The following is a 72,089-nucleotide window of genomic DNA, read 5'->3' as shown; positions in this document are numbered from 1 at the left end:
ACCTTTTGACAGTACAATGTTTAGTTAATGCTGTTATTTCTCTTTTCTGTCACTGGGTATGGTTACAATCTTCTCTTCCATTATGTGCACGCAATAACCCCCCCCAGGGCTCATGGTGTTTCCGGTGCGACTGCCTGTGCTGCATAAGGCTTAAATATGTCAATTTGCAGAACATTTGTCAGTCCCTGGAAGGAAATGTACGACATGGCTTTGGAGTTCCCCGGCAGGATGGTCGGATCCATGAAACATCGCTCACGCTGGAAGGGAGCAGCTGGCTTTGGTGATTCTGTTATTTTCTCTAGTTCTTTATAGCCTAGAAAATCACCTGACAATTACATTACAGTGTGTTTCTCCAAACTCTATGCAACATGAGCTTTTTCCAACAATCCACGTGTGGACTTTGTGTTTTTAGCAGGTGTGTGCCTCTGTGTCCTGTGGAAGATGTGTGTGTGTGTGTGTGTGTGTGTAGGTGTGTGTGTCTGTGTGTGTCTGTGTGTGGGGTAAGCCTGTGGAAGCTGAGCGCTGCACAGAAATAACCAAGTCGGCCAAATGACTGAATGTGAAGTCACCAGCCCACACAGCACCTTCTCGATTTTGAATGCCTCCATGTTTCAAAATAAACACTCGGAGGCTGATTCTCTCTCTCTCTCTCACACACACACACATGCGCCTCTCCAAACTAAACAACTATTAAAGCTAACTATCCTTCCCCAGGCTGCTGAAACATACTGTATTTCATACTCTTGACTTATGCCAGTCAGCTGCCAGAATCGCAGTGAGTTGCAGCGTTCCAGTCTGAGATCATGGATCAGCCAACAGACGGCCGACGCAGCGACAGACACTCATGCACTGATGGAGCGTTGCTCTTTAAGAATTCAACCGTGGAAGGTGCTACGGCGCATTGCTGTGACAAACTAGCTGCAATCGGAGGGCTGGAGGCCCTGTTATCACGGCCGGCACCATTTCATTTCTTATTTGCATGGCATGGTTCGATAGATGCTCCAAAAAAAAAAAGACCTGTTTTATTCAAGAAGAACAAGTTGTGTGCCAGGTGGAGACAGGACTGGCTGAATTCAGACTCATGACTATCTGTCCTCTGAGCACCTGCTTAAACACGCACACACCATAGGGGTGGATGAATTCCCAGTCCTATGTTTGAGCTGCATAACAAATGCATAAGCAGTGTTTAGAGTGGCACAGCGCTCCTTTCATATGGATATGTGCCTGAAGAGTCCAGGCTATGACCTGCCACTGCCTATTTGGTTCAACATGACCCCCCCCCACCCCCCACCCCCCCATCTGCCTCCTCTTTCTTTAATTGATCCCTCTCCTTCCTCCCACTGTTAGACTCTTCCTCTCGGCGTCTGCTCCACATATTGGAATAACCCTTAATATGCGCTGAGATTAAAGGCTATTAACAGTAATGACACTGGTGCTGTCCCAGTTGTTTGCTTCTGTAGCTCCAGCCCAGATGATAATGAATGATTATGAATTCAGGCGCTGTGAATAGAATCTGCAAGCCAAAGTGCCGAAATGTAAATGCATACAGAGAAAACGAGGGGCGCTCCGACATCACGGGGTCGACAGCGTTTTCCTTATCTGCCAGCAGATAAATACGGGACTCATTGTTTGGCTGCCACGGGATGGTGTAGGAGGTGACAGATTGTGTGTGTGTGTGTTCTAATTTTATGCATTCTCTAGGCTCCTTTCTGATTGTCAGTCTGACGTGTGCTCACCTTTGTCTGACGGAGAAGAATGGAAGTAGGAGCGGCGCGGGAGGAAAGCACCAGCAGACAAAGACTTTGGAATAAGTCTAAGAAGACGAGGGAGGCTCTGATTGAGGGTTTGCCAGACATTTTGGTGTGTGCCTGACAAAACAAAGGAAGGAGGTCTTTCCGTGAAAACGCATCCGTTGCTGAGCAGGTGCTGTCTGACTGACCTGCAACGCGCTCCGCCATACGCATCCCTCGCCTCTCTTGTCTCTGCCAAACAAAGACGAGGAAGTCTGCTTCTCCTTGCGTCAGGCTGATGAAGGCGACAAGATGAAATGCTCTTCCAGTGTAGCACTGACTTGTGTGCAAACAACTTGCAAACACATTTTGTTTTTCCTTCTAAGGCACCACTGCCGTCACGCTTGTGTGCGTTCGTTCTATTTATAACTGTGTATTCTTATGTTGATCACTTTCAGATGTCACTGTGCTCGGTGTTATGCTGCTTCTGAGACAGATTGTTTCCACAATGCAAGGGCAGAAGAACACACACACAGACCCCTTTTAAAAGATCAGCCATTGATCTTCTTTCCCCCCACCCCTCTTCCCGGGCAATTATCGCTCTGATTATTCAAAATCCATCTTGCGCTCAGCGTAGGTTATCAACCAAAAAACTAGCAGTGTGTGTGTGTGTTTGTGCGCGCTTCTGTCCTGTCTGTGTGTCTGTCTTCGCCGGTGTGTCAGGATGTGTCGCTGGGTGGGACAGAAGCTGTTTCCCTAATTGCTTTAAAAAGACAGGAAGCCAGCTCTGGCTGACATTTGGTACCACCTTGTAAACTAGATGAGGCACCAATGTATGCAGAGGCCTCTGCGTGTACACACACACACACACCTACACACACACACACGGGCTGTTTCTCAAAGCTGTCATGTTTAGGGAGCCATTACAGTGGAATCAGCGCCTTCACTCTTTTTAATGATGTCACAGTGGACAGTGTGTCGTATTAATGATGTCACAGCAAGACGTGAGTTACAGTAGCCTGTGTGTGTGTGTGTGTGTGTGAAGAATGGATGGATGGGGGTGGAGAAGCGCTTCATTTGTAACACGGTCCGACCTTGCTTCCTGGGATGCACGGGGGGGGGGGAGGACAGATGAGGCAGAGGAGGATGGGAGAGGTGTAACATCTCTTTGTCACCATCCCTCTCCTGTGGTTTTTCTACCCACTCCCGACACTTTGCGCTCTGCGTTTGTAACGGCACAGCCATGCGTTGTGTGCATGTATTACATGTGTGTGCGTGTGCTGCGTGTGTGTGAGAGGGAGCTGTGAAATCAATGAGTCTGGGTGTGAGGGTGTGCTGCTACAGTGGCTGCAGCGTGGCGATGTTGCATATGCGTCCCATCTCGTTTTTAATCAGACACCGAGGTGGTTTTAGCGGATATTCCAGACTCTAAAAGCTGATGTCAGAGCTTTACATGAAGATGATGTCAGTTCTGAGGAGTTTAGAGAGGACACGGGTCAGGTTACTGTGTGTGTGTGCGTGTGTGCGTGCGTGTATGTGTGTATGTGTGTGGTTGTTTGAGAGGTGCACAAAGGTGCTGACTGCACCATTCCCAGCCACACCAAGCTTGGATTAGTGTGAAAAAACACAATTTACAGTGATTTATGCCTTTACCAAGGACAAGGTTATTGAGAGGAGTCCCGTTTGTGGCTCTGTTCAAGCGGGACAATAGATGCGTTCACCAATGTTGTATTTTACGTCTTCTGCTCAACTTGCATCTCTTTTCTATTTGGCCACTTTTTCTAAAAATTCAATATTCTTCTCTTGCTGTGGGCATGAGAGAAGTGATTCTCTTCCTTCTAGCGATTGCCTCAGAGTCTCTCTGGGGCCAGAACATCCACTGGCAATAGTATTAAAATCAGTATCTGTATATGTGTGTGTGTACCCGTGTATGTGTGTGAGAGGGTGTGTGGTGGCCGGACAGCGATGATTTGTTTGATCTGTCCTTTGTCTTGAAAGAAGTGCCTGTGGCCACGCTCTCCTTGGTCACGCTCATAATATACCCTGACTGTGTGTAAAATGTGTGTATACGTGCTTCACAGCTGCGCCCATGTTGAGGGCTCTTCATTGAAATGCATTGAAATTATTTGGGATGTGTGTGCCTCTGAAGCAGCTCTGCAAACAGGGCCGGTCCTTGTTGAGTCACATCTGCTTTAGTGTGTGTGTAAGTGTATGAGTGAGACACACCTACACACACACACACACACACACACACACACATAGGATGGGGATGTGTGCTTCAATTATCACCAAAGTCACAGATGTGAAACTGGAAAAGCACTCAGAGAGCACAGACCTCCTCCAAGCAGCTCATTCCCAACACAATTGGATTTACACCGTCCACATGGTGATCGGGAGCATCATCAAAAGGTTCTAAATTGTTCTTTATACACCAACTAAGTGAATCAGAGTTGATTTGTGTTTTTAATCCAGCAGTTTTCTTTCATAATTCTGCTAACAAGCAGACTAACGGCATCAAAAACACAAGCTCCTTGGCGGCGGTAAATCACAGCCAACATTTGTACACAAACAGAGATGTGGACACACTTCCAGGCTCGTTCACACATTCAACGGGCTAGCAGCCACAAATATGCAAGCCTCATTACAACACATGCACTTGGAGACTTACGCGCACACACACGGGCTGACAGTTAGGTAAACACAGCTCTTATATGGAACGTCAGATATAAGTTCTTATCAGGCGTCAGGCAGTCCAGAGGCTCGACACCTCGTCCCTGTAAATCAGGTGAACGTCGGCAGAGCTGCAGTGTAATACTTTTAAAAGGTAGTTTGATATTGTGCAATACTCTATTTTTCATTTCCATTCAGTTTCCACTCATTTCTGCGAGCGATTATTGGTCATCAAGGAGGAATGCTTACCAGTTTCATGCTCGACTGAAAGGATGCTGATTACATATAGGCGTATGCACATGTGGTGCATTCGTGTTGGAAAGGTTTTTTGTGGCACTGGCTCTTGAGTCTTTGAAACATCAAACACACTGCGCCCTCTCAGGCTGAATGCCTTTCATGCATCTGGATGGTTCGGTCGAAGCTGATCTAACGCAGCGACATGTGCAGCTGAGAATGAATGATCATCAATCTTTGTCTCCGTCATCAGAGTCTTGGTTTATTTGAACAGTTCAAGCCAATGATTTGAAAAGACATTAAAATGCTAGAGAATCAATAATTATTGTTACATTTAATGTAAGACAGATGTTATGCAGTGGCCTCGTGTATCTTGATCAAGCTGTACATGTTGACTGGTTTAGTGAATTAGAAAGCTGTAATTGTATTTTATAGTGTTATTTTTCATTCTTCTGCACTGTTAGTCTTTGATTATTTCTGCCTTTTTCGGTTTGTGTAACAAAGAGAAGGAATCTCTGCATGTGTTTATTACCTTCATTCCTGATTCGTTCTTAAAAAAACACAAATATTGGCTGATGGAGCGTTTTGGTGGGTACTGCTGTGTTTGGTGCTGATTTGATGCTACGCTCACACACACACACACACACACACACACACACACACACTCTGCACCCTGGCTGTGAGTGTGTGCAGCAAACAAGTTATCGTCAATCCCAGATTGGCGACTGACTGCTAAACCCTAAAGAATGTCAGTACTGTGTGTGTGTGTTTATGATTGTGCATATAGCTAAACCCCCCCTTTCTCTCTTTGATCTGCTGGGGCCATCGTTGGACAGAATGTGCTGCTGAGCGCTGAACTTCAGCTACTGGGCACAAAACTGTGCCTATATGTAGAGTCAGGGGTAGCTATGGGAAAGGATTAGGTCAGCTTTAGACGGGCTTTGTTTAATAAGCAGCACGACGGCTTCTCTGGATGGGAAACCTCCAAAAACCAAACAGGCGCATGCGCACACACTGACGCACATACGGCAAAGATAGCAGACAGCTAAAAAAGCTGGAACCCTTGGCTTTGTTATGGTGGAAGCCGGGCTGTGTATGAACTAGAGATAAAAGATGGATAAAGGAAAGGATGAAGCTATGCACATTGCCCTAAGACCTCTGTTCTGATTGGCTGCAAGTTGCTCTGTGTGTGTGTGTGTGTGTGTGTGTGTGTGTGTGTGTCCATCGCTGCAGATGTGAAAAGCTTACTGATTTTCTCAGTGGACCAATTAGATGAAGGGAGTTTGGTCCCCATGTGTGAAAGCCTCCTCCTGGTAATAGAGGATTGTGTGTGTTTGTGTGTGTGTGTGTGTGTTGGTGCATTTGTATCAGTCTATTTCCTGGTGTATGTAAGAGCAAGGATAAACTTCAATGAGTGATTTGTGAGTATATCTACATGTTTGAATCAGTCCTTGAAGTGGCCCAAACTCAGCTAAGGTGAATCCATCTTTCTACTCGATGCATGCAAATAAATTAAAAATGCATTCAGCATAACAATCAAGCATTCTTTTGTTTGTTTTTTTACACTTAAGCATCAGACGTTTCTCGACGAGGTCAGCGGGATCAGACAGGCAGGCATAATGTGAAGACAGTAATATCATCCCAGAAAGGCGTGATGTTGGAACCAACAGCTCCCGTAATGGAGAGAAAAGGAGAAAGTGTGATGGGGTGAGTTGGAAAGAGAGAGGTAGGAGAGGAGAATGATAAAGACAAAGAGAGCAAGGAGAGCGAGGAGAGCGAGGTGAGGCCTGCTTCTGAGCGCCACTCCTGGGATCCTAAATGCTTCCTCATCAGTAAACAGTGAATAATTCATCTAGTTACCATACAGAGCACACTCACTCACACATCCACATGTGCACAAAACACAGATGCATGCACACACACTTTCACTGAGTGCAAAAATCATAATGCCACAGACGGGCCACAGACAGCCAGTTCCACCGTGGGGATTTATTATTCACTAGCTTATGAACTCTGTGGGACCTTTCACTCTTTGACTGTCTGCATGTGTGCACGTGTGCACGTGTGCATCAGTGTATTTGTGTGCGCAGCTCCGGTCCGTCTGTCTATCAACGCAACATAGGAGAGTTGTCTTTTTCTGCATCTTTAAGTGTGAAAAGGAAGACAGGGATGAGAGGCTGATCCCTGAACCTGAGGAATAACACGTAGTTTTACATACACACACACACACACCCACACACACACACAGGAAGCGGCTCTACAGATGACTGAGCACTGACTGCGCTGGTTTCATGCCAGAAACAGATATATAGTTACCCATTTCTCAGGATCTCCTGTGTATACTGTATTACAGGGACTAAACTATTGAACCAGGATTTGCGTGTTTCACACAAACAAGCATTTTTCAAATATGTACAAACACATCCTGCTGCAGACATCGTGCCATTCTCTCAGAAACAGAAGAGAGGTAGAATAAGAGATGCGATTCATTTTATCACCGTATATTTTACCATAAATAATAACTGGATGTCTTAGTGGAATAATGCTGCATGCTGCAGAATAAAAGAACAATATTTTATTTCATTTCCATAAATCCAGCCTGTGAATTATTATTATGCTAATGCCCCCGGCCCCCCGCTGCGTTCGTGCACTAAGACGCCAGCCTTGGTTGGTGCACAGCAGCAGCAGCGTCAACCACAAACTGAAAGGAAAAGTCAGTGAAACATAATAAGTGGCGGAATAATAAATGGTAAACTGTTCACAAACGCTGCTTTTTGGAGTCGCTCGCTCTCATTATTTGATCACGTCAGTATTCTGCATTTAAAGCCAAACCAAATACGACACAGTGGTCATGACATCATGGTAATGGGGTGCAAGAGGAGGAAATGGCTTTTGTCTCTGGGTAATTTCAGCTCTGTGTGTGTGTGTGTGTGCGCGTGTGTGTGTGTGTGATGTGTGAGATGACTGATGTGTTTGACCATAACTCTATGGACACCTGTCTTCCCATGCAAAATCCTCCTGGTCAATGGAGACCTGATTTATGAGACCCCAACGGCTCCACAGACCCCCCCCCCCCCACCTCTCTCTCTCTCTCTCTCTCTCTCTCTCTCATATAAACAGACAACTCCTGAAGGGCCACAGAGAGAAAAAGAGAGAAATGGCTGCTGTCATTCCTCCTCTTTAAAGTGGGGCTCTGCAGCAGCCTCTGTCGCAGGGCCCCCGAGGGGAGGACATCAAACAAAGGAAAAACCTTTCACACTATATTGTTTTGTGCGCAACCACAGATAGCTCATATCTCTTTTCTCACCCTGTCTTCCCGGGTTTTTTTTAAATACCTTTGTCACATTCCTTCCATTCATCTTTTTCCCTCAGTCTCTGCATAACTTTTTCTCCGTCTATATTTTATAAAGTTTGCTGTTTTGAAACTGCCCCTCGGAGGACCAGGTTGTTAAAAATACATAGAGGAATAAGAGGGGCAGGACAGAGTCGTTTGGAGATGCCGAAGTGAGAAATCTATCGCATCTATCTTCAATCTGAGCAGCGGGACGCCGCACCTGTTGGGGAAAATGTGTGTAATCTTCACATGTTGAAAAGGCGCAAATGGCATTTCAAGACACACAAAACAATAAAACATAAGATTATTCAGTCAATAAAAGAGTCAGGTTGATGTTCCTCACCTTAGTTTGTCATATTGATTTATTTCTTAAGATTTGACACGCTCTTCTCCTCAAGTGCTTAAATTTCACTGAATGAAATGAGAAATGGTTTTCCAGATTGTGGTGTAAGCTCACAGACAAATTCATCTAAGGCCACAAGTGACTACATCTGATTTATATATACTCCCCTCTAAGATTTATGTGTTTATGTGCAAAGCTGGTTCACAAGACACTAAGTCTATGAAGTTCCATTTAGAGGGATACAGAGGAAAACAGATTGTGCTGCCAAAGTCACCTCGAATCTTTTTTATCTTCTCAAGAAAATTTAACTTGTGAAACATAATTAACAGAATTAGGCAATCTATATATATTTTTTACCTTCTTGCTGTGAGGCGACAGCGCTAACTACTACACCACCATGCTGCCTGAAAGATAAAACAAGTTTTTATTATTATATTACTGCTGTTATGATGATACTTCCATAATCTTTTGTGGTTCCTCTAACCAGAAGTCACACGCACACACACACACACACACTAGGTAGGGCCAGGGCAAATGTTCAAACTAACTGCTTGGAGCGACCTCCTTTGAGACGACTGTTTCCCTATGGACTTCCTGCCCTTTTACCGGCAGCAGAATTTCTGGAGGAGATGCTAGCGGTGTAATTATCCTCTTCTTCCATGCAGGAAACGAAGCGCTTCAGGAGGTAAATGGCTTGAAACAGCTGCTATCTTCTGATCTGAGTTGGGGGGTGGGCTAATCAATACTATTGTGGGAGATCAATCCTATTTGCACAATGATTGTGTGTACGTCTGTGTCATTTCCCAGGTGGTCATGGTGTTGTACCTAATGGAAGAACTCCTGATGATGGCTTTAGCTACAAACACTGAGCTTGTCGCACAATCTGATGTTGGTGACACAACTCGCGTGTGTGACAGCATGTGCTTCATGGTGTGTGTTGTGCGGGAATCTGCCTTTGCATTGGTGTTGGACACAAATATGTGTGCGTGTGTGTATGTGTGTGTGTATGTGTGTATGTGTGTGTGTATGTGTGTGTGTGTGCGCATGCATATGTAAAGGTTGTACCCAGGTGCACTGCCTGAAGGTTGACGAGCTGAAAGGATTCCGTCCCCTTGTGTCCGTTTGTGTGTGTGTGTGTGTGTGTGTTCATGAAAGGATGACAGGGTGTGTCAAGAGGGTTCTTTCCCCAAAATCCCAAAACAGAAAAAAGGTCAAATTCAAGATATTGAGTCAGATGGGAAAAAATGGAAAAGAAAGGAAGCCGGAAGGTTTTTAAAAATTTAATTTGTGATTTTCCACTAATTTAGACATGAAGCTGGAAATTTCAGAAAAGGTCAATCAACAGCACAAATTGGCTGCAAGTTGTTGATCGAAATGGATGCACGTTACCGACAACAATATAGAAAGACTTCTGTCACTTTTGACTGATCCACACTTTTCTATCTTCAGGAAGAATAAATATTATTATTTACCAGTTTAGAACAAGTTATTTTACATGTATTATTTTACTTTGATTTCACCGAACGAGAGAGAAACCCAGGAATTGAAAAATTTGCCAATGACTTCACATGTAGTGTTGTTTTCTAACTATGAATATAAACTTTGTGGATCTGAATTTACACTTTACACTTACACAGAGCTTAAAATAAAAAAAATGTTATAATAAATATCTGTATCTGTATCTGTATTTGCCAATATGTATATTATGTTTTTATGATTCTTGGACAAATTACTTCGAATTCATAAAGCTTAAATGACGACTGTTAAAATGAGACAAAGTAAATGAGACAGGAACAAAGACTCTGGTGAGGCTGTCAGCTTCTCCTTCTACGCTCTCCTGTTTAGCCTCTGGTCTTTGGGTGTGTTTTAATATGAGCTCATAAAATGATGTGTGAGCAGCTCCTCACACACACACGCACACACACACACACACACACACACACACACGCACACACACACACACGAACACACACACGCGCGCACACACACACACACACACATGCACACCCACTCACCCACACACACGAATGCACACCGACTCACCCACACATGCTTACACATGCAGGCACAATGGTGTGTGAATATTTCTCAACACTCTGGCCTTGAGGAAGGTAGGATAAATGTGTGCAAATATTTGGCTTATAGCCTAGAGTTCCATCTGAATGTGCCCTCACCTGGAAATGCGTGACATGTGGTCATGTGTGAGACTGTTGTTGCTTCATGTCTTTTTTATTTTATTTTATTTGTGTATATTTTTATGAACTGTGGCCCAAAGTGTATTTTTTCGTGATCTTCTCATACATTTTTTTTTAAAGAAACTGGAGGGAAATGAAAAGAAAGGTGTGTGTGTGCTATGAACTTGTCATTTCAGCAGCAATAAATAATAAATATAATGTGCATTTTGAAACAGTGGAAAATATTCAAATTATCCATGTTTTACAAAAAACATGTGAAATAAAACAGTTTCTTATTAGTTAAATCTGCTGTTGACCCCAGCTGTGAAACCCCATTTGGTGTGACATGCGTTACAAATCGGTTTCAATTAATTACAATTCTTATTAACATATTGCTCCAATACATCCTGCTGATAAATGGACAGTCATCAATTTTAATCTATGGGGCCTTTTCTTTTTTAAAAGATGAGTTAAATCAAATCAGGCGTGAGAATCGGAGTCCTGATGGATGATGGGTTTTTTTGATGATGTGTAGCTTTAATTAATAACAACATCCAAAATATATTTTTCCTACAATGCTGTAGGAAAGTGAACCTAGAATAATTGTATAAGTCTTGGGGTACCACACTTTCTTGCTGACATATAATTTATTTTTGTATATCGTTTAATCCAGCTTCAACATAATTTGCTGCTAAACCAGTTTTTACAGTCTCATAATATTTTTTTTGTGTGAAACTATTACATTTAAAATGTTTGAGTGTTTTTTTTAAAGTCAATAATGAACACTGACCTACATTTTATTCCACTACTTTCCTTTCCATAGTTGTTAAGCTCTACTTTTAATAGCCAGATTTGTGTTAAATGGGTTTTTTGGACGCTGCACACACACCACCCTTCACCCCGCCTGGGTGGGCCAGGCTGCAGGGTGCCAAGCAGGGTGTCTGTGGGCACTGATGTGAATTGACATGCTTTTTAAAAATGCATCTGTTTAAATTATTTAACCTGTTATTTTAGTGTCAGAATTTGTGTGTGATGTCTGGTTGTCACGGAAACATAATCCCATGAGGCTGAGTGCACAGCTGAGTGAAGATATTATGCGTCAGTCTGATCATTTACAGAGAAAAAAAAAATGGAAAGTCAACATTTCAACTCAAGTGAAAATGTAATAAAGTAAAAAAAAAATCCAACTCAACTCTTTCTAGAAGGCAAGAGATCATTTTTATGTGACCACGGCAGCGGTGAGATTTTATACAGAGCACAAAAATGATATAAAATATTAAGAATACACACTGCCAGTAGGGTGTAGATGAAATGTAATACACTCCTGGAACTGATGAGTGTATATTAGTTCTCTCACACTTACACACACTTACACACACTCACACACACACATACAGGATAGGTCCCAGGCTGAGTCTGTGAGGCTTTATGAGTCTCCAGTGAGACATGAACACACGGAACAGTCATCTCGTTTCCAGCTGCCGGTGTGGACTTTTGCTCCATTTTCCATTGAGGTCCTGTCTGCCTATAAAAAACAAGAAACCCAACTAAATAAATACAACAGGTAAATAAATAAATAATTTGATCATCAAAAACAAGGCGAAAAAGAAACAACTCATCTTCACTGTAAGCCCTAACGTGCATTTCTCCTTCTAAAACACACACACACACACATGTGTTTGCATGTGCAGCGGCTATTTCTTTGTGAGGAGCTCAACACGGCTGTGAGAACAGCAGGCGGAATCCGACAGGGATTGTGTCCTCCATCTAAACACTGGGATTTTTACGCAACGCCCAGACGCCCAGCGTTCCTGTGCCAAGATAAACATGCATATGCACGCAATCATGCTCTCACAAACACACACACATACACGCACACACACACACACACACACACAAAAGACTCCCACATGCTTGGATTGCATCATTCAGATCATTTCATCTGTAAATCATTTCAGATCTTAATCTCTTCACCTTTAACAAACAGATGCAATGTCCTCACTGATTTACTCCCAAAGAGAAAGAGAGAAGGACTGAAAGCGGGTTCTCTTGTGCACAGATTGATTCCTGCTCAATCAGGCTGGTTGACATATAATATGCTTCTTCTTTCTTTACAAACTCGCTGGGATCTTTTTCACCAAAAACAACAATGAACCAACTCAAGACAAATATTTCTTTGCGAGCACAAATCCGACGCGTGCTGTCAACTTTCACAGCGGGAGGCGTCCAGTTTAGCCAGAGCACGTCGTGTTGAGCCTGTCAGCGGCCAAGGAGATGATGTGACAACTAACTACAAATGTGTTGTTCGGCAGCAGAGAAGCTGGCTGCTGCGTGCAAAACACCAAACTGGATCAAACAGAGTTGTCACAGTCACATTCATACAAAATGCATTTTTCACTCATCACAAGAGACACTGTGTGCCACAAAAAATCGGAACTAATGCCAGTCAGGGATTCTTCTTGCACCAGGCATTTGGAGACATGAAGTCCTTTGTCTTCGTGGTGTGACTCACAAAACCCGCCATAACAATCTCACTTTCATCCCTACCTGTCAGCAGATGAGAGCGCCGTACGCTTGCAAATCTTTGTGTGGCCACCGAGGAGCTTGCTGTGTAAGCATATTCGGAGCCAGGATTTTTGACAGGCCTAATGAATCTCCAGAGAAACGTCGCCTGCCAGTTTTCTCTAGATCTGCCTTTTCTTCTTTGTTTTTCTCTCTGTTTGTCCTTCTTGTTGTCTTTCATCCTGCCTAAACTGATGCCGGTTGCATTAGGATACATTTTTAACTTCCTCAGCTGACAAGGTTACGGCATCCGTTCGGAACCCCATCCTGGGGGCCTATCCCAGCTGACATTCGGAAAGAACGGAGAGAACGCTTTGAGCTAATCCTCAAAGTTTGAATCAGAAGGAATTCTACTCTCGGTCTTCAAACCCTTACATAGACTTCCGGTTTCTTCTGATTCAGCCTTTGAGGATGACCAGGATGAGTGAGAAAGGGTACCATACACAACTCCATCATGCATAAGTAACTGGTGTGAGGGAGCCCTGTCTGAAGGGGATCAGACAAATGCCTGTCCAAAATAATGATGACCGGTGAATTGTTTCATCTTCTTCTGCTCCGTGAAAGAAGCCACACTAGTCCAGAGAGGAGCCTTTGGTACGAGAGGTGTATTAGTCAAGCCTCTGCGCAGCTTGTCTATCCATAATCCAATACGTATGCCTGAGGAGGTCCTGCTAATTCACCATTGAGTACTAATTACGCGACATTATGATACATAGGACTCATCTTTCTGTAATCACAGTAATTAGGGAAATAAAGTTGAGATACAGGAACAGGGAGGCGGAAGAATCCTTACAGTGGGGAACAAGAGATTCAAATTCATCATCTGTAATCCACTTTGTCCTGCAATTTACACATGCAATAACTCCCCCACCACACACACACACACACGTGCATGTATATACAATTCTTTCAGTAGTCATTTTGAAAGTTGTGACTGCTTCACTGATCTGTTGCCTCGCATGAACAGAGGGGTGCACACACACACACACACACACACACACACACACACACAGAGCATGAGTAATGAATCGCTTCACACTCGTTTGGCTTTTGCACTTCAAATGAGATTGGCATGGCGCGGCATCTAAAACACAACCATTAGATCTATAATGACTCTTCAGCCGACTCCCCGTAGACCGACTGCACATACACACAAACGCCCCCCCCCCAAAAAAATAGTCTATGTATTATGCATTCCACCCATCTGCCACTCTGTGAGCACTCTATCCCAAGGGGTAGAGAGGGGAGGGGAGGGGGAGGAGAAGATATGGAGGCTCTCACAGCTGGATGTCGGGGGGGCGGGTGAGCGAGTCGTCTCTCTCTCTCTCTGTCAGGTCGCTGGAATGCGAGGGGCTCACCTGTGTTTGAGTTTGCTCCTCACAGGCAGGTATGAGCATATGGCTCTGGAGCAGGAGTGATTTATGGATTCCTACCCCCCCCCTTCCTTTCTCCAGTAGCTTGTGTTTACCACTAAAAGGACGTGGATGGCCCAGAACTACATGGTGCACAAGCTAGAAAATGTCCCGCATCTTGTAGAAGCAAAGAACGTGTGTTTTCCCCAGAGAGAAGCCTCTTATCCCGAAATGCGTCGTGGTCGGATCACAAGGCGCTTCTGTTGATTTACGTCAATGTTTTCTGCAAACCGACTGACAAAACAAGTCTTGCTGCGGAGCGAGTTGGAAGTGAGAAGCAAGCAGCTTTAATAGCATGTCTTTGTCTCGCAGCTGCCAAACATTCACCCTGACCCAAACCAAAGTGCAATCCCATGATCCTCATCTGCTCTATTACATGCTTCAGCTGTTTCCTTCTCACTGGCCTATGTGTGTGAGTCTTTGCCAGGAGAAGACAGAAGCCTCGTTGTCGCCGTCGTCCCACACAGCTGTGTGTGTGTGCTCGAGATCCTTCTGTTCAAAGGATGGAATTAATGGATGAGAAACACGAGGGGAGGGAATAATGGGGGGGGGGGGGGGGGGGGGGGGGCAAAGCGTGGGCAGTTACCAGGAAACAAAAGAGGAATGAACTGAAACTACCTGCTGGCTAACTGTGTGTCAATCAACAGCTTTAAAGTAGCTAATGACTCGTTAATGAAAGAAACAACAGCTTAATAACCGATGACTCCTTAATAATAATGCATTGATCTGCGCTTCGGTTAACCCCTTTAACACAATCGGAAGGTTTTATTCCCACTGCATGAGCTTCTAAATTGTAATATGAGAAGAACATGGATGTTGTCTCAGTGTTTAAACCTCATGTTCGTAGCCATTTAAGCTTGAACATTTATAATACATTACATTAAGTGATGTTGTCCTCATTTTCAACTGCTTTCCTGGTAAACCCTCAAAATTGTCTTCATAAAATATTACCAAATAATTTAAAAGTTTTCCTAATGTTTTTCTGTTGTTGCTGTTTTCAGATTTCTTCAAACTTGAAACATCCTTTCTGACAACTTAATCACGTGCCCCCCCCCCCCCCCCCCCCCCAAGTCCAGGAAAGGAGTTCTTAAATAATATAAAAAAACCATACTCAAAATACCTCAGAGTCGTTCTAACGTTTAATATTTGTGCATAAACATCAGAAACAAGCAGAAGAAATGAGATCAAGAAGATTATGCCACAAATACGAACATGCGGTTTTGTGTTCTATTTCCTCTCCCCTGTTTCTATTTGAAACTCCAGTGCCATGATATTATTTTGGGGTCAGCACCAGTCAATCAATGAGCATCATGGAGCCGCGCTTAGAAAAAGACGACGGGGTTGAGAAGGAAGGAGAGAAGGATCAATGCGGTCATCTCTTCCTCTCTGGCCTGTTAAAGGAATCCTCTCCCGCTGATCCGAGCTCTCTGATCGCGCCACATTTCTGTTCAGCATTTGAAGCGATAAACCGAGCTGAGCACTCTCGCTTTTCCACTCTGACAGTTTCCCCATAGAAGCAGCTGAAACGAGGCTCAGTGCCTGTCTTGTCTTTGTCACATTGAAGTGAATGTGCAGACAAAAGAGGTCTGATAAAGCCAACTCCAATAAAAACACATCACGAGTCGGCCTTGGAGAGGAGCGACTATTATACGACTGAGTTTCCCCCGGAATTACGGGCGGCTTTGATTCCTGGATCTTATCTTTCATGCTAATGTCACGCACCAGGAACACCCACCCACCTGCAGCCTCTGTTTACCTTTAGTGCTCATCTGTGAGTCACAACCTGGGTGTGTAGGATTTCAATGCATATGTGTTGTGGTGGTTGGTGTAGCGAGAGATTATGTAGCTATACACATAATGTGTGTGCACTAGTGGGGGTAACTGAGTGCATTCACAATGAGACGAACTTTGAGCTACTTTATTCTGCACGTCATGTTTCCTAATAGTTCTTCCCCGATGCAAATTCAGAGGGAAGAATTGCAACTTTCAGTCTTTTTAATGGTTGTAACTTGAGCAAATATCGTTTTTTTGAATGAAGTATTATTCAATTTTAAGTTATACATTTGCTCCCTGTAAAACCCTTAATCAAATAGTTTGACTTTGTTCATTGGAAACACCAGTTTAGGAAGAAGATTCTTAAAGTAGAGAATTAGGACCATAAAAAGAATCTAAAATTTGAAACAATAACATCAGAATTATCCAACATCATAGTGGTAATCAATAGGAAGAAGCGGTATTACATGAAGGAAGCCATACCTTACACTAAAGATCAACGCCACATAACTTTAAGTACTCTATCAGCACTTTGAAAATAAATTAAAACATTTTAAGGTATTATTTTGTAATAATTTTAGTAAATTCTGCTCAAAATCCTTCTTTACTGTTCTCAAAAATATCCGTAATGACAAAATATGTACACATTGTTGCACTACTTTTTTTTTTGCACTTACCTCACTTCTTTGAGTGTGTGTGTGAGTCTGTGTGGGGGGTTGTCTGTGTCAAACAGATTACGGGAGCTCCATTGCAACACCTTTTGGGAGCGCAGCCTGACATGTTTGCAACAATACAAACTCTCAACACTTACATACTCAGTCCTACACACTGGCACATGCATGCACAGGTGTAGATGGAGCCCTGTGTTGAATGATGGGCTGTTTGGAATCGGGGTGGGGTGAGGGGAAGGTAGAAAGAAGTAGAAGTGGAGAAGGGAGGCAGAGGTGTGGAGGTGAAGACAAGCTGGATTTTCAGAAACAGGCTGTCTTTGTGCCCGAGGCTCTGTTAGTGAATGCATGTGGAGTCGTATAGCGTGTACTGCGTGTGAGCGTGTGTGTGTGTGTGTGTGTTGGAGGTGAGGGAGTTTCAATGTCTTCTGCTCTCATTTCTCAGCTGTGTTGTAATTGATTAAATAAATTGTTCTGAAACATAGAATTCAACTATGAACAGGGTCATATATCATCTAGATTTGTGGATGCGTGTGTATGTATGTGTGTGTGTGTGTGCGCGTGTTTCTATACGCAGATGTACAATTGGAATGAAATATAAAATTAGCCATGATGAATAGCGCCATGCGCACCCGTGTAATTGAATAAAGCGCTCTGTGTTTGGAATGTTAGCAACAAGCTAGTCAGAGAGGCTATTTTAAATCTCTGCTTCTTAAGTACTGTCACAATATTTTTTTTTGATCCAGGATGTGCAGCTGGGTGGCTAATTAATGGAAAAGAGAGCATGAAGTCCCTGGATCTCTGCTGGGGGATGAACACAATTATTTTGGCTTGATGATGGGGTCTGTTTGAAACATTGGCTTTGATATTTATTTATTTTTTTATGAAATTGAGTTGCGATCTGGTGACTCTGTAACCTTGATTCACATCATGCTGATTGGCATCTATCCCGGCTGATGAGCGAGGGAGGGTTTACACTTTGGACAGTTTTACAGTTCATTACTGGGCGTACACGCCCACACACACACAGCGACAAACAGCCATTTGAGCTCACAATCTATTGTCGATTGAAATTCCCCGGCTCACCTGTGTTGTCGTTTTCTGAGCTGTGGGAAAACGTCGGCGCACCGGGTGGGGTGGGGTGGGGTGGGGAACCAACAACCTTTTCGTTCTTCACTCGCTACACATACTGCATGCTTGTTCCAGGTCCACTCAAGGCAGAGACTGTACACATGCTGTAATGCACATGCACACGCGACAGCACAACATCTGACGAGATGCCATGACTCATAGTCACCCTCACACTTCCAGACTTCCTCAGTGGTGAGATCAGAACAAACAGGAAGCTAATTTAATCTAATATCAGAGCCTATTTGAAGTGCTATCATCATCTCCCCTGGCAACACTTAATGTCAAACCCTCATGAGGTTGTCAGTGACTGTGTTTATTTTACCGACTGGCCATGACCAAACTTACGGCCGGCACTCGTGTGAGTGAACATGTACGGCAGATGAGTCATTTTTGCAGTGAAGCGAGGTGACCATTACACACGGCACATAAAACAGCAGTTATTGACACACATACAGGAGCGTGCACACACACACACACACACACACAAACGAGTTAAGCCAAAGTTGCATAGTCAGAGGGAACAGACAGAGTCACTCTCTGCAGATAGTCCTGCACAAACGCACGTCTTTAGCGCACTTGCTCTTGACAAAATACAAACGGAACATTAAAAGATTAACATGAACAAAGATTCAAGTCAACATTTAGACTTGAACACGGAGTAAGACACGATACAGGACCCTTACATGGCTTTAACACTTCCTGTGAAACATATTCATAAATCATTTATTTGCGTGTGAATCAGATCAAACATGCCTGCAGTAAAAAGTGGAAATTACATGTGAACGGCTTCCAGAAAGTGTTTATGAAGTTATTCATTCATGAATCATATAGCCAAAGGTGGAGAGAACAATAGTGGTGTTGAGTGTCATAATTACCAGAAGGCATTTTTACGCCCTTTCAGTCTCTACAGATTTGCAAATATATAATGTATTTGTGTCACATTAATGTGCATTTACATTATGTTCTGATCTCTTTCTGTTCTTTAATTGTATGATAGTTAAATAATTAGAAACTCTAATCGTTATTATGTTTAAATTCTATGTTTTAAGCTGTGAATCATTGTATGTATTGTAAATACATTATGTTTCTATCTGCTCCTATTATCTCTGTCTCTCTCTCTCCCTCTCTCTCAACCCAACTGGTATGCGTCTTTAGGCTCTGTTCAAGGTTTCTGCCTGTTACAGGGAAGCGTTTCCTTTCCTCTGTCTCCAAAGTGCTTTCTCCTGTGGGTCAGTTTTAAATTTAAATCGAGCATATAAAAAATACCTCCAAACTGTTAAGTCTTTCGTTTCTCTTTCTCTAGCTCCCTCTCTTTTTCTGTCTCTATTCGTGCGTGCGTGCGTGCGTGCGTGAGAGAGAGAGAGAGAGAGAGAGAGAGAGAGGCGGGTTTTCCGACAGCAGGTTTGGTTGATTCTTTATTGATTTGTTGGAGGGGCAGAGGAGGAGGAGGAGGAGGAGGAGGAGAAAGTGGAGGGGGAGGAGTGGAGGAGAAGCCCCGGACGGAGGACAGAGGATGCGATAGTGCGTGTTTGGGACCAGGGAGGAGAGAGTTGAGCGTGACCGGAGGGAGCTCCACGCACATCACGCGTGGGCTGCAGGTCTTTACGGGAGAAAAGTAAAAAGTGTCGACGGAGTCACTTTTGCTTGTACTTTACTTCTCTCCTCGCTTTGCCCCCCCCCCCCCCCCTCGTCCTGCATTCCGCGAAGCAGCTGTGCTTTAATGCCCCTGCGCACCCGCGGAGGAGAGGAAGGAGAGAAGCGTGAGGAAGAAGAGGAAGGAGAAGGAGGAGTAGCGGTGGTGAGAGGGCCCGGACACCACCCCTCCTCGTCCCGTGAAGGTCCGTCCTCTCCCCCCCCTCCCGGCCCTGCATGGACGGGGATGGGGAGAGCCGGATGCTGTCGCCGCGGGGCTGAGCGCCTCGCCTCGCCGCCTCTGGTGCGCCGCGCGCGGCCACTGCTCCTGCTGATCGCCGCTGTCTGCTGCGGTGAGTGCGTTTAAACGCGGCAGCAACTTGCGCGTTTGTCGGCCCTGCATGGCGATGACAAATCTGTCATGTTGTCCGCTCCAACATACTCCAACACTTATGTTCGGACTGTTCAGCCGCGATCAGTTCACGTTCGGGTTTATTACGCGTTAAGTAGTAACTGCGCGGCCGATCCTGCGTTGGGCCCCAGCGGCAGTGCAGCAGTCTGAGGACGGATCGAGTTTCTCCTCTCTCCTGGGCCGTCATTCTCCTCTCCTGTCTGCCCATTAATGGCTCATGGAGGAGGGGAAGAGGTGGACTAGCTCTCCTCAAGGCCATATAACAGATCACATCTTTACTCAGAGCGGGATTAAGAACACAAACATTGACTGTTCATTAAAAAGTTACTATCAGGTCGGCATGTCATCTAATTCTAAACCCACAGTTTATTGATGCTAATTATTAAAAATGCATCGTGGGAAATAACATCAGAGTGGATTAAGTTACGCAGGGTATATTTAAAAAGGAAAAGGAAATGAAGTCAGCAGTGCTTTTTTAAATACTTTTATCCATAATAAACAAAACGGAAAAAAAATCCTCGTCAAACATCCTGATCTGAAACAAAATGCTGGGAGAGAGTGAATTAACTGAACGCTCAATACGGTGTTATTGTCACGAAAACATGTCACTCTGTTTCCTGTGGCTACAAGAAGGTTATGATGTTCTAGTCTCTTATTTACTATTATGTAAATTGGATTTAAAATAATATTGGAATGTTTAAGATAAAAAAAAAAGATACATTTGCTGCAGGATAATATCCTCTTTTGAGAAACCAGCTCTATTCTGTGTGTGTGTGCGTGTGTGTGTGTGTGTGTGTGTGTGTGTAGGGAGTCGTCTGTTGACCAGTCACACCTCCAGTAATTGGTTTAACATGTCTCAGGCAGCACGCAGGACAAAACGGCCTCTGCGTGCAGCATGGCAGGAACAAGAGAAAGCCACTTCACATTAAAGACCCCTCCTGGCTCCTTCTGCTCCACGCTGCTCGTCACCTGGAAAGAATGCGTATTATTCGCTCTGCGCAGCCAGAACGGAGCACCGTTATTTGTTAGGACGCATACTTCACTGCCGCTCCGGCAATCGTCCGTTGAGGTGGTGGGAATGCCGGAAATAGTTGACTGCTGTTTGCCCTCCCCGAGTGTCTGCTCTAGAGGCAGAGAGCGCCTGCTGTAAAACCGTTGCATCTCTCCGCTCGGAAGTCACGCGCGAGAGCGTGCACGCGACAAAGGTGATCAATAAGCACTTCTCAGGCCGTTCCCTTTCGGCTGAGACCGATGCCGGAAGATAATTCTCTGATCTCATGGCGATCGGGGAGAGTCGGGAGTCGGAGACGAGGTATCGCTAATCCAAGCCCGAGAGATTTTGACCTCTGTCTGATGGTAGAGAAGGTCCCCCAGAGGAGCAAAGGCCAGGGGGGGCGAGGAGACCCGAGCTGGGGTTTAGACTGGGAACACAATAGGCTAGTGCTCGATGAGAATCATGCTGATGGGAGAACATTATTTGAGCTGGGGGCTGGGGGGGGGCTGAAGGGGGGGGGGGGGGGGGGACACCTGACAGCAGATGTGGCTAGAGAGAAAATAGATGAGACCTGTGAAATGATGAAAGCAGCTTGGAGAAGGGGGGGATGGATGGTTGGATGTTGAAAGAGTGGTGCGGGCAACACTTGGTGTTTTATTGTGTCTATATTGGATACTTACCCCCCCGGGGTATGAATAAATGCCTTCGTGCATCGGCTCCTCACGCGAGTCCTTTTATTCCGCTCTCAGACATATTCCAGCACTTATCGATTCAGCGGCACCCACTGCTTGATTGTGTTTAACAAAGCACGAAAGGAGACCGCGGGAAGCCTTGAAGAACAAGAACATCCCAGAATATTCCACGTCTTTGTATGGCGGAGGTCCTCCCTTCGCCAGGCTGGAGGTTCAGCTTGTCATCAGAAATGTTTAGAACCTTTACATAAAGGTAAATGTTTTATCAGTGGATTTAACGCCGCTCCCTACGTCACCCTGCGGGGGGGGGGGGGTCGCTGAATGGATGCTTTTGTGCCTTTTTGGAGAGCAGCCCATGATTCTGTTACCCACTCTGATTAGATTGTGAGTGGTATTAAGGCACCGTGGGGCAGATATAGGATGGAAAGAAGGAGGTTGTTGGCGATCCAGTCAAAGACACAATGTGTGCTCAGTACTCAGACCGTCTGCACGGCGGTGGCTGGCATTGAAGGCAACCTGTGTGTGTGTCTGTGGGTCGGTGTCAGTATTTAACAGGCCCAGGAGAGATTCTGAAGAGCGGTGTGAGTGGGGGCCCTCTTCCTGCACCCTGATTTCTACAACTCAGAGCACTACTGCCCCCAAATGGTGGTCGGATTCCTTCACGCCCCGAAATCAAACAAGGCCGCAAGAAGAGCAGGAATGTGCTGCTTGTGTGTGACTAAAACCATATAGTTGTGTCACTGTGTGTGAGTGCGTGCGTGCACGTGCGCTTAATGGAGGCATTCTAAGTTAAGCTATTTGCGTGTTTGTGTGTGTGTGTGCAGCTGCCTATACACTGCAGAGCCTCTCTCTGGTTTAATCTAATAGGAGCAGACTGTGACTGATGCATTAGGCCTCGTCTCTAATCTCTCTCTCTCTCTCTCTCTCTCTCTCTCTCTCTCTCACTCTCTCTCTCCATATAAAAGGCTGGTTTTACCCTCTTTACAATCAGAAATGTCGCAACAGATAAAACGTTAGAAACCAGTTTGAACCGAGGCATTAGCTCCCAGTGGGGATACTGGGACAGAAGGATCATCTTTTCGGTTTCCTGCCCAAAAATAAAAGGGGGGGGGGGGCGGGGGGTTGATCTATGTGCGCATAAACCTTTAATATCGAGTTGTTTTCTGTGACACCCATAGCTGGGTTATCAAGGGGTTTAATTAGTCACCTATCACTACTATATATATATATATATTTTACAGTATTTCTGCACCTCTCTCTCCTCTCAAGGTCAGTGCCAGGTTTCCACCCCTCAGTGCCGCATCCAGAAGTGCACCACTGACTTTGTGTCCCTGACCTCCCACCTGACTCCCGCTGTGGATGACTTCCACGCTGAGTTTTGCAAGGCCTTGCGGGCCTATTCCGCGTGCACGCAGAGGACGGCGAAGTCCTGCCGTGGGAACCTGGTCTTCCACTCGGCTGTGCTGGGAATCTCCGACCTGATGAGCCAAAGGAATTGCTCCAGAGACGGCCCGACTTCCTCCACGTACCCCGAGGTTCAACACGAGCCTTGCAACTACCACAGCCGCACGCAGCACGCCCGCCCGCACTCCCACGTGCACGCGCACGCACATTCCCAGGCCCACAGCCACGAGCACGCCCGGCCCGGGTACCTGTTCTGCGGGCTGTTTGGGGACCCGCACCTCAGGACATTTAAGGACAGCTTCCAGACTTGCAAGGTGCAGGGGGCGTGGCCGCTGATCGATAACAACTACCTGTCGGTGCAGGTCACTAATGTTCCCGTGGTGCCTGGCTCTAGCGCCACAGCAACTAATAAGGTGAGATAACAACCGACATGCACCGGGAAGCAGATCAATTTACTGTTATAAAATAGTTTCCAAGCGAAGGAAGGAAGTAGAATCCACGCAACGGCCATGTTTGCGTTTTAGAAATGCTTCGACAACAGTGAACTCCATTTGGTGCCACTGAGTCATAAATCTTATCAGTGGGCGTGACTGGAACGCAGCCTCACTTTCCCCGCTCCACCTTTCTTCCTGTTTCTTAGTTTTAAGGTGTAAAGCAAACAACCCAAGGCCGGGCCTTATCTGTGAGCGGCGGCGTTTTGGACACCTAAGTGGTTTAAAGGCTCCGCGCAGCCCAGCCACTAATAATCGGGAACGAGATGCATGAAAGGAAACCTCTGTATACATGTGTGTGTTTGCCAGTATTCGAGTGTGTGACCCATAAGTGGCAAGTGGTACTATGTGTGTTAAAGGTCTTTATTTCTAAATGGGGCGGGGGGGGGGCACATACACACAAGTTGATCCTTGTGGTGTTAAAGACGCAATGTTGATGTTTCCCAAAATGATCTGTCTTCTCCAGCTTAGTCAATATCTTTAATTATTAAAACACACACACACACACACACACACACACACACACCCACACCACACACACACCTATGCATCCTCTTAGTCATGCACATTTTGGTGGAAACACACACTAAGCAAATAGTGGAGTTGCTACACTGAGGAGGTGAATGTTTGACCTTGTGTCAGAGGTGGGGCAGGTTATTAGTCAGAATTATTAGGGACAACACACACACACACACACACACACACACACACACAGGCTTAATGGCCTGCCAGGCCTCATTCCTCACGGCTGTCATGTGAACAAAGCAGCCATTCACCGGAACTATGATGCTAGTCCCAACCGTAATGCTCACACCACCGGCTCCACTCAACGCTGTTTTTGGGTGAGCTTGTTTGTATAGCTGCGTCAGATTACTTGTGTGTTTTTTTTTAATTATTTAATGTGATAGGAGTCAATAACATGTGCATTGGTGGAATTTTGACTATTTGTGTGAGTTTTAACCTTTATCTTTGTGACCTTTGTACATTTTCATTATCATTTAAACATTTTAATGGATAACTAACACGTCCTCTGTTTGGCTAAACTGCACTTTTCCATTTAGTCATACTAAAAGAGGCTCAACATGCGATGACAAAAAGCAGAAAAGCCGCAAATCAAAACTGCTGCCGATTAAATAAGAAACTTTGTAAACAGCAATTCATGTCATTCACTTTATTCTCAAAAGGACTTACCTGATGCTCCCTTTGTCTAGATCACCATCATCTTCAAGCCGTATGAGGGCTGCACAGACCAGAGGGTCTACCAGGCCGTCACAGACGACCTCCCTGCTGCCTTTGATGATGGGACCATTAGCAGTGGAGACCCCATCCACACGTATGCTGGGGCAGACGGAGCGTCTGGGAAAGTCCGGGCTCTGTGGATCTCTGAGCGCAGCCCGGGGCGCCACGTGGAGCTGCATGCCGGCTATATTGGGGTTACGCTAATCGTTCGCCAGCTAGGCCGCTACTTGACCCTCGCCGTGCGTATCCCGGAGGAGATGGCTCGAGCCTATGACGCCACCCAGGACCTGCAGCTCTGCCTGAACGGCTGCCCCAGCGGAGAACGCATCGACCGGGCGGGGCATCTTCCCCTACCCATCTCCTCTCCTGCTGTAGGCCTGCAGCTCCAGCAGCCGCGCCGGCCTGGCTACTCCTCACAGACACAAGCGTCCCCCTTCAGTGCCATGCAGGTTTTCGGTGTGGAGGTGGCGAAGGAGCGCTGCAGGGAGCAGCTGGAGGTCCAGGACATTTACTATCACTCATGCGTGTTTGATCTCCTGACCACCGGAGATGCAAACTTCACAGTGGCAGCGTACAGCGCTTTGAAGGACATGGAGAGCCTCCATCCACATCGGGATAGATGGAGGATCTACCCCCGTGGCTCTGCCACCTCCACCTTGCACTCCCAACCTATGAAGCATCTTGCTCTGCTCCTGCTGTGTGCTCTGATCATGGCTTTGTGTTAAGAGTGGGCGTCTTTGCGTGGGCCTGCATGTGTGTGTGCGCACTAAAGAGTTTTTTTTTTTTTTGCTGAGCACTGATATAGAGCGCTGGAGAGGAAACAGCAGACTGCATAGATACTGGGAACAACATTTTTTTGTAGAAGAGGGTGTAGAGCTACCAGTGGGACCAAGAGATGCTGGCAGGAACAACAGGAGACATAATGATGGCTTCATGTTTGGATTGGACCCTTGACAATGACACAGACGCACCTGGTGTGTCGGGGACACTTCAATGTGTGGCTGGACACGCCAAACTGTAAATAGCTTGTCTACAGTGCCGTAGAGTTTGTTTTATGTATCATTTGATGGAATGTTTCTTTATTACCTCAGACAGAGGATGTTTGGTTTGACACATGCACTTTATTTGATTTTATTTGAGTTTTTTTTTTTTAAATAACAAATCCACAACAGTATTTCTTCCTCTCCTTCACTTCCTCCAGTCAACTTCTCATCCCTTCAGAGGTTTGTTGCATCTTCGATCGGATGCATCTTTCTTGCTGTAGACGATAACGCTCACGGTGTCACGTTAAGTCAGTCAATGTGAAGTTCTGAATGTATAATGTATAATCAACAGTACAATACACAAGTACTATTTTGTGTTGAATTAGGCATTTCTTTCTTCAGCCCTGATTCTGTGTGTGTGCGTGTGCGTGTGTGTGTGTGCGTGTGTGGTTTCTCTCCGTATTTCTCTCTTGTGTAAATTTGAGCCAAAGACAGGAAACAGTGGCCAACAAAACAGCACCCTCTTCTTCCTCGCTCTCTCTCCCTTGTTTTTAAAGTTGCTACTGTAGAACTCTCTTCCCGTTACTGCCAGAATCGGCGAGCTGCTCCCCAACGGGATATGTGTGTAAGATACTGGAGTGTAGACGAAACACTGCAAATGACTGAGAGGACACGAACACGCCGTCTGCTGAGACATGTGAATTGTGAGAAATGTTTGCCAACCTCTGAGACCATGAGCCTTTTTACATTCTGTAAAATTATGCCCCCATTTTGTTGATTTTGTGTCAATTTTATTTGGGGGGGGGGGGGGGGGGGCAATGTGATCTCTTCCATCATATGCGAGTGACAGTCTGGTGAAGAGTGCTTGGTCAGTATTGACATACCTAACTTATTTATGGCCGTAGTGTCCTGTAGAGGAAGTTAAACTCCATATTCTTGCTGTTGGATAATAATTTAAAAAGATGTTACATGTGATTGTTCCGCCACCTAGTGGTGCTGTGTTGCAAAGTCAGTGTGTTTCTCAAGATGCTTAAAAAAAAACAAAAGACAAAAACTGTGTGCAAGTGTTTTATTAAAAAAAAAAAAACCCACAATAAAGTCAAAATGTTGCAACCTTACTTCCTGTTTATGAATGCCATTTGACACTCAACAAACTTTCTGTGACCTTCCACAATTCTCCACAAAGAGCCAATTCTAATCATTCAGAATAACACGCACACAGTAATGCGCCTCGCAGTCACGTTCCGTGCTCCAGGCCATCTGTCTGAGGTTAGATTTTAATCACAAACTGAACGTGTTTCCAACTGGCACAAGTGAAAACATCTGGGAGAAGGCGATGAGAAAGATCTGAGCTGAGAAATCTAGTAATCCATGAGATGTCCATCCAAATCAAGCCACCGTCGCTGACCCGAACGCAGGGGCGAGCTGTGAAGCTTCGTCCAGAGCAGGCATCCTGCAGACATGCGTTCTTCTCTCTGGGTAGTTTCTAAGTTCACATGGCGAGTCAGACGCCCTCCTCTTCCAAAATTCTGAAACATCAAACATATTAAGATCTTTGATATTTTATAGATACAACAGCATTTCTTTTTTTTACTATTAGACAACTCCAAACCTGCTTTTTCTACTCACTTAATTACAAATTACAAAGCACACAGACACCTTCTCTTACCACTTAGCAACAATGTAAATGGTCATCAATGTGTCAAAGACAGTGATCTTCATTAGAAGCAGCCTCATAATCAGCACAACCACTGTGTTTGTCCGCACAGCAGCATCTGAGGACCAACCGCACAGACCAACACCAATGAGCACCAGCGAATGACTGATTTCATAAAATTGCTTGTATTAAAAAAAAGGTATTTACTTTCTGTCTCTTCAGAGTCATTGCAGATGGAATGATGATCTGAAATTATGAAAACAAATGCTTTCAAAGTGTTTGTGGTAAAGTAAATTTCTACTATTTGTGAGTGGACGATGGTTTCACACATGATCAGGTATCGTCCTACCTGAGGAGGTGCGGCGGGGTCTCCTGATGGCTTTTGGGCGCTGTCTGTGTCTCACAGAACAACTGTACGACGGCCAATCATTGGTTGCCACTGTGATGATTGCCACAGCGGCGCGGCCACTGTGCTGGATGTCCACAGCAATGCTGCACGGTGAGCTGTCGATGCGGCTTTCTGATGGCGACCTCCAGCTGACATCTAGGCGCCCCCTTTTGAAGTCACTCACCATACAGATCAATAGGGTCCATCCCAGCCTCTCCCCTGATAGATGGACCGGAGGGGCCAGAGATGCCAGCACAACACATTCTATTCCTCCTGAAGGATGATGATGATGGGTTACGTTTCGACAGGAAGAAAAATGTCATGTAAGAATGGGGAGAAATCTTACAGAATATAAACTGGATAAAACACAATAACGATTGAAATTCTGATTTCTTTCAGAAATGAAGGACAGAACGTCACATGGACCTAATAATAAAATTGTGTTCCGGTAGTTCAAATGTAAATCTTCCATGCATGTCATATTATTAGTGCCAGAAACAAACTCCAAATGTATTGCTTGCTTTGTTTTTATTTTGGAATGATATGAATTAATCTTTGTCAACATTCTTCTATAGGCTGAGTACATAAAAACCTAATAAAAGAGGTGTGCTTCAATCTAACCAGAGATGAACTAATAGCGATTAAAAGCACGTACCTGCCCATAAATAGATGAGAGGAAGGAAAAAGAGGGTCCTGGATGGCTCAGTCATGTCTGCTTCAGGGATTACCACCTCTTGTTTGTGCATATGTCGGTGTGATTGCCTCAAATGGGGGGGGGGGGGGGCATTTGTCTTCAAGATGACTATTGCATTGTGGGAGTTTCATGTATTTTTGCTGTGACCAATGGACCTGCCCCACCTGCCACCTCGGCAGACAGAAAAAAAGAAAGAAACCCTCACATACAAAAGAAAGACAAGGAAAACGAGGACGGGGCAGGAGAGAGAAACACCTGCTAATGTCTGTTAGAGCTGAGGTAAGAAACGGATCATATCATCACCCCCACATCATTAGACAACTCTTCCAGGATACACCTGCGTGCACACACACAAACACACGCACCTACACCCACACACACGCACACACACACACACGCACACACACACACACACACACACACACGATACACGTGCTTATTTCTAAGTTAAACTCCGACATTTTTTGGGCATACTGTGTAGATATTTTGCCACATTCAGATCACAACGTTCATCACTTCTGAGTGAACAATGTTTCATTCATTCAATTATCAAATAAAACGGGTGTCTATAAGAGTTACAGAACAATATCGCCACCTACTGTTCAGGAATGTGAACAGACGGTATCCGCTGCATAAAAAAACCTTAGAACATTGATTTTATTTTATTTACAAAAGTAAACAAAGTTATTCCCAGTATATTGAGAATAACTCTGCGGTTATTTTTTAAATTGGATATTACAAATAAATCTACTGTAGCGTGAGATGCCTTTGTCGTGCTCCCGCCCCCATTTAGTATTATCCAATAGAATATCAGTATTGTAATTTGATGCATGGTTGTCAACAACTGGTCTGACAGGAAGGAAAGTAGCGATCATGTCAATATTTGGCATGTGTTGAACTGTAGCTTAGCATTTCAGCTTCCTGACAACTCCATCTTATAAATGCATTTATTTTTATTTTTTTTACAAACAACAATGGGCGATAGACTCATCGAAATAACCTTACGTTACCAAAGTGGATGCTTTTCAATCATTTAAATTGATCTGAAGTTGGCTAGTCCCAGGCTAGCACCTACGCAGCTAACGCCAGCGGCTGCTGTTTGTTGTGAGCTTATGATAGATAGCTCGTCGTGCGCGTTGACCTGCGAGAGAGAGAGAGAGACGTGATCACGTCTGGTCACGTCGCGACGTCAAACACGTAGAAAGTGTCTTCGTTCGGACTCAAAGCGTAATTTGAAATATCCCAGCATGGATCCATTTGACAGCAACAGTCAAACAGGTAAGGAACGAACACTAGTTATGATACAACCAAGCTAACTTTACTAGCAGGCCAGCTAGTAAAGACATTAGCAGCATGCTTAGCTCGCTGGGAGTGACATTCACCCGGGGCCGAGGGCACAGCAGCTTCAGGAGGAGGCTTGACTTTTCTTTTAAAAGCAAATGGAAAGTTAAGTTGGTATCATGACCTGAATGACTTGGGACTTGTTTTAAAGCTAATGTTTTAAAGTTAATATCGACGAGTTGTGACATTAATGTGAACTGAGATAAGTCATGCTCGGCTTAGGCAGCACAAAGCCAACTGTTTTACAGCCTCGTCTGTGGACTCGGGGGGGGGGGGGGGGGGGCATTGGAGTGTTATTAAAACAAACAAAAAGGATCATATCTCTTTCACACATTCAACCAGGAAACAGTGACTTCATTTTTTTGTGCTTGTTTGTTGTGACTTACTGGTTTTCTGATAAAAAAAAGAGATGCATTTTAATCAGGAAATGGTGAAGAACAGATCCTTTTTTTTTTTTTTTTTTAAATGACCCATCTAGAATCAGTATCCTGATTCTGGGCAGTGTTTGTTCCATCTCTGGTAAGAATTTGTAGATTGCATTCATCAAACCCAGACACATGCTACATATATAGGTTGGAGTTGTTGGATGTTTTGTGTGAACAAGAAGAGAATGGCAGTGAACATGATTTATTTTATTAGTTCCACACACACATGATTATGACAGGCCTGCTATTTAATTGTAGTCTTACTGATAACATTACCTCGTCTTTTCTATGAAATTACCTTTCAGCTTAATAAATCAACAGCATCCCTCATTTGTTTGTAGTAGACATGACCATCATTGTAACGTTTGATGTGTTTTATGGTTCTTATTTTTTTATCATGTGTATTTTCAACAGTATACAACTGCTTAGTTTTGAGCCTATTAATAGACTGACGCACACACTCACACTACAGTCGATGACAGCCATGCGGTCTTATTAGAAACAGTGTAAATGAAAGGGTCAGACATTGTATTTATGCATTTTCTTTTCTCCTTTTACCGATGTGTAGCTCACCTTTGCTTTCATTTCTGTATGTGCCTTCAGTCTGAGACTGAAAATGCATTGTCTCGAGTCTCTAAAAGCATGCGTGGCACGTGAGGTAAAATGGGAGACGTGCTTTGCGGAGCATTTTCATTACTATTAAATCAGGAAGTTAAACATGCTCCTTATTGTTTTAAGAATTGCTGATAAGAAAAATGACCTTACAATTACCTCGATTCGACTTGCCCTTTGTCATGAGGCCGAAGACACAGATTATTTTGTGTGTTGCAGTAAGCGTGTCATTAACATGTCCAGATGAAGAGTATGTATGGTGTTTCCTTGTTTCCTAATTTTGAGAACATTTTTTTTGTTTCTTACTTTTTTGGCCCTGCTGTGCTCGAAATGCATTTTCTCTTCTCGAGTTTTTGACTCCACCATTTCCGCTTTCATGTCTGTCTGACTGTTGTAGATCGAGCCAACCTGCCGAGGAACATGATTGAGAACAGCATGTTTGAAGAAGAGCCTGATGTTGTGGATTTGGCCAAAGAACCCACTGCATTTCCAGTAAGCTCATGTTCTCTTATACAAGCTGTAAATTATAGACCAGCCAGACTCTGTATCATAATCCATATTTGCACCGTTCAACACAATGCAAACATACTACATTATAAATCTTGGGTGTGTTGCCCAGTCTCCACTACTTCTGTCTGCCACCAAATATAAATGAACGGTGCCTACTTTATGTGTGTGTGTTTTTTTTTCTTAGACGTTTCCTGGTCTCGACCCAGACGAGACGACATACGAGCCTCGCAGCTCACGGCTGCTTGTACGAGGCTTGGGAGAGAATGACATGGACGAGGATGAAGAGGACACCGAGTCTTCGGCCCGTCTGTTGGGCATGTCCTTCATGAACCGTAGCTCTGCTCAGAGACCTTCCTCTTCCCCTTACGCCAGACACTCTCCTCCCAGGTAATGTGCTGACCGAAAAGGTCCTCATCTGAGATGCGGTTTTATTTTAGTAATCGTGAATTAAGCAAAAGACTTCTGTGATTATCTTGTGATGTTTAATTCAACATCTCAAATCTTTATTTCTTTGAAAAATAAAAACTGACGAACTTTGGTTATTTTGGAGAGAAATGCCTTTGTGTTAATTTGAGCCAATAACCACAATTAGAGTAATAAATACATGTATTTAGTAGGAAGTATAGCACTATGTGGGCTCAGTAAAACCTGGTTCTTCAATACTGTCAAGAACATTCAGACTCTGCTTGCTCAAGTTTTACACGTCTTACACAGAAAATGCTCTATATGAGATAAACTCATATAGAGTACGGGGAAAGCTCAAGAGACAGAAACATAGGACACAGTAACAATATGCACAAAACAGAGTTGTACAATTTTCAGCATAAAGGTGACCTCATGTGATTCATTTAAATAAAGTTGGCCAACTATTTACAGATGGAGATGCATTGAAAATGGTGATAATCTTATGGGCTGCCTCCCGTAGCACCATCATCTACATCGTTTTCTCTTTCACCATGGAGTTGTGAATTTGCCAAAGTGAACAGTCGTAATCTTTGTTTGCAGGTGTTCACGACCCTCGACCCGCACCATGGTTGTTTGTGTATTATTCTTGGTGATCGTTGCATCTATGACCATGGTATTGTATTTCTTACCTGGATGCACCTTTACTAAGGTAAGAGAACTATTTGGTAATTCTAGATTTTATGACCGTATATGGACGGCATCGTCTCAGTAGACCATTTCCTTTTGTCATTTTTCTGTCATATCTACCTCTGGGTCCGACTCTCTTCCTGCAGAGTGGTTGCAGTAAGCCGAATAAGACCGCTCCGCTGGAGCCTGGCTACCCTGTCTCCACAAACGGGGAACCTTTCCCATGGGCACAGTACCGGCTGCCTCGTAGCATCTGCCCTCTCAGCTATGACCTCGACCTAAATCCCGATCTCGACGACATGACCTTCACTGGCCGCGCTGTCATCGGCATGTCTGTGCTCCACAACACCAAACGCATTGTCCTGCACAGTGATAATCTCAACATTTCCAAAGCCACATTCAAGGTGGGGTTGGAAGGGAATTTGTTTTGCTCATGAATAATTTCGTTTATTTAGCATTCATTAAGTAACAAAGCACATGAAATGCGTGTCAAGATTTCATCTCTGGATTATGAAACACTTTGTTTCCTTTTCGCTTGCACTTGATCTTCTTCCAGTTAGGTAATGGGGAGGCCAATGATGTGACCGTACTCGAGTACAAACCCAGAAAGCAGATCGCCATCAAGTTCTCTGACGAGCTGAAAGCAGGCCTGTTCTGTGTTCTGACCCTGGATTACTCGGCCAGCCTCTCACACACCTATAGTGGTTTCTACAACAGCTCATACATGGATAAAAATGGACGTAAAAGGTACTTGAGATTCATTTGATGTGGTGAAAGTACTTCATGACAGCTGAAAGCTATGCTGCAGAGTCAAGACTGGATGAAAATGTATGGATGTGTCGTCTATTAGTGACTAATCTCTAATAAAGTACCGGTACTGCTATAAACAGTTCTAAAATGACATTTGAGGCTGGCAGTTTTGCAGGATTTATTTAATTTACTGCATTGCACTTTTCTTTTTGTGTGCAGGGTCCTAGCTGCAACCCAGTTTGAGCCACTGTCAGCCAGGAAAGCCTTTCCCTGCTTCGACGAACCTGCTTTCAAAGCCACCTTTCTGATTAAAATCACCAGAAAGCAAAACTACACGGCTCTTTCCAACATGCCTTTGGTATTATAAATGTGATTAAGTTTGAGTTATTGCTACGATACGTAACATTCCACTTTGTTTGCTGCAGGGGTTCATACAATTTATTTGGTTCCCACCTAGAATTAATCCAAATGACTGATTTAAGGGCCGATGCCAACTGACAGCTAAAGTTGATATTCAAACCTCCCAGACGGATTTGAACCCAGGGCCTTCTTCTTACCCACTAAGACACTGTAACCTGTAAGCCTGTAACAATGACAACATTTTGGTCACAGTTTTGTACTTCAAACAAGTCAGGGACGATGTTACATTGCATTTAGTCTGGATGGCACTGTCAACATTACTTGGTAGGGATCTCATCCATATGCTCCATTTTCCAGGCTAAAGTCACGCAACTTCCCGACGGCCTCATGAGGGACGAGTTTGAAAAGACCAGTGTCAACATGAGCACCTATCTGGCGGCCTTCATCGTTGCAAACGTCACCCCTATCAGCAAAAACGTATCCGGAACCTTGGTAGGTATGATGCTGTCACTGCAGACCACATGCATTTTGAAATATCTTCATGTATTTATAATGTACCTGTGTGTATTAGGTGTCTGTGTACTCTGTGCCAGAGAAGAAGGAGCACACGGACTATGCTCTGGACGCAGCCTCCAAACTGCTGGAGTTCTACAATGGCTTTTTTCAAATTAACTACCCTCTCAAAAAATTAGGTGAGTATATAGAGGCACTTGCAAATGATTCCTCTTCCAATTATTGATTTTGGCACGCCTCCGTCCGTTCACACCCTGACGTGCACTCTCGCTCGTCAGACTTGATAGCCATCCCAGACTTTTTGGCAGGAGCCATGGAGAACTGGGGACTCATCACTTTCCGAGAGACCAGCCTGTTGGTTGACAAACTGTCTTCTCCTCTGGAAAAACAAGTAGTTGCCTCTGTCGTGGCACATGAGCTTGCCCATCAGGTATTTACATCCGTCTTTGTGTTTTTGAACGTATCTAAGATACTTGCTCAGCTCCTAATCGGCCCCTAATGTTGTTTCCCAGTGGTTCGGGAACCTGGTAACGATGAGCTGGTGGAATGACCTGTGGCTCAACGAAGGCTTTGCCACTTACATGCAGTACACGTCACTGCAGGCAGTGTTTCCTCAGCTGGATATTGTAAGTTCATGCCGATGGGGGTCGCGGTTACTCTTGTATGATTCGGAGCAGATCATGTGTGCTTCACAGTAACCTGGCAACATGTTTGTTTGTTTGTTTGCAGGGTAATTTGTTCTTGGCAGTGCGTTTCAGAGCCTTGGACAAAGATGCGTTAAACTCCTCTCATGCTGTGTCAGCAGAAGTTAACACACCTGAGCAGGTGGAAGAGATGTTCGACTCCGTCTCATATGAAAAGGTAGACGGTATAAATTCAGGTTATATGAAGGTACGTCCATATCTAGTTAATTCCGGCTATCTGTTTACATTCTGATCAGCATTTTGTTTTTTGTGCGTCTTCCAGGGGGCGTCCATTCTCCTGATGCTGGAGGCCTTCCTTCCAGGAGACCAACAGTTTAGGAAGGGCATCATTCAGTACCTAAGAGAGTTCACTGGACTTAACACAAACACTGACGACCTGTGGAACAGCCTTACTCAGGTGTGTGTGTGTGTGTGTATCATTTAGTTTTGGTGCTATGGACAAAACATATCGCTAGTTTAGTATCTTTTCAACACTGAAAATTGCATGTTTAATCTAAAACGCAGAGGTTGACGCGTGGACCATCTGTTCAATGGACATTGATTAGATTGCAATTTATTATTGTCCCTGTTTATAGCTGAGAATTCAAAGTTACACTCCCCTTTTTCTCAATCTATTCAGTGAGATCAATGGCTGGCACTGAATCTGGATTTTGCTTTTTTGTCCTCAGGTGGGCGTCTCGCCACAGCACTTGAATGTGTCAGAGATGATGACTTCGTGGACGTCACAGAAAGGTTTCCCACTGGTCACTGTAAGCCGCAAGGGCGATCAGGTCACCGTCACACAGGAGCACTTTCTCCTCGCGTCCGACAATACCGCACACGCTTCTAGGTGGGTTACGTTTACACAGAAAGGCGGAGATCTTCGTCTCACAACAACCCTAAGTGCATTCTGAACTGTCTTCAGCTTGTGGAATATCCCAGTGACGTATGTCAACAACAGCTGTAGTCTGGCCCCTGAGTGCAAACAGGTGTTCACTCTGAAGACCGAGTCAGGTAAAGCACAGTGTGGACCCTGCAACGCCACGTTTTACAGTCTCGTTCTCTGTGACTCAAAGAGTTAGTTTTTGTGTGTGTGTCCATTAATGTGTGTCTTTCAGGTTCATTCAAGCAGCCAGAAAGTGTAAAGTGGTTGAAGCTGAATTACAAAAACACAGGCTTCTACATTGTCCACTACGGAGACGAGGGCTGGGACGCAATCGGACAAGCTTTGTCCAGTAATGTCAGTGTTCTGACGCAAGAGGACCGGGCCTCACTCGTACACAACATCTTTGCTCTCTCCAGGTAAAACGGACAGCGGTGAATATCAAAACACAAGTTTATTGAAATGGTCCAATTATAGCTCCATCCCATCCAACCACACACGCACACACACACACACACATAAAAAAGATTAAATGAATTAAAAGGCTCAACAAATAAACATCATTAGATTTGTAGAAGCAGTAATTACAGTAGAGCACATATCATATGATGCAAACAGTGATCTGACTTGGATAAGATGTCGACATCGAGCAGATTATTTTCCACTTCCCTTGTTTAAATACTTTTATTCCTGTGATGTTAACAGACTGGGACGAGTGTCCTTTGGCCGTGTCCTCAACTTGTTGGATTATATATCCAAAGAATCCGAGACTTCCCCAGTGACAGAGGCCTTGTTCCAGCTCAACAATATCCTCCAGCTGCTTGACAAGAGACAGGAGCAACATCTAGTGGCCCGCGTGAAGGTGCAGATCCACACACACTCACCTGTGGGTCAGACGTTTGGGTCCCCATACAGTTCATTATACTTTACTATGTTTGTTAGTGTTGAGTAAATATGTTGAACCACACGATGTATTGAAATTTACTAAGCATAATAATATTGAACTTCAAAAATGAAATACACTGATAATCATATTATTTTCTGAACTGTTGTTTCCTGCATACTAATTTAACCACGTTTCTCTACTCATGGCAGAAATATATCTTCCGTCAGTTTGGTTCTCTGATGAGCGAACAGACATGGGAAGAGGAGGAGAATGTGTCCAAACAGGAGCTGCGCTCAGCCCTGCTGGAGACGGCCTGCAGTCTGAACGAAGCCAGCTGTATTCAGCATGCCAAAGCCCTGTTCAAACAGTATGTGGAGTCCAATGGGACCTCACGGTACGTCCAGCACCAGAAACACCAACATCTTATTATTTTAGACTCTACTTTAGACACATTGTCCCAGCAGGGTAAGAAACAGAAACCACCTTTGTCAGGGATGATGGGTCGGTATTAGACATTTAAGTTGTGGAACATGAATAGCTTTATATATGTTTGCGTGTCTCCACATCGCTCTAGGATCCCAGGCGATCTGCAGCAAACTGTATTCAACGTGGCGGCTCAATCAGATGAAGATTGGGTGACTATGCTAACGGCGTACGGACAAGTCACCTATAACGCAGAGAAGCGGAAAATGCTGCGAGGCCTCGCGTCTACTCAGGACGCACGTCGTGTAGTAACGTAAGTATTTGTGTGCGTGTCTGCCTCCGGAGACACACACTCACTCATCTTCCTCACTGATGGCTTCTACAGTTTGTAAATCTGAAGTTAATCGAATTTCAAAAGCTGAAAGAAGGAATTGGAAAAAGAAAAATGGAAAAACTACCTTTCAGAGCAAAACGGTAATGTTTAAATATTTAAAGCGTCTTACTTTCAGGTCACATTCACCAACAGGCAACCGGATGCTGCATGCACTGAAACACCACAAACTAAAACACCAAAACCAGAACATTCTTCTCGATCCCGTTGATTTGAGGGAACCAACAGATCGTTTTGTGCGACACCCACAGCTTGCAGAACTTGCAGTGCACCGTTGCCACCACAGATTTGTCAGTGACTAGCGGCCCATATTTATTCCTGACAGTCATAAAATGGCATTTAATTGTACCATTTTAGGTTAGTTGACATGGCTTTATTCAATCATTAAAAACATGTTTTACCCTTGATGTGAAACTACGTTGGTCTATCGTTTCCTTTACCTTTGAATTCTAGCATTAATGAAAAGTCTTGATGAACCTGTTATTCTCAGTGGAGACGATTAGAGGTCTCGCTGCTGTTTATGCAGTGAGGGCTATTTTAACAGAACACTTTTCTGTCTAGACTTTTACAGTATAGTCTGAAGGGAGAGATCATCCAATCACAGGAGTTGCCTTTGGTCATCAACACGGTGTGCAAAGGATTCGTTGGCTACCTGTTTGCCTGGGATTTCATACAGGAGCACTGGGACAGCCTAATAGATAAGTACGTGGACAGGTTAGGATTGTTACTCATTAAAAGGAAAAGATGAATCATCACCTTCGTTGTTTCGTTTGCTGCTTTAGGTTCGCTGTGGGCTCCTTTCCCATTCAGGCAATCGTCAAGTCTACAACCTCCCAGTTCTCCACACAGGCGCATCTTGATCAGGTATGAGTTGTTTTTTTTGTGTAATTGTCTTTTTTGCTGCAGTATATTTTTAAGGTTTGTGTACTTATTTTGTACCCTGTGTAGAGGATGCTTCGGTGTCATGTCTGATGTGGCCAACACCTTAGTGTGTGATGTGTGATGTGTGTGTTGCAGGTGCAGCGCTTCTTCTCAGGTCTGAAGGAGCGTGGCTCTCAGATGAGGAGTGTGCAAGAGGCATTGGAGACCATCAGGCTGAACCAGCGCTGGATGAACGAGAACCTTCCTGCACTCCGAAAACTGCTCGAATACAGTTAAAGACGGCTGGTGTGTGGTGTCGTCATGACAACGGCAGTGTTTGCACTATTGCAGGAGTCTGAACTCTCTTTATCCAGACAAGAGGACTGATCAGAGCCTGAGGTCGGGCTCTACCTGGGCTGACAGGTTGGGTCCTGCGTAGTTTTAGTTGTAGTCATACTTAGCTCAGGGTAGCTCTGGATGTGTGTCTGCCAGGGGGGGGGGGGTGAGATGCGAACACACACTCCTCACACTTGATGCTGTTGACCAAACATCTTCTCTGCAGCCCCCTTGTAAAGCTCATACCCGAGCAGACAATCATGCTTCAACCCACACTCCTTTCACTCAGCCTGATCTCCTGCTCTTAGCTGAATGAGTGGCGTAACGGCCGCATCAAAAACAAACAAGTAAACAAGGATCTTCTTCTCCCGACAGCTGTCGGGAGAAGAAGTAAAAATTACTGCTATTTGAAGAACTAATGTATTATTAGAATTAAAATGACATTGTTTTCACCGTTATGAAAATCTGCAGAAACAGTCGCTGTCGCGTGGATAGCTTAATGCACTGAACTTGTGTTTGCATCAATAGAATGTACTGAAAACCCATCCCACTGCCCAACAGCCCATCCACACAGCAACCGATTTGTCTCAGATGAGAACGGGCGGTCTACACTGGAGCCTCGATGACGCTTTTTCATTCTTTCTTTCTCAAGAGCTCACTTTAGGTCTGAGCAACATTTTGTTTTTCCTATAATGACTTTTTACCTGCAAGTGCAATCACTGTACATCATTTTTTCGTGCTTGTAAACTTTTATCTATAATGTAAATAGATGTGCAATCCTTCAGCGTTCTCTCCTGCAATTTTTGATGTACGGTTTCAAATATTTTAGCTTTTGACATTTAAAAATTGTGTTGTGTATATAGTGTAAAGGCGAGACTTATGCAAAGAAATCTTTTGTTGCATTTCTTGATTTAGATGACCCCAGACAAGCCATTCGCTGGTGAATGTTTGTATGTTCAAAATGCACATTAGCCCTTAAAACTTAAAAGTGGTTGAAGGAGCATCTAGATTTGGATTGACTGACCTATCCATCATGAAAAAAACCAAAAGAATGGTACATGAATATCATCCAGCTATGTTTTCAAGATTTTATTTAAATAGACTTGTGCGCTCATCTTGAGCTTTATGTTAACTTGTACTTCTACTACTTACTTTACTTTGACACAGCTAACACCGTTACAAGACGAGTATCGGTTTTAGTAGCGACGTCTTCTAAGGTATCTTCTGTTTCATTTATCTGAAGGATTTTCATGGGGTTCCAATGTGAGAAGAGATAAAGATGATCAGAATTAAAGCCCTCCAGTTGCCTGATATCAGATTAATTGATCAGCTTAATTGAGCCTCCAGGACTTTGATTTTCTGCCATATTTCAATCACAAAATATGAAGATGTGTGATGTTGATTGAAAAAGATCATTTTCAAAGCATCCATTTAATATTGAAATGGATCAAAGACTATTCATGGTTAACTTCCATTCAGGTTAAACTGAGTCACAAAGTCATAATTTGCATGCTGGTGCTGTACAAAGGCACAGCTACACTAAATGGAATATTAAACCTGTGTTTATGTGCGCCTTGACAGCTTGGCTGTTGTGAACGGGGTCTATTAGCTTTCAGAGGCGAGTGTTGCTGAAGTTTTTCAGGTGACAGGTCAGAGTTTAAGAAGCCGATCTGGGATGAAGATTGTTGTGGAGAACCACATGCCAGGAAAACCCAGTCGTGTCGTCTTTTGTTTTTGCTCTGGGTTTAAATGCTGCAAATGTTTTTGAAACTGTGATGCTGTAGTCCTGTCAACAATAAACACTTTTTTTTTGATGCAATGTCTTCTATTTGAATTTAAGTTGCTATGATTTCTCTTGCGTTTTTGCCTCCCCCTGTACTTAAATTCAAAATAGGCTTTTACTGATTTTCTGCTGCAACTCAAACACAAGTTATGTTGAAAATGATTTTCAGAATTTAAACTTGAAAGTGGTGTGTTACTACTTGTCATTACTACGGTGACAGTCCAAATTGAGTTAAGCTTTATTCATATTTGCCATGGATTTGGCAGTTGTAAATATTTTGTAGTATTTTTGTGTAAAAGTACGTTTTCCTCAGGACCTCAAATATTAAGGAAATTCAAAAATCACAAACAATGCCTTGAAAGTTTATTGTGTGCTTGGATTTAGGTGTGTGTGGTTGTGTGACTTAAAAAGGGAACTCTTTAAATTTGTCAGAAGCCATTATTCCATTGTAGTTTTAGTATGGATCTTAGTGTTTTATAAATTAGGCCTCTGCAGCCTTTTGTTTGTAGAATATAATTTCTCAATTAAATATTTAATATAAAATTAAAATGTACTATAGCAGAAATGTTTGGGTTAATAGATGATTGTTCACTAACCTTGAGAAAATATTCTTTCCGACAGTAATATACAAAATAATGTTTGGTAGAAATATAAGTACAAAATAAAATAAGCGGGTTCTTCAGACATGGTGCAAAACAAAACAAATAATGAAACCTTTAAATTGCATAAATGTGTTGGAGGCTTTATGTGATTGCCCGGTTGCCGGTAAAAACACTTTTGACATGACACTTCTCAGTTGTTCCACCAGAGGTCTTTGTTGCTTTTCCGGAAATATGCACCCTGTGCCATTCAGGCGCTCTAAGAGATCAGACAACAAGAACTGTCACAAGAACAGAACCAGTAAACAGAACAGACGCTAAAAGGACTTAATTAAAACTATTTATTACACATCAGATAGCACAACTTTTTAATTCTCACCGGGAATATAAGATTTGATAATAATGCAGTGATAGTAAAGTAATGATAGAAGCAAACAAAAATATGAATGTGTGTGTGTGTGTCTGTGTATGCAAGCAACTAAAAATAAAACCTGCTCCCAGTATTAATGCAAGCTTTAACACTAGAACTACCAAGGCAGTCATTTTGACTGCTTTCAAAATGTGCAACATCATAACTTAAAAAAAAAACCCATGTACCCCTAGGATCCTGACTTTTCCTAAATGTGTGCATATATTATTATAACATTGTTTTATCATTAAAATTTCAAAAGACAAAAGACACAGGAAGCCTCAGATTTTGTGATATCATGCACGTTGGTGTTTCAATGTTTAAAATCTGGCTGTGATTATACTGATAATCGCTGACGGTGGCACAGAAGGTAGCGCTGTTTTCTCACAGCAAGAATGTCCTGGGTGTGAGGCCTTTCTGTGCAGTTTTGCATGTTCTCCCCGTGTCTGCGTGGGATTTATCCCACCAGCAAAAACATGCAACTTAGGTGAATTGATCAATCCGAAATTGTCCGTAGGTCAGCAATAGCGTGATTTGGTGTTTGCCCTGGGATCATGAACTGTAGCCCGTAGACAGCTGGGCTAGGCTCCAGCACAAACCCATGACCCGCATGTTGGGTGAGTGGCTGATAATTGTGTGACGAAAAAAAATCTATGTTTATCTCTGTCACAACAATGTTTATCTCCATCTCCAGCCACCAGTTCACATTTCATCTGGGCTGGGACTCGAACCGGTGGACGTCTCCCCTTCCCAGCCCAAGGCCCAGCCCACTGAGCCCAGCCCAACCAAAAACTACAAAAACAAACATTGCTTTTTTTGTGATTTTGATACAAATATTTTTCTTCAAATATAAATATTTTCACGGGTACAAGCAGCCAAAATGAGCTTCCTCCGTAGGGTGGCTGGGCTCTCCCTTAGAGATAGGGTGAGAAGCTCGGTCATCCGGGAGAAGCTCGGAGTAGAGCCGCTGCTCCTCCGCGTTGAGAGGAGCCAGATGAGGTGGCTCGGGCACCTCCTGAACGCCTCCCTGGGGAGGTGTTCAGGGCACGTCCCACCGGGAGGAGACCACAGGGAAGACTCAGCACACGCCGGAGAGACTATGTCTCTCGGCTGGCCTGGGGATGCTCTCGGGATCCCCCTGGAAGAAATGGCCGGGGAGAGGGAAGTCTGGGCTTCCCTGCTTGGGCTGCTGCCACCACGACCCGGCCCCGCATAAGCGGTTGAAAATGGATGGATGGATGGATAAATATTTTCTTCTCAGAGATGGAAGTCTTTGCAGTTTTTGGAATTGTTCGATTAAGAAGAAATTGTTGGGTTTATGCTTATGAGTATTTGGATCTACCAGATACATATATTTACTGCAGAAGCCTATTTATGTGCTTCTGACGTCTAGCTCTTCAGTTCCCTGTTCTTGTTTTTCCTCATATTCCTGGTCCTCAACATTTGTCCAATCATTTGGATTCACACTTTCTTCTCTTCCTCCATCCATTCTACTTTGCTCTATCCTCAGCTTCTCTTTCTCATTTACAATGTTTTCTTCCCTTACGGCTTTCTGAACAGATGCTAAAAGGACTTAATTAAAACTATTTATTACACATCAGATAGCACAACTTTTTAATTCTCACCGGGAATATAAGATTTGATATTAATGCAGTGATAGTGAAGTAATGATAGAAGCAAACAAATATGAATGTGTTTGTGTGTGTCTGTGTATGCAAGCAACTAAAAATAAAACCTGCTCCCAGTATTAATGCAAGCTTTAACACTAGAACTACCAAGGCAGTCATTTTGACTGCTTTTAAATGTGCAACATCATAACTTTAAAAAAAAACCCATGTACCACTAGGATCCTGACTTTTCCTAAATGTGTGCATATATTATTATAACATTGTTTTATCATTAAAATTTCAAAAGACAAAAGACACAGGAAGCCTCAGATTTTGTGATATCATGCACGTTGGTGTTTCAATGTTTAAAATCTGGCTGTGATTATACTGATAATCGCTGACGGTGGCACAGAAGGTAGCGCTGTTTTCTCACAGCAAGAATGTCCTGGGTGTGAGGCCTTTCTGTGCAGTTTTGCATGTTCTCCCCGTGTCTGCGTGGGATTTATCCCACCAGCAAAAACATGCAACTTAGGTGAATTGATCAATCCGAAATTGTCCGTAGGTCAGCAATAGCGTGATTTGGTGTTTGCCCTGGGATCATGAACTGTAGCCCGTAGACAGCTGGGCTAGGCTCCAGCACAAACCCATGACCCGCATGTTGGGTGAGTGGCTGATAATTGTGTGACGAAAAAAAATCTATGTTTATCTCTGTCACAACAATGTTTATCTCCATCTCCAGCCACCAGTTCACATTTCATCTGGGCTGGGACTCGAACCGGTGGACGTCTCCCCTTCCCAGCCCAAGGCCCAGCCCACTGAGCCCAGCCCAACCAAAAACTACAAAAACAAACATTGCTTTTTTTGTGATTTTGATACAAATATTTTTCTTCAAATATAAATATTTTCACGGGTACAAGCAGCCAAAATGAGCTTCCTCCGTAGGGTGGCTGGGCTCTCCCTTAGAGATAGGGTGAGAAGCTCGGTCATCCGGGAGAAGCTCGGAGTAGAGCCGCTGCTCCTCCGCGTTGAGAGGAGCCAGATGAGGTGGCTCGGACACCTCCTGAACGCCTCCCTGGTGAGGTGTTCAGGGCACGTCCCACCGGGAGGAGACCACAGGGAAGACTCAGCACACGCCGGAGAGACTATGTCTCTCGGCTGGCCTGGGGATGCTCTCGGGATCCCCCTGGAAGAAATGGCCGGGGAGAGGGAAGTCTGGGCTTCCCTGCTTGGGCTGCTGCCCCCACGACCCGGCCCCGCATAAGCGGTTGAAAATGGATGGATGGATGGATAAATATTTTATTCTCAGAGATGGAAGTCTTTGCAGTTTTTGGAATTGTTCGATTAAGAAGAAATTGTTGGGTTTATGCTTATGAATATTTGGATCTACCAGATACATATATTTACTGCAGAAGCCTATTTATGTGCTTCTGACGTCTAGCTCTTCAGTTCCCTGTTCTTGTTTTTCCTCATATTCCTGGTCCTCAACATTTGTCCAATCATTTGGATTCACACTTTCTTCTCTTCCTCCATCCATTCTACTTTGCTCTATCCTCAGCTTCTCTTTCTCATCTACAATGTTTTCTTCTCTTACGGCTTTCTGCTGTTCCTTCTCCTTCTCCAGTTTCCACTGCTTCTTTAGATTCCAGAAGAAGCCCAGATTTTTCTCAGGGTAGGTGACTTTGGCCACTGGCAGTTTGAAAATCTTTTTGGTCTCTGTAGTTACGAGGAGGAAAGTGAGGGCGGAGAGGCAGAAAGGCCACGTGCAGGATGGTAGGCCAAACTAAAGTTTAAAGGAAAATAGCATTGCAGTTATGAAACTTCTGTTTAGGATCAAGAGCTCATCAAATTGTGACAGAAAATGTGCACGTACCGTGGCCATGATATTAGCAATGGCTGAGCCGAGGTACGCACAGAAGAAAGCTGCCGAAGAGGGGAAGAGAATCATTATGGGATGAGGTTGATGAATACCATGATCAGCTGGATTCTATCTGACAATATACATGTTATATAATAAAGCCACCAGACAAGTATTTTTACTTTACTCACTCACCACATATGATAGCAAGCAGATGCACCTGCCAAGTGAGGGCATAGAACATTCCTCCGATAGCAATGCAGGCTAACACACAATTGTATCCCCAAAGTCCAAAGTAAATGTCTCCGAAAGGAGCTGCCAGAGCCAAGCCTGTAAAATGATCATATCACAACCATTGCAAAAGTTGTAATAATAATATTTATCCACACTTCCTGATTGGGTGCCTGCCAGGTTATCACTCACCAGCCACCATGCCCACAGCAGATCCCAAAACAGCATGAGCACAGGTGATAGGGGAGGAGATGAAAAGTGAGATGATGAAGATTCCTCCTGTCCAAGGATTGTCACAGCCGTAGACCTGGCCGATTCCCACTGGCACTGACATGAACAGCTGGAGACAGACAGAGAATTCACAACAAAGCAAAGATTTCACCCCTCAGGGGGGTCATGTAAGCGAACAACAAACTCTGGCCTCGTCACCGACCTTGGGTACATCGATCTCATCCCAGGTGATATTGGGTGTTTCGCTGCGAGGCTGAATGAGGACTTGGGGGAAGTAAAGGTTGAAGTGGCCGGTGGCAACCATGTGAAGACACACAAGGATGTTGAAGGGTAGCGTGAACACCGGCAGATCCCAGCGACTGTTAATCGATGCCAAGGCACTGGACACGATTGGGCTTAAAAGCAAGGATACAACGCGAGTGTTAAACGTCCACATTCACCTCAAATGGGACTTTGAAGCACATAAACCCTTCAGTCCATCTCATTGCTTACCACATCATGGACATGAAGATGTTGGGGAGCAGGAGCCACCAGTACCAGTCTCCCGCGTTGGAGAACACGGCCATCAGTAGACCTACCAGGATTCCATTGTATCCATACAGACCTGCAGCTATTGCACCCCTAAAGTAAAGATAGTTCAGTTCATCAATGTTCACTTTTTGATGACAGAGTGTAAAATCTTCGGACTTAACGTTTCTCTTTCTGCAAGCAAAATTAGGTATCATCCATTTATTCATGCCACATTCTCTCATATGGTATCGTACACCCTGGACGCTTCGCCAGCACATCGCAAGACCACACAGAGACAGATAACTATTCACGCATACATGTTTGTGGAGGTGGGAGGAAACCAGAGAACCCAGAGAAAACCCACGCGGTCACGGAGAGAACATACAAACTCCGCACAGATAGGATTTAAACCCGGAACCTTCTTGCTGTGCAGCGACAGCGCTAACCACTACGCCACGGTGCCGCCCAAAAAAAAAACCCAATTGATCAAAAATAGAATTCGAACCTGTTCTGTTGCAGAATAACGGCAGAAAGAGTGGCAAAGACTGTCCCCACGAAGCCATTCAGAGCCCACCAGTAGTTCTGTAAGATCAGGCCAGCAAAAATGATGAGTCCGCTCAGAGGGTTGTTGACGAACATCACCTGAGCAGCTCCACGCAAAACCCAGTCCAGCAACTGCACCAAAAAAAACTGCTCTGCAGGATGGAGGGAGAACAGACAGACACTGTGGATCCAAGTTCAGCTTAATTGTCTTCTCACTGTGAACCATAGCAGTATTTGATTATACACGGACAGAACACTGCAGATTCAATCATTACTTTCGACCCATTTTGCAGATATTTGCATGTCGCCAGAGAAGTAGGAGGTCAGCTTCAAGAAGCAGGTCCTCATCCCTTGCAGGGGAGCCTTTCGTGGCTGCTTGAGGTTCTTCTCCCCCCCGTCCTGTTGGGAGTCATGCTTTGTGCTTATCATCAGCGACTGGAGCTCCTGCAGCCACCGTTATGATTGGAAATCAATTAGAGAATTACATTAGCATCTCACTTATGCAGCGCTGTGAGCACTAGCTTACAAGAAACTCGGTCGCAGGCGAGGCGCTGGTTGAGGACACAGAAGTGGAACAGTTGGTAATCTTCTGGATATCCTGAGAGGTGAAATAAAATGTGTGATACAGAACCACATGAATGAATGAATATATTTATTAGATAGAATGTTAGAGTACAAGTACAGTCACACAGTAGCATGTATTACAGTACAAATAAAGTCAAACATCCTGTCTAAGAGGAGCATTTCAAAAAAGCCCTTGCGGTCTTGTTTCCGTTGAAAGTCCTTCGTACATAAATCATCCACAATTCCATCCACATTAACCTTAAATGCGAGCAGAAGTCCTCTCGCTGGTCTTCTCTCACTTCTTATCCTTTTGTTGTGTCACTTGAATATATATAATAATAATATATATATACATGAATATAATTACAAAAAGGACAAAAAGTTACTTCCAAAAAAGTAAATTAAAAAGCATAGTTGAAAAGGTGATGTACTAAATTATACTATTAAAAAATCTAAGATTCAAATGTAAATGCAATTTATTATTAAGTTATAAATGTGTTAGTTATATATTTTTTAGCTTACAGTGTGAAATAAAATAGCATATATGGTAGGTAAATTATTTAAAAAAGGATTAATTGACTTTTTCTTTAAATTTTGTCCATGCTCATCAAATTTTGTCACAATTTAGTGTCTAGCTAACTAAGCGTAAGATATACATTCTCCTACCGCTGTGCAATATGATCCAGGCATATGTCCTAGAAGAGGCAGTGGCTGCAGGGATTCTCAGTTTGGAGTGATAGAAGACGTTTATAGCATCAGAGATTGGAAAAAAAAGAAGATAAAATTCCTCTTCATTTCACCCTCTCAACCGTTGTCACAGAGATAATCTTTGGCACACCCAAGTCTCACTATACAAACAGATAGTGTCTCCTCGCTCCTCTTTCCTGGTCACGACAAGCATTTCACCACATTTGTCATTTTATAACTCGAGTCTCCGTCCTGCTGAGCTGACCATCGGCAGGAATAGAGGCACTTCCAAACTGTAAGAAAATCCTCAGGCAGTACATTAATAGAGAGAATTCCAATTTTAGCGACTCCGTGCAGGCTTACATCTGGAATTGAGGTCCTTCTGCCAACAGACAAAGTGCTTGGTGGGCGAGTCCAACCTCCATTAATATCGCCCTTGTTCACTATTAACCTACATAGTTCTGCAGCTGGTTCACTGGAGAGTTCCAGTCATAGGAACATCTGGAAATCTCAAACATTGGTGCTTTATTTGCTCTAGATTCCAGATATTTACTTTTCTATATACGTTGTTTTTAACAGAATGTTAATAATTATTCTGTATATTATTTAGCTTCTTCTCTTTTTATCCTACTGCTGCATGCATGCTGACCAGAAATAGCATAATAGATCATATTGTATTGGCCTCCCTTCATTTGCTCCGCGTGAAATCAACGGGTCCTTGAGGCATTGTTACCGGGCTGCACAGTAATAAGTATAATTTATGTTGTATTGATTATTACAGCCATTTTATTTTGAAAAACGACTGGATTTTCTAAAATGTTACATTCATCTGTTAATTGTCAATCGTCTCTGATCGTCTCTGAATACACGTATCTCGGAGTCATCATTGGCACACAGCTATAATTTGGTGGTTAGTGTTGTTGCCACAGCAAGAAGGTCTCAGGTTCAAATCCAACTTGGGGAGGACGATGCGAAGGACAGGGTGAAGTGGAGAACGTTGATTTGCTGGGACAAGCCAAAAGTACAATAGGAGTAGTAGGATCTTTAATAGATATGATTATAATGTTAATTTAACCTTGATTAAAGTAATCCTAGTATGCATGTCACATACAGATTAGCTTTTTTTTTTTACTTGATACATCTTCGAACCTGCTGAGCAGGTACTTGCAGGAATCATTCCTCAGATACAAATCATTTTTGCACAAATTCCCTTCTCCCTTCTCTTTACACATGACTACTGCAGGAAATGCAGGTGACCGAGATTAAAACTAGAAAACGACAATCAGAGATTGCAGACCCTCGCCTCCAAAAGACTATTGGATCTTGTGAGACAGGGGCCAAACCTGCTCTAGCTTGCTGCTCCGGAACGTACTACAAGACTCCTTCTGGACTCTTTTTCCCATCATGCCATTCGTTCCCCTCCCTCTTAAAGTGGCAGTTTACAGCACAGGCACAATTCCAGATGTAAACTAGAAAGACAATCAGACATTGCACACCCCGCCTCCAATAGACTATTGGATTTTGTGAGACAGTAAACAGGGCTTCCGGATCAGAGGAGCCAAACCTGCTCTAGCGTGCTACTCCGGAACGTACTACAAGACACCTTCTGGACTCTTTTTCCCATCATGCCATTCATGTCCCTCCCTCTTTAAGTGGCAGTTTACAGCAAAGGCACAATTCCAGATGTAAAAATAATTCTAGAGTCTGGATCCAGATCCGGATCAACGCCATTCTCGGGGAGGACCAAGCCACGGACAGAACCTTGCTTGTGTAAAAATTTCAAGTCGATTGGGTTCCTAGTTTTTGAGTTATGCGCTCGGACAGACAAACAAACAAACAAACAAACAAACAGACAGACAAACAAACGGACCCAATTGCAATACCGTCGCCTCCTCTTCGGCGAGGGTAAAAATATGTGTCATGATGACATATCCATAATACGTGCCATGAGAGCCATGTTATATAATTCAGTAGATGCACCCGAGACCTTCTTTCTGTGAGGCAACAGCGAAAGACTATGTCGACACCGACACCTAGTGGAGCTATTTGGAACTGCATGTACCTGTACTCCTCTTCCCTGTCCATCTGACTTGATGAGCTCACATTGCTGGCATCCACTTAACAAATGTACTGCAGTGGTGTGAGTTTATTTACGTATGACAGCACACTAGTAAACTTCCAAGACAGTACGAAGTGATCAAAAGGCTTTTGATCACTTCATACTGTACCCTGTGTATTGTTGTGAACTGACAAGATGTAAAGACTACGGAAGAGGATTATGAAAATCAGTTTTTTAGAGTTCTGACTTTAAGGTCAGAACTTTGAAGTTTTGTTGCAAGGTATAAACTGAGTAAATTACATGTAATGATGAACTCACTTTTCATTCCCCTGTTTCACTAACACAGTGTGGAGGGAGGCTTTGTGCTTTATTATGATGCTGTACCAGTAAATCATGTGCTGGTTGTCAACTCGTTGTCGTTGAAGGAGGAGGGTCATCGTGATGGCAGCGTAGTACAGTAGGCACTAGTTTATCATGGCTTTTTCCATTTTGATGAAACGTTGGATGAATCAGGGCTGCTGCTACTTCAGCTGTTGAGTTGTCTTGATTAGTTTTCAGAGAGACGCCATCTGGTGTGCGGTGGTGGGTAGTTCAATTAAGTGTGTGGAACAAACATTGTGCTAATAGATTCACAGGTGTGGTACCTGACAAAGGAAGCAATGCAAAGCTGTGACATGCTTCCTACTGATACTACAGCAACTTCACAGGTAATTCAAAATCACACAAATGGGCATGCAACTCTGACTGCGTCGGGTATTTCTTAATTTCACTCCACCAATGAATTTTGTTGTTGTTGAAATAGAAGCTTCTCCGTCTCAGGATTCTCCATCTATTTTTACATTTGGTTCTTTGTTTGTTTTTGCCAGTTTAATTCAAGATAGAGCATCTCAGCATCTATTCTGCTCTGCCTACAGCCTACATTACAACATTGTAGGAGACGTAGGAGGTTTTCTCATTGACGATAACCAAATTCTCATAAAATACTCTAGTACATCTGCCCTTGTTTTTACAGAAACCGATCTAACAAGGTTAGAAAAGGCAGCTTTTAGAACCGTCGCAGACACAGGAAAAAGGACAGGGCTATAAAATATGCCTGTGTGTGTGTGTGAGAGAGGGGGGGGGGGGGGTCTCCTAGTCTCTGCTAGAGTCTATGGAACCTGATACTTGATGACTCTCCATCACAAGAATGTGAGTTTCCTTCGTTTGGAGCATCTGGCCTGACGCCTGGCCACATCTCAATGTGTGTGTGTGTGTGTGTGTGTGTGTGTGTGCGCATGTGTGTTTGGAATTGCTTGTTACTATTTTCCCCTTTTTCAGAATGGACGGCCTCTTTCAGCACGATGAGACGTTTTTTGTATGTATTCTTTGTCTGATGCTTGTTGTCTGTAGGGGTTATTCCCCGACACACTGTGTAAGAAATAATTAAACGCACACAAAATGAATCAGGCAGACAAACTTCGATACTTTACCGGTAAGGAGGGACCCTGCTCGCCCAGCGGCTGCGAACAAAAGACCCCTCGCCCGAGACCTCTCGGCCTTTTTATTCACACGGTGAAAGTAGGTTGTCCCAGGTATTTACATAGATCCCTACCCCCTTCGATGAAACTAAAGACAAAGGGAAGTTTTCCTATGGGAAAACCTCATGGCTTCCTCCATCTTTACAGTTTTACAATGAAAATACAACGCTACTCTAACATTTCCCTCCTGGAATTTTCATTTCACATGGCCTAATACTTATACTGTAACATCCTTATCTCTATGGTTACTACAAAACATTAGGTGTTAACTAAACATGCTTCAAACACTATACTAGAACTAAACTATCAGAAAACAAGGATAAAAAAGAATCAGTACAATCAAAATCAATACCTGAGTTATTACATTCATGATCTGAGTTCTTACATTCAAGATCTGACCTGAATCAGGGAGGAAGGCGAAAAACCCGTAGTTTGCAGATTCCATCTTCATATAGCATACATCTTTCAAATGGGAAAATTCCTTCCACAATCCAGCTGCACCTGCGATTATCTTAACGACCCCCAATCCAGGCATTTTAACAATCCTCCTAATACAATGTCAAACATCTCATTCATCGTCAACAAGGAAAACAAACACGAAAAAAACATAAAATCAAATCAGTACAAAAACAATCAACATTCATTTCCACAATCTAAATGTCACTGTCAAACCCTTTATTCACAAATCCTACGTTAGCGCATTACCGATATTTCTCCTAGTTTGAATTACTTTAATATTTTACCAGCACTATCTATTCTATACTGTAATTTGAAAACAGTGACATGATTATTTTATCTTTATTGCTCCAAAGTTTTAACACATCTGGAACATTCTGAACTCTAAATTAAATTACTACAATGTCTATATTATGTTATGGATGGATAATCATAACAATTCTTATTAACTCAACTTGTCACTAGAATTTAGCTACTTTTACTTACTCTAATGCTATCAAAAGTCATATGCCTAGACACTTTTACGTTGTTGTAGACTTATTACTTCTATTTTAGTATAATTGTTAACCTATCTTTCTATTAGCAATTGTTTAGTTAAATTTAGTTTATGAATTTAAATCTACATCCTGCTCATTAGTGTTATTTGATCTATTTTAGGATTCTAATTGCATCGTACGCTTCTCCACTTAATCATAAATTACTGACAGTTGCAATTAATACAGTATAACGATACCAGGTGTTGGTTAACTACTCCTATGAAACTCTCCTAATCTGCATAAATTACTTTATGACGTTCTTCTAGTCACACATCTCTAGACAAACATTCAAACAGATTACACTTTGGAATATGCAAACTGTTCTCGGTGTTAAGTCAGTCTCGTTGTTGTCGTTCCTTGTCCATCAGCAAATCTTTTTGAAGAATGATTCAGCTTCACTGTCAGTGTTCTTGTCCTGCGTTACACTGTGAGGGTCTCTTCCTCACGGATCTTAAAATGAGTGTGATTCAATCTCTCACCACCTCTCTCTGATCAGACTTCCTGTCTGCATCTCTGGATCAGTTTGGCAAGAGACGTTTCCTCCTGCAGTGCAACGGATGGATTCAGGAAGAACTCTGGATGTTCACGTCTCGTTGGTGTCGTCAGCATGACCCTGAGTGGTCCTCCCTTCCTCGGTCCGGACCGTCTGCTGCTCCCCGATAGTTTCCATGAAGACGCCAACACCAAACACGCTCTGTAGATTCGCCCTCCTGTCGGGACAAAGAAAAACTTCGGCAGATCATTTGCTCTCTGGACATCGTTCAGAAAGAGTGTGTTTCATCCATTCACTCAACGCTTCCTCTTCACCAAATCGATGTACCGCATCCATGGCTTTTGGTTTCTTCCGTGCATTGGCCAAACCTCATTTTAGCCTTCTCTACACTAGCCTAGCGCTCTGATATACAGTGACATCTGATCTGCATGTTGTTTCACACCTTACCACCTGATTCACAAAATCATTACCGTTATAACTAGTTATTATGGCTACTGGAACAGGATTTAGTGATTCTACACATATATACAGCAAACAATTTTTTTTAGTATTATTTTTATTCTTCCAGAGTAATTATTGATTTAATTACTGCTGTGCAATCCCTCCTGTTTGAACTATGAACGTATTCCATGGTTCAAACTTGCTTCCATTAGTAAATCTAGTCTACTCTATCAGCATTAGTCTAACTTGGTTGATACAATGTCTCAAAATAATTCCTACTCTTACATCACATTCACAACATATTATATACATCACTCAATTTGGGATGAAATAAGTTCAAAAGAGTTTCCATGTGCCTCTCACCCTATGCTTGTCTGAGATGCTCCTATTGAGGTTGCCATGTGTTGGCTGGAAGGTTCATCGCCTCCAGTCCGTCAGGCTTCTCCTCTGCTGTTACTTGTCTGAGATGTTCCTTCGACCGTACAGCGCTTCCGTTGGCTGTTGTTTCTGCATCACAGCTTAGCAGTCTCTCCTGGTGTTCCTGGAGCTGCTATCTGCATTCGCAACTCAGAACAAAACACATTTCTTTATTGACACACGATAAAATCTTTAAACCTTTTCCTTCCTTCATTTCACGTTTCACTATTGAGTGGCAGAGTTTATCTGCTCCCAGTCCAGTCCGGGATCCCTCCTGCTATGGTAGAAAAAGCATTAAATTTACATGTTATATTCACAAATGTCAAGTCCCCAATTCACATCTGAATTGATTCAAGTCTGTCTCTAGTCGTCTCATCTTCCTTCAGTCTGAAGTCAGTCTCTAACCTCCTTATCTGTCTTGTACCGTAGTCAAAAGTCCCTTTAGATGTGTGCGTGTGTTTGTGCAATTACCTGTCCGCCGTTGAATCATCACCAATTATTTTAGATTTTATTTAGATCCTGAGATTACTTTAGTTTTTAATCTATCAACAAACTCTGAACTCCTGCTACGTGTCTCCATGGATTCACCCTCTGTTTCAGAAGACCTTTTGTGGCTATGCATTCCACAAACCATGGACATGGGTCTGCAACCAGCCGGTCTCTCCCAAACAAAAGGTGTCTCCAGAAAAATTTGTATATCAATGGCTGTGCCGTAAGAGTTAGCTACTCTCTCACAGCACAGACATGGATGGTTCTGTCATGCTAATTTGGAATTCACAAAGACTTTTTCTGCTTAAGCCTCCATTTTGTGGTTGTCCTGGTCTCCATCTTGGAGCTGCCATGTGGTCTCAGCATGCCGTTTCTCCATGCTTTGTCTCTTCTGAAATGCTCAAAACAATCTTTACACATCATATTTCTTACATGTTACGTTTCCAACACTTACCACATTCTGGTTTCTTTTCCTCAACTTAGCTGTTCCTCCACACATTCTCAATACTTTCCGTATACTCACCAGTTCCTGCTTCTTCCTTCTGACGTTCTTCTCCACTCCATCCAAGCGACCTTCTCAATCCTTCTTAAATCTCCTCCATCATTAAACATCCTCTTGTACCTTGATTACTAAAACATCACTTTTTCCTTCTTCTTTGCTAGAAATAATCTATTTACAAACAAACAGTCTACCTTCCTAGATGTCTATTTTCAACAGGGAAGGATATCCCCCCCCTCGCACGAATGTCCAGTCGAGGCCTGCAGAACTGGTCGCCATTTTGGAGTTGTTGTCTGCATGATGTTTCTGTGCAGCGTCCATCTTCAATTCACCATGCGGCGTGTCTTTGTCTGCTTCTGAAACATTCTCCATCATTTTGAAAACTGTTAAACATTTTTTCCTCTTTTTTCTTTTTATGGCATGATCTTGCAAAATGTCCTCTTCGGTTACAGTTCCAACACTTTGCTTCACTTACCTTGTTCTTTCTCCCATACTTACTGGTTGCCTTCTTGTTCCTTTTTCTTTGACATTCATCTTCCACCTCTCCATCCAAATCGTGCCAAAATACTTCACCTTTTCCTTTTGTTGCATTCACCATTCCTGCATCAATTCTTACCAACCAACAATCCACTCCTGCTTTGCCACTCTGCTCATTTAATTTTAACATGTTGTGTGTTCTTTCTATCTCCTCTTTAATCCACAACTGGTGTAAACCTTCAACTTCCTCCTTCACTGGTTCATTTTCTGTTCTGACTCTCATATGGATATGCATCCCCCTCAATGGTTCTACTTTCAAATGACCAGTGAATCCATAATTTGCTTCCCAAGGGTTTACATTCTCAGAAGAATCTGGGTAGCGATATTTCATATATTTTTTGTCCCCTGTTGGGATCTGTTGCTCACTAACAACAGGCTCTTTTTTCTTTTTCCCGTTACAAATCCCCATTATGCTAAATACAGAGTGTGGTTTATCAAAATACAAAGTTCTCACGGACCAATATTCAGATTCTGAACAGCAAGCTAGCCAGATGAGGCCTCAAATTCAGCCTTTCACCGGAGCTTTTGCTCAGAACTAATATTGTTTTCGATGCAATTGATAACCACCTAGATTCCTCATAAGCCAAAACAATATCAATCCAAAATGATCTTCAGCCGTTAACGGACCGTCAGCCAGATGACCAATAATGCTCAGACTTCATTCACGCAATACGCATTCAAAACACAGACACACTCCCCACGTGGCTAACCGCTCGCTCGCTCTCTCGCTCTCTCTCTCTCTCCCTCCCCCTCTGGCCAGACTAGATCTCACTTATTTTTAAGGTAAACATTGTAATAATGATTCCTTCTTGCGCGTAACTTTTCATGCACACGACCGGCGTGCACGTAACTCATACGCGTGAACCCGCACGCGCGTAACTATTCATGCACACGGCCGGCGTGCGCGTAACTCATACACGTGAACCCGCACGCGCGTAACTATTCATGCACACGGCCGGCGTGCGCGTAACCCATACACGTGAACCCGCACGCGCGTAACTATTTGCGCGACCAGCGCGGGTTAAAGCAGCTGCAGTACTTTAACACAAGTTTGTCTTACCTTCTTTAAAACGTGCGTAGGATCGCTGTTCGGGCTCGTCAAACCGTCCGTCGGCGAACCGAAAGAGAAAGGCTGGCCAGTGAAGAAGTTGCTCCACTGGACTTTAGATCCGCTCCGTCGGAGCGCGTGCACGTTCAGCTTCCTCACCGCGGCTCGGAGACGTCGGTTATATTGAGCGCCGGCACTTCGAAGGACCAACTTATGTAGGGGTTATTCCCCGACACACTGTGTAAGAAATAATTAAACGCACACAAAATGAATCAGGCAGACAAACTTCGATACTTTACCGGTAAGGAGGGACCCTGCTCGCCCAGCGGCTGCGAACAAAAGACCCCTCGCCCGAGACCTCTCGGCCTTTTTATTCACACGGTGAAAGTAGGTTGTCCCAGGTATTTACATAGATCCCTACCCCCTTCGATGAAACTAAAGACAAAGGGAAGTTTTCCTATGGGAAAACCTCATGGCTTCCTCCATCTTTACAGTTTTACAATGAAAATACAACGCTACTCTAACATTGTCTCATTTGTTTTTTAGTCTTCAGCTAATGTGCTGTCACTTTCATTTGCAACTTTCTGTCCGGAAAAGGTTTTTATCAAATTATACGCACATGCCATGACGGTTCAAATGACTTGATGCTGATAATTATAATCATTGTTGCCAACCAGGAAAAGAGTAATATCCTAGTCAGAGGCTTGAGGCTTCTCATTAGACGGAGTGTTTGAGTCTGGGTGAGCGTACCTGCATTCTACCCCAGTGTTCTGGGTAAATGCAGACATCTGCTTACACAGATGTCTGTTAAGCCCCTCTGCTGTCGTCACAGAGGCAGAACAACAAACTGTTATTATTAATGAATTGATTTTTCCCACAATTAAGTTCCAATGCCTTTGTCTGAAAAATATTCAGAAAAATAACTCGATATAAATTTGATATGCCCAAACCAAAGAAATGTAAAACAGATCTCACATTGTCTCCCCAGCTTGACCATGTTTTGGTTAATGTTCTTCTCATATGAGATAGAGATGCTGCTAACTGCCACTAGCTGTCAATACGTCACAGCACCTTCTTGTGTTCCCACTGTGTGCTTACACAGATGTCTGTTAACCCCCTCAGTGTGGTTTACAAATATTATTTGTATTGTGTAACATATGGCCAGATATTGTGAAATGCATTGTCATATTTTAGTTTTTTCAGAATGTAGGCTGGTGAAATGTGTGTGACAAAAGACACCCAGCTACAAATGAAAGGTTCTTTTATTTCTTGACTGCTCTCCGTATTGGAAATGAAGAGCAGTGTTGGTGATTTGGGGATTAACGGGTTAACCGAATTTAGCAAACAGATTTCTCTGCACGTGTGCATCGACAGGTGCATAAAATGAGAGATACATTGAAACAAAACAGTGCAACAAAATAACTGTAGTGGGTTGGGTTCCTAGAACAGATTCAGAACCAAATCTTAAACAGTATCAAACAAGATGGCATCATTACAACATTTCCAGATGGTTGTATTTAATTAAACTCACCAACCAACATGACTGACACCTTCAAAATACAGATTTAACCTGACATTGTATTTATAACAAAAACGGAAATAACCAGAAAATAATATCATCTGTACATATATTCTAGGCAGCCATGAACACCACCAGTAAGCACATACCGTCATAAAACTCAATCCAGTGACGTCCGAGTTTTACATCCGTCATCGGTCGCGAATCTACAATAACACAGGTAAATAACACCCTTAAGGTCCACATTTTAGGAATATTAACTCAATATCCATCACTTAATCATATATTTACCCGATGTTTATATCACCCTCGCTTCTGAGCAGGAAACAGCTCCCGCTCGTGGCAGTCAAAGAGATTGAGCTTCCTCTGTGCTGTACCGGAAGCGCACATACGAGTATGGTGCGCCCTCTTGTGGCGTGGCGGAATAACATGCCATTTCCCACTAGGCTACAAGAACATTTAAAGAAAACTGATCTGTGGACAAACTACAGAGGCTTTACAATCTCAGGAAGGTTGGTGCGTTTTAAGCCTTCTGCTGTACTACCTGCTACTTCCTACCTGCACATGATTCTGTAGCTACTTCCTACCTGCTCATGACTTGGTAGCTACTTCCTACCTGCACATGAGTCTGTAGCTACTTCCTACCTGCTCATGACTCTGTAGCTACTTCCTACCTGCACATGACTCTGTAGCTACTTCCTACCTGCTCATGACTCTGTAGCTACTTCCTACCTGCTCATGACTCTGCAGCTACTTCCTACCTGCACATGACTCTGTAGCTACTTCCTACCTGCTCATGACTCTGTAGCTACTTCCTACCTGCTCATGACTCTGTAGCTACTTCCTACCTGCTCATGACTCTGTAGCTACTTCCTACCTGCTCATGACTCTGTAGCTACTTCCTACCTGCTCATGACTCTGTAGCTACTTCCTACCTGCACATGAGTCTGTAGCTACTTCCTACCTGCCCCCCGCTTTGTAGCTACTTCCTGCTTACACACGGATTTGTAGCTACTTCATAACTGTACACAGGTTTGTCGCTACGTCTGACTCATCACATCATTATCATCATCATTATGATTCCTGATTACACAGTTGTAGTGGGAACAATCAAAGATAATGAAGGAAAAAAGGATAAGAAAAAGTATCAGTGGGCAGCGACAGGACCACAGCAGAAGATACAACCATGAATCACTCATAGGAATCTGTAAAACTAGAAACAGCAAAGTTAGTTACATACTTTTATTTGATTTGGATTGGCCAGTTGCATTTTTGATCATGCATTACATGATTGTATGACCCAGCCAAGACCTTAAATCAGGGGTGGGCAAACTTTTTGACTCGCGGGCCACAATGGGTTCTAAAATTTGATAGAGGGGCCAGATGGATGGAGTATTTGTGTGAGCTAGTATAAATGACATGTAAAAGACATTACATGAAAGGATTTGGCATTTTACAGGTAGCATTACAGGGAAAAGGTCAAATGAAATAGGTTTAATTATAATACAATTTTATTTAATGATATAATTTGGACAAGTTCGGCGGGCCGGATTAAATAGCCCAACGGGCCGCATATGGCCCGCGGGCCTGGGTTTGCCCATGCCTGCCTTAAATAATCGAATATAAAACTTTCAAAATAAACAACAAAAACATGTGTGTGGGTTAATTCTCAGCGTCTTTCATCGGGCCACTGCAGAATTGCTGCCCACTGCTCATGAGATAGTCTGACTCACCGGATGGAGACTGATTATATAAGCCTGCCTCGCACCACTTATGAAAGGCATCATTCTCCTCCCTTCCACTATCGCTAAAGTTTTTTTTAAACATCCCAGCCTCTACTTGAAACAACAACATCCTCCAATGGTGAGGTACACTAATAATACACTACACTACACAAAGGTAATACTAGCCTGGCCACGAATGAAAGGAAATAGAACAATTAGCAGCTGCTACATTGCCTTTTGCACGAATTTAGTAATGCTAATCCTAGTGCCTGCCTTCCCATGTGGAAAAACTAGTTGCCGCCTGTGACTGTGCTGGGACACAATCGTCACATCTTGGGCATAGTGTTACCCAACATTGATGTGGTTCGAAGGTACATAATCAAGTGTGTTTTTTTCCCCTTTAAATAAATGGTGCAGACAGAATGTTCTCCGGTGAAAAACACAGCTGTGAGGAAATGTGGTTATACATGTGGTACTGTGTATGTCTTCCTATGTGCTTTGATTAGACAGCGAGCAATAATGCAGACTCGCTGTCTGATTACACACAACAATTCCCTTAAGTTTTAAAGTACATATGATTTGTAATTAATGGGTTAAAGTATTCCAAAGCAGTGGTACTGTTTTGGTACTTATTGAAAATTCCCTTAAAAAACATCATTGAGTTTCTCACTCTCATTCAGTAAAGTGGTGGATTCTGTTTCCTTTACTTCACATTCAATAAACTGCACTTCCCAGAAACCCAAACACAATAGAGCTGTGTGTGTGTGTGTGTGTGTGTGTGCATGTGTGTGTGAGAAAAAAGGTATGTATGAAGACAAAGGCTTGCTTGTTCACAGCAAAGCTTCATCCTCATTACACTTTTCATTTGTTTACACTGTTAACTCTGCCACTTCCTCCATCCTTCACTACTCTCTCTCGCTCTCTCTCTCTCTCTCTCTCTCTGGCAACACATTCATTCAGTACATGATCTGTAATCATGGTTTACTCCCTACCCTTCACTCACAGCGTGAGCTACAGCTCAAATGTGTTGCTGTAAATTACCCAGAAGAGGCAGACTTACAGACATTTCAAATCTGAATCAATAAACTGAGTCGCTAAGCAGGATGAGAAGTCAATACAAAAAGGATGACATATTTAAGTGGGTGCGAGGAAGGTCTGGATGAAAGAAGGGACCGAAGATGATTGAGGAAAGGTGGACAAAAGCACGTTAGGTGTGATGACTTGTATCGTTTGGCGTGTAGAAGATTTGGGTGAGGGCAAAAATTAAGGGGTTAACTGTGGAGCGAAGCCTTGGCTCACAAAGAGACGGGCCTGCATAATTAAAATCAGACAGAGAAAATGGGAGCAGAAAGGATGGATGAAGAGAACGACAGAGAGACAGAAGGGAAGAAAGAGGGTGAGTGAAGGAGAGCAAAAGACGGAACATAATTGGTTCTATGATAGCTTCCAGCTGCATGGCACTTAGCCAAACACACACACACACACACTGCCTTAGAGTCAGTAGAGCACCATAAACATTAAATCTTGGCCAGTTGTATATGAGTGTGACATGCTCGGTTGTTCAATGTGAAAAATCCATCTAGTGATTGAAATAATGACCTGCTACTTCCAATAGTCTCTCCCTGCTCTGTTGTCTGAAAACAATCACATTCTGTCCTGTAAAATATGTGATTCTCCATACTGGCTGCAGGATTCCATTGTTCTCTTTTTCGTTGTTGTTGTTTTTATTTTTTTTAGATGTGTCTCTCTATCCCAGTCATTTGAGGCAAAAACTTTGCGACCACACCGAAATGTTTTCTCACTAAGGAAATGATATTTCACGCCTATAAAATAACCTCTGCCCACAACAGGGTCAACGGATTAGCATTAAATAGAGGAAGAGTGAGCTATAAGTGCTGATAAATTACTGGAGCTTGTTAGGTGCCTTTTTATAAAGACTCTGTAAACAGTGGAGTTAAAACTCGGCTGGAGTTGTCGCTGATTGAAGCGTGTATGGGCAGATGTGAATGCACTTTACAGTGATGTACGTTTGTGTGTGTGCGAATGCTGGAGGCATATTGTGGCGTCTGTTTGAGAGACAGTAAATTAACAAGTTTTCCAAGGAAGGGAAGCGACACTGTCACTCAAAACAAATTGCTCACACACACACACACACACATGCATTCTGGCTCCCAGGGAGTGCACTGCACATTATAACCACACATTTATCACCCAAGCTATCATAAACATGAAATAGTGGGAAAATGATCAATAACTCGGGGACAAATCAACGCTGTGCAGCAAGAGAGAGCGACAGATTAATGCCCATGTTCACAATTTTACAACTTACAAACGCTGTCAAGAGATAAGCCATATAAATGAATCACGATAACGGAAAAGCACTGAAACATTACCCTTGATTTGTCAATACGAGCTACAAAATTGCAACAACAGTATTAAATTAGCAGTAGCCGAAGCCAAATAAAAAGGAAGCAATATTAAATCATCATATATTGCATGACTCCAGACACGATAACCATAAAGAGCTCCCATTATGCCTCATTTGAGTAGATTTTGGCATTTCCAGTCACAGGATTAGTTTGTGAGCATTTTTTTAAATGCAAATTCGCAGTCACAGTTCTCCTGCAAATGACTTCTAAGACCTGACAAACGTACAAGAGCAGAAGTAATTAAATATGGCTTACATTTTTATGACGTAGCTGCGCTTTGCTGAAATATTTATCAGAGCGGAGACGGGGAAATGATTTTGGCGGCCGACATAACGGCTCATTTTGTGCTCTGATATCTGTTTCTGACGTGAATCTGTCTCGCTGATTTGCAGCTGATACTTTGCTTTACACTGGAGTTTAGGCAGGATCTGTTCAGTAACACTGTAACGCCTCACAAGGCTTCAGATGTCTGATCCATGTCGTGAGCCAGTAAAGCCATGTGCTGTTTGACATTCTCGCAGCTTCTTGCGCTCCATTGCTCCAGTCGTACAGTTGCCTGGAGGGTTTATCCACAAAGTCAAAATACTGGCAGCCCCTGTATTTTTAATTCCCTTTGGAAAACTGATTTCCCCTCTATGGCGCACCCTCATCTGTTTTTATGTGGCCGTGACCAGGAGAGTAATGTTATTAGAGTCCGAGCGAAGAGCAAAACACTGTTTTGATCAAGTAGAGCTCGATGAGCGCCCAAGAGAGCGAGTTAGCATATCTTAGTCGAAAGCCAAGTTCCTCTTTCTCCGTCTCCCTTTATTCCATTGATGAACATTTATTGCTGCTCTCTCAAACAGATGGCCGAGGCATTATGTCGGGAATGTCCAGAAATGAGAGGAGTAAAATTATTATCTCTGATTTCCAATACTGCCTTTGGTCCAAACTTCCGCAAGGACCTCCAAATCCATTCAAGCTAATCTTGACCCCTCTTCACGCAGTTTATCCCTCTCAGGGATTCCTCTTAAAGCGTCTCGGATCACTGCACAGCGGAATCATCGAAAGCACATCCGCAGCATGGAGGCACTATCGTGTAATGACATTTAAGCCCTCTTCTATGAAGTGGCTTTATACATTTCCTTTTCTGTTTAGTCCCCAGAGGAAGACAGACCGACCCCGTTGCTATGACATGGCACATTAACGTTGCAGCTGACTGTAGTTTTCGCTTTTGCAGCAATGTGAGCAGCCATCAGAATCACACAAGAGTCTTATTACCCACACTTGCAAATGACTCATCGTTAATGAGACCCACGTTTAACCTTTTAATGGCTCTTTATTAGACTAACATGGCTATTCCTCATTTGAAAATGTGTGCACGTTTGTACACGCCTGTGTCTGTGTGTGTGTGTGTGCAGGAGTGAACCACTAATTAAGCTGTTGGATGGTGCAGCAGATTAGGCAGACCCCCTGTAGATTCTTCAGCCCCAGGAGGCAAACAGACCTCTTCCCTCAGCCAGCCAACCCAAACACATCCTCAGCCCGGGTTCTACCCAGAGCTCAGCAGTAACATTAGTTCTCACTGCACCCAAATATCTTTAGTCCAGCAAGGCCAGATCAGATTCCTGCCCGAGCCAACAAGCCAGCCTGCTGGGGGACTCAGAGGAGACCGGAAAGTGTTCTTTTATTTATTTTAGCCTCAACTGATGCGGTGATTATAATCCCCTCTTCCAGTGCTGTGCCACAGCAGTGTCAGTTTTAATGCTGATTTATATCCATCCAGGACATTTGCACACACAAAAATGCATAAATGTATAAATGCAGACGCACGCAAAAAACTGCCACAGATTTAGTTTGGGAGGCAAGTAAAAGGAAGAGGGAGAGAATGTTTTGCGGCAAAGTGTTTTTCATGGTTTGAGAAACCACGAGATGATGAAGTTCTTACAAGATATGCGTCTGTTTGTGCTTTCAGATCTGGTTACACCACATCAGGAAGGAAGCTCTGCACTCGGCTTTGAACAAAGGACTTTTAAAACTACTGTCGGAGGCGTAATGAGGAAAACTGGCGTATAATTAATGAATATCATTACTGTCTTCTGTGCGGTTGCTTACAGATGACACCACATATAAACACACACACACTTTCATCTATTTTTCTGCTCCAACATTCAAATCGTCGCTTTGTATACGCAGCCATAATTCCAATGCTTCTGCTGTCAGCCTACATAAATTAATGAGCTACGTTCTGTTCTTCTTCTGCTCTTTCGTTCACAATCGGCGCTGAAACGTCTGCGTGTCTCTGAGGGGGTTTTTGAGTTAAGCGTCTCTAGTGATTATACACACACACTGGGTTTAAATAAATTAATCAAGGAGGTTCTAAGCAGTTCTCGGCATATAACATATGATATACAGTATGTCTGTTGGTTTTTATCATCAGGGCTCAGAGATTCTGATCAGCATCACATCCAAAGGTAACACAACTCTATGTCTATACCTTTCAGGGTGTGAATAGAAAATGTGCAACTAAATCATCCCCCCCCCCCTTCTCATTTTGGATTGGTGCGTGACCTGTGTGTGAAGCTCGTCCTCCACGATGCCAGACTGCTCTCCCAGGCTCCTAAAACAGTCGCCTGGAGACACGGAGGAAAAGGGGCTCTTTTATTAATTCTACACTTCTGATTAATGTGAGCAAATCTGTTCCCCATCCAATGCGTTGCAGCTCAAGAGACGAGGTAGGGACCTCAATACACACACACACACACACACACACACACACACTATCAGGGAGTGTTGACACAGTCCAGATGTTGGCAGCTCTGTTCCAAATGAAGGTAGGGCAGCTGGCCAACAACCTGAACCGCTCTCCCCATCAAATGATATGTTTACAATAATACTGTCCTGAGACTCTGGAGACACACGCACATGTGCACGTGCATGCACGTACACAATCATAAAGTAGAGCGAGTGCACACAACATGCAAGAGGCATTCTCAAAGCAGGGGGAAATGAACTAATGGAAAGCCAGCTTGCCACATTGGGTGCAAAAATGAGCCGACCTGCGCTGGTGCAGAAAGCAAGCAAGAAAAAGAGAGTTTGCAAAAGCCAAATAAAGAGAGCAATAGACTGATCAAAGAACGAGAAGGTTGTTATTGCTGCCCTGTTTGGATCTGTATTTTCTCGCTTTGTCAGGCAGATTAAGTTAAGTTAAGTTGAACTCTGATTTTTTTTCTTTAGGATTTAAATTTGTTAATTATTGGTGGGAGCCTGAGGGCTGTAATTATTCATTATTTCTTAAACACGATGACGATCTCGGGGCTGCGGTCCAAACTCAGAGCTCCTTTTTTTTTCACTGAAGCATTTTAAATGTAATGACTGATAATATTTCTCTATGATGGCACATGACCAAATGCTGTCAAATTGGGCCTAATGAGCAGACACTTGGATAACGTTATCCAGAATGCACAGACATACATGCACTCTCTCTATATATCACTATATTCCGAGTATTTCCTGGAGCACTAATCATAATATTTCACTGTTGTTGGTCAAATGAAGACAAGCCAGAGCAGGCATCAACCTTAATCCATTCATCTGTCCCAAGAGCAACAGGCAACAACAGAACGGTCTGCCGTGTTGACAGTTTGCCTCGGTTTGTTTGAAGGAGGTATTTATTCAGATTTGAGTAAAACTGCAGATTAGGGGTGACGCAGATTCACTCAGTCAGTCCTTTACTGCAGAACACATATTCAAAGCCCTAGAAGTAGCACATTGCAGTACTGTATATCGTAGTACTCGCTCATTTTCTGGAACCATTTATCCAGTGTGGACTGGAACCTAGATGATTTCAGGCCTGAGGCAGGGTACACTACACCCTGGACAAGTTGCCAGTTTATCGTAGGGCCACATAGAAAGGCAAACATCCATTCTGACCCACGGTCAATTGAGAACAACAGATTTAGGTGTATTGTTTTGTTTTTTGCTGTGTGAGGAACCTGGAGGAAATCCATGCAAAACCCACACAGAAAGGGATTTGAACCCAGAACCTTATCGCTGTGAGCAACTAATTTCTCAGTCAATAATAGAGCAGTGTTGTATTTGAGTGAATTTGCTTTGAAAGAGTGTACTTTACCACAGAGCTTGAAATATTTGGCACTACTGAAACATATGGGATAAATTATCTGTACAAAACAGAGGAAGAGAAAAAGAGAGACACGGAGACATGAAGGATATTTCCATGAAAACGTTAACTCCGTAACTGAACATTAAATTTAATTTAGCTGTTCGGGGTTTTTTTTTTTTTCAACTGGCCTGATCTGATCTGAGCAGCAGTACCAAATACTCAAATAATGCAATACAAATACAAATATTAACATCACAGCAGACAAACGGTGAAAACCAACAGAATGGTTGGAATCATTTATTAACACAGAGACATGCTCCCTGTGCGTCACATAATCTCATCCACTAAGGGGTGTGTGTGTGTGTGTGTGTGTGTTCACTGCGGGGGTCCATTAATAAAATATGACTGTATCATATAATAGACTCATCTGCCAAATTACAGGGAGAGAGAGACAGCTTATTAGGAGGGTTTAGGGGAAGGTGTGTGTGCACAAGATGAGCCTGAATACAGAGATTAAGTGCCCCCCCCCCCCCCCCATCAAATAGGCACATTACCTTCGCACTCTGGACAATTCCGCTCTATCATTACATAGAGTTCTCTTATTTGCTTGTTTTCTTCTGTCATCTCACCAGCACAAACACACACACACACAAAAAAAAACCCCCACCATAATATGCAAATGCTTCTACATCCTCATGCTCATGCACATACAAAATCGGACACCGCTCTAAATCCAAATCAAATTGCCATGAGTCACACTGTCACCGTGGCAACAGTGGCTGGCTCCATGCACAGCAGATCTGGGGTTTTTTCTTCTCTCCTTTGCACAACACGCATATATAATTAACTTTCACCCTTCGATAATTCCTTCACTGATCTCCCAAATGGATCAATATATGAGTCAACGGGGTGTGTGTGGACTGCTCTAGGCACCTAGTTGTGCAATTTTATCAATAAAAAAAAAATACAAATAATAAATACTTAATCTATCTCTTTAAACTAGAAAATAAGCATTTGAGGATTTGCCTTATTTGCTGTTTTCACCGAAATGAGTGAAGATGCTCTGCGTGCTGTGGATTTAACGCGCCACCAGATGGCGTCTCCCTTCACGGCTGTTACTGTGCGACGGAAAAAGAGAGAGAGGAGGTATATTTAGATGTTGCCTGTTCTATCCATGAAATGGTCATGCTCTGAAACAGCCTACAAATATCATGCGAGTGGATCTTTGGTTGCGGGGAAGGTTTCCTGCTCAGCCTGGACCGTCTCATCCCTCCTGGGTCAAAATTAAATCATTGTTAGAAACCGTAAAAGAGAAGGATGAAGGGACGCAGCAGCACTTAGGAGTTAAGCAGGAACACATTGTAAGATTAATATATCTAATAAAAGGTGACATTCAGCCGGCATTCTGCACCCATATAGAGTAAGTGGTAACAGATAAGGCAGCACAACTCGCATCACATCTGTGGACTTCCTCGGGGTTCAGAACGTTTGAGTTCTGGGAAGTGCTTTGAATTCAAAGATGGCGACGCATTGCCGAAAAGTTGGCACAAACAGTTGCGGTAATTTATAGCTATGCTTCGGACGGTTGTGCTGCAGATGTTGCATGAGACGTATTGGCCAGAAACCAAAAGCAAAACAGGCTCTGGTTGTTGTTGTTGTTTTTAAGGCAGACTAGACTTCTCCTTTTTTTTGTCTTTCAGAATGTGCTACCAGAACATGTGCTGCAAAAATTAGACATGAATTGAGTGAAATAATCCACACTTTGCTAGTATAATGACTAAATAAACCGCTCCGTCTGTGGCACGCTCCAGAACTCCTCCAACACAAGGAAGCTAATACTGGTTGGCTGCCGTTGGCTGCCGTCGGGTTTCTGGTTGAACGTCTTCATCTGACCGCTGCCAATAGTCATTGCTGTTTGTTCAGTGCTTCTGCCGCTTGCTGCCGTTTCTACGGTGTTGCTAGACAAATGTGGGTCACCTCTCCATCCCACTAAACAAATGAATGACACAGAACACAACAACAACTTTATGTCAGCCACTCTGACGTAAATGCGTTCACATTGTCAGCATAAACTATTTCTCACACTCGCAAATGCTTGTGCGTCATTTTGTAAGTTTGTCCACCAAGGTTTTTGGAGATTGACTTGGCGTGTCAGGGCCGAAACAGTAAGGACAAACACACACACACACACACACACACACGCACGCAAACCAAAGCACATTAATCTGGAGTTTCTGCAGCAGAGAGTTCTGGGATCCTTTGCAAAGCAACCTAAATGTGTATGGAAGCGACGCACTACGGCTTTCTAGTGTGTATTTGATGTCCTTGCCCTTTATACAGAAAGGTATATGACAATGGTTTGGGATGCTTTTTTCATCTGCTATAAATCTTGCATACCAAAAGAGGCTCATTAATATAAGATTCGAAGGAAGAGCCTCCCAAATTCTTTGGAAGGTTCCTGAAAAAGTAGGTTGTAATTCATGAGTGTGTGAAATATTTCCACTCACTTTCAAGCTAAATAACATTGGAATTAGTAACGGTGTCGTACATATTTCTATGTAATCTTTGAACACGGAGCTTTTGTTGAGAATGACATTGTTCTGGAGGAACTATATGAGCCTAAATCATTACTTTCGGCTTGGCCGTCCTTCCTCTTTAATTGTAGCTGTATCTCATCAGTGCATCCTTCACGCAGGACGTGCTTCACTGTGCTGTTTCTTCGTGGTCACAGCCCTGATGATGCCGTTCATCCTATCACTAGTGCTTGGGAGGGGAGTGGGGGCTGTGTGTCGGCTCATTTACAGGCAGGCCACTGCAGCCCTGACTTCTATCAGAGAGGAGTTTTTTTTCTTTTTTCTTTCTCCAGCATAACACCAGTGATGCCAACGGTTTCATCAGTACGAGATACACTGAGACACATTTGGGCAGCTCACCCTGCAACCATGGTAACAGAAGAATTTTACTAGTTGGGAGCAACCAATAGTGTGGCACTTCCCACTCGGTTCTGTCCAATAATAGAACAGCCTGCAGCCCAGCCCACCTTGAGCTGACACTGATGGGCCAGTGCAGCCAGGATTTAGAGAAGGTTCGGTTAATGAGTCAGAGTGTGTGTGTGTGTGTGTGTGTGTGTGCGTGACTGTGTGAGGAGTAGCTTAACTGATTAGAGGATTCTCCTCTTTTAATTGCAACAAATGACCGCATTGTGGGGCAGTTCACATTTAATCAATCAATCGATCAGTCAAACACCTTTTGACATTCAGCACCATCGGCGCTGCAAAAAACCATCCTGTCATCTCGCATGCTGCACACACACACACACACACACAGCCTCGTCGCACAATCACGTAGCGCATCAGCCGCATCTCACCCAGAAAGAAGAACAAATGTGCCACCATCAGCTGTCAAAGTCATTTATTATTTCACACAATGGATAACATGAACAACTTCAACTGTAGTTCTTTTTTAATAAGTGCTCAATGCTGCCAGCCAACAGAAGGGTAGCAAAATAATGAGCTTTTCTTTCTGAGGAAAGAGTAATAATAAAAAAAAAAACCCTACTAGATCATGAAAGATAAACATGACCAAAAGCATGCCAGCGGACATGGATATACATATATATTGCATGTATATATGTGCTTAAGACATATATCTGTATGCCGGCAAACGCAAATACAAAATATATGTATATATTTACACATACATACTGTGAAGGATATATGCATATGCATGCGCATCTAGTATTTACTCTATATGTCAAATATTTGCAGTTTTTAATATTCATACAATGTACAAAAATGCTTCATGAATTTAAAAAAATCCATTACAAAAAGAAACATATCAAACAATATACAAGTCTTGCTCAAAATTCAAATTGTAATTTAGCTTTTCTAAAATATGTATGCATACAATCAAATTGAGCATGCAAATAAAGGAAACCCACTCTAGAAAAAGGTTCAAATACACTATGTATACAAACTAAAATTTGCCCACACTGTTCAAAGAGCTGACTTTGTGCTCTAAAGAAGTACATTTCTTGGTTTTCTCAATGCTTCATCTGCACGCTCGGCTTTAAACATTATCGCTTAGGACTGTCATGTATGTTGTGAGGATGATTGCGTGTACATTTATCAGGCTCCGTCTCCGGCTCCATATGTAGGACACTCATCACAGCATGCTACGAGTGAAATAGGGGTGATCAAAATGTAGGTGCCGTTACATCCCATCATAGTTACTGTAGTGACTAATGCAAGTACTCCCCATCCACTGGTTTGGGGGAGAAACGCTGCGTGCTGCGCTGCCTTTGATGGCTGGATCAAAGACAACGCAATAGATCCTCACATCAGTGCTTTTGGGGGCCCGTCCTATAACCTCCGGTCCAGACAGGCCGCTTAAAACAATACAACAGTGAATGTGAACCATTTTCACAGCCACATCCCCTCTGCAGCCTCTGAGTAGGGTGAAAGCTCTGGATTAGGACAATACTTGTCAGTGTTAAAAGGCACCGGAGCATCGGCTGGTGGAAGAGACACACAGGAAGGACAGACAACACCTGGGCTCTTTAACTCTTACATCAGAGACCGCTGACCGACCACAGAATAGAGGATTAAGCTGCCAAGTGTCTAGTCTCTACACCTCACGGACCTCTAGACCTCATCCTCCCCACAACGGACCGCAGACCTGCCCAAAGTCATCAAGCAAAACAAGGTTAAGCTTGCGAACGCTAGGACCAGTGTATTTTTGGGGTATTTACTTTGAACCCCCCCCCCCCCCATGTGCACACTCCTTGATTGGTCTTTATGGTACTGCATTGCCTCAACTGGCTGCAAATCAGATGGGATTACTATTTTTGTCTCTGTATTCTACGGCGGGGCTTGTATCCTCGAATGACTTTAAAAAGGTGTGATAAGGCAAACTCCTATATTTCCTCAGGCTTCTGTACTTTTGTTGGACGGGACAGTTTAAGATTACGAGAGGGAACGGGTGCCCCGAGAGTCATCGCTAAAGACACGGGGCGCTCGCTCTACTGAGTGAACAACGGGAGTGCTTCATAAGGCAAAGTATTTTATGTAATTGAATTATCTTGAACTGTGACAAAATTAGTACGGCGGGGTAATCATCAGGGCTGTCATTCGTCTGTCTTTTCTTCAGTCTGAAGCAGCCTTTCATAGAGACAGAAGGTCCACGGTGGTTTTAGGGGACGGTCCCAGTACAGCCGAACACGACTGGTGTCCACGCGGGAAGGGACATACTAACACTATTTACAACAAACACTTCAATATTGTAGTTTTACATCTGGTTAAGGCTGTACTGCATAGAGATGCAGCAACTATAGTTCTCATGAAATGATAGTCACTCTTTGCACAACGCATTAAGAATTATTACTATTATTATTCACAATACTTGTTACATGAATTAATTTTTGTTCAGTAAATAAGACCACTTGTTTCTCTTTGTTGAAGGGTGGACCCAGACCAGAAATTCATTTTAAGGTCATTGCCAGGCATGGCCTGATGCATAGCAAACGATGCATGATGACGAAATGTCCACGACAACCTCCTCTGACCCCCCCCCCCCACCCCTCTTTTGCTAAGTGAATAACCAATCAATGATAATGGTGAGTACACGTGTGGCGTGTTTAACGAAGTAGTTCTAATATACTGTATTACACTCAACATTCCAGCTCTTCCAGTTCTGTTGGGAGTCAGACAGCTCAGTGCTCACTGACACGGGACGCACACAATGTTAGCCGTGAAGGGTTGTGATGACTTAGACACATGTTAAATGCACAATCATGACTATTTTTGGGACTATTTCTGGGGCCCTCTTTGCCATTTAATATTTTTTTCAGTTCAAATGTAGTTGGTGAAAAAAAAGAAACATAAGGCACAAGTTGAACTGCTGCAACTGAGAATCCCACCCAACCTAAAAAAAATAAAAATATCCTGAAACAAAGTAAAGTTGTAAAAGAAAAAGTGATCTTTTGATTATAATCTGAAAAAAAAAAAGTATTTACGAAAACAACTGCTACTAAAAGCCACATATACTGTAGATAAGAGTTTAACAAAGGCTTAGCATATTGACGTGGAAAAGCCAGGATGGTTACATTCTATAGCGCGCAAAG

General features: G+C 43.4%; 3 protein-coding genes across 3 annotated transcripts; 2 read left to right on the top strand and 1 right to left on the bottom strand.

Moving 5' to 3' along the window:
• Window positions 1–19,910: 19,910 nt before the first annotated feature.
• On the top strand, window positions 19,911–25,620 carry rgmb (repulsive guidance molecule BMP co-receptor b). Its single transcript, XM_068760779.1, has 4 exons — window positions 19,911–20,024; window positions 22,940–22,943; window positions 23,031–23,578; window positions 24,868–25,620. The coding sequence occupies exons 1-4, from the start codon at window positions 19,911–19,913 to the stop codon at window positions 25,618–25,620; spliced, it is 1,419 nt and encodes a 472-aa protein (XP_068616880.1).
• A 3,983-nt stretch (window positions 25,621–29,603) lies between these two features.
• On the top strand, window positions 29,604–38,644 carry lnpep (leucyl/cystinyl aminopeptidase). The gene is made up of 22 exons (XM_068760777.1): window positions 29,604–29,895; window positions 31,393–31,487; window positions 31,690–31,892; window positions 32,511–32,619; window positions 32,744–33,001; window positions 33,154–33,344; window positions 33,567–33,705; window positions 34,065–34,199; window positions 34,279–34,399; window positions 34,499–34,650; window positions 34,733–34,846; window positions 34,950–35,081; window positions 35,187–35,321; window positions 35,593–35,753; window positions 35,829–35,917; window positions 36,022–36,205; window positions 36,492–36,648; window positions 36,882–37,066; window positions 37,247–37,408; window positions 38,048–38,188; window positions 38,269–38,350; window positions 38,504–38,644. The coding sequence occupies exons 1-22, from the start codon at window positions 29,865–29,867 to the stop codon at window positions 38,642–38,644; spliced, it is 3,117 nt and encodes a 1,038-aa protein (XP_068616878.1). The 5' UTR covers window positions 29,604–29,864.
• Window positions 38,645–42,571: 3,927 nt separating this feature from the next.
• slc14a2 (solute carrier family 14 member 2) lies at window positions 42,572–47,705 on the bottom strand. Its single transcript, XM_068760774.1, has 12 exons — window positions 47,682–47,705; window positions 46,978–47,049; window positions 46,727–46,895; window positions 46,414–46,603; window positions 45,891–46,019; window positions 45,601–45,793; window positions 45,360–45,507; window positions 45,132–45,266; window positions 44,952–45,001; window positions 44,655–44,861; window positions 42,969–43,026; window positions 42,572–42,612 (listed from the first exon to the last, which is right to left on the bottom strand). The coding sequence occupies exons 1-12, from the start codon at window positions 47,703–47,705 to the stop codon at window positions 42,572–42,574; spliced, it is 1,416 nt and encodes a 471-aa protein (XP_068616875.1).
• Between the last annotated feature and the right edge of the window lie 24,384 nt (window positions 47,706–72,089).

The sequence above is a fragment of the Brachionichthys hirsutus genome, chromosome 4 (assembly GCF_040956055.1).
Source record: "Brachionichthys hirsutus isolate HB-005 chromosome 4, CSIRO-AGI_Bhir_v1, whole genome shotgun sequence".
Classification (NCBI taxonomy): Eukaryota; Metazoa; Chordata; class Actinopteri; order Lophiiformes; family Brachionichthyidae; genus Brachionichthys; species Brachionichthys hirsutus.
This window is presented reverse-complemented; position numbering and strand designations above follow the sequence as displayed.

What these genes read in the sequence shown, in the direction of transcription:
- rgmb (XM_068760779.1), top strand. Translation starts at nt 19,911, where the DNA reads ATGGGGAGAGCCGGATGCTGTCGCCGCGGGGCTGAGCGCCTCGCCTCG. An exon ending in GCGCCACAGCAACTAATAAG is followed by an intron (nt 23,579 to 24,867) that starts GTGAGATAACAA and finishes CCCTTTGTCTAG; the next exon opens with ATCACCATCATCTTCAAGCC.
- lnpep (XM_068760777.1), top strand. Translation starts at nt 29,865, where the DNA reads ATGGATCCATTTGACAGCAACAGTCAAACAG. An exon ending in GCCAGACACTCTCCTCCCAG is followed by an intron (nt 31,893 to 32,510) that starts GTAATGTGCTGA and finishes CTTTGTTTGCAG; the next exon opens with GTGTTCACGACCCTCGACCC. An exon ending in TGTGGAACAGCCTTACTCAG is followed by an intron (nt 35,322 to 35,592) that starts GTGTGTGTGTGT and finishes TTTTGTCCTCAG; the next exon opens with GTGGGCGTCTCGCCACAGCA.
- slc14a2 (XM_068760774.1), bottom strand. Translation starts at nt 47,705, where the DNA reads ATGCCTGGATCATATTGCACAGCG. An exon ending in ATCTTCATGTCCATGATGTG is followed by an intron (nt 45,794 to 45,890) that starts GTAAGCAATGAG and finishes CTTGCTTTTAAG; the next exon opens with CCCAATCGTGTCCAGTGCCT. An exon ending in CCGTAAGAGAAGAAAACATT is followed by an intron (nt 43,027 to 44,654) that starts GTAGATGAGAAA and finishes GCATCTGTTCAG; the next exon opens with AAAGCCGTAAGGGAAGAAAA.